Source organism: Globicephala melas, chromosome 20 (assembly GCF_963455315.2).
Source record: "Globicephala melas chromosome 20, mGloMel1.2, whole genome shotgun sequence".
Lineage (NCBI taxonomy): Eukaryota > Metazoa > Chordata > Mammalia > Artiodactyla > Delphinidae > Globicephala > Globicephala melas.
The window spans coordinates 53566506-53638594 of record NC_083333.1 but is presented as its reverse complement, the minus strand read 5'-3'; the positions used below and the strand labels follow the sequence as shown (position 1 = coordinate 53638594).

At 40.2% G+C, this 72089-nt stretch overlaps 1 protein-coding gene across 1 annotated transcript; it reads left to right on the top strand.

Moving 5' to 3' along the window:
• The first annotated feature begins 20631 nt into the window (after window positions 1-20631).
• LOC115866305 (phosphatidylcholine transfer protein) lies at window positions 20632-55504 on the top strand. Its single transcript, XM_030881628.3, has 6 exons — window positions 20632-20866; window positions 34398-34515; window positions 49055-49134; window positions 52034-52205; window positions 53087-53154; window positions 54271-55504. The coding sequence occupies exons 1-6, from the start codon at window positions 20726-20728 to the stop codon at window positions 54334-54336; spliced, it is 645 nt and encodes a 214-aa protein (XP_030737488.1). The 5' UTR covers window positions 20632-20725; the 3' UTR covers window positions 54337-55504.
• The last annotated feature ends 16585 nt before the right edge of the window (window positions 55505-72089 follow it).

The window sequence follows — 72089 nt, the reverse complement described above, 5'->3', positions numbered from 1 at the left end:
ACTACATCAGTGCATCTGAGAAAAACATAGGAAAACAGGATCTCTTGTAGTTTTGTTTTTGAATCAATACCCAAATATCCAGCATTGTGGACTCCTTGGCCAAAGAGGCCTCTGGATTCCAGAGAGATGTGAGCTGTGAGCACGGAGTGTGCAGTCGGTGGAGAGAAATGACTCTTTCTTCCCCGTGCTGCTCAGCCCTCCTTTCCCCTCTCCCTCCCAGGGCCTGCAACTAAGGGTTGCTGTAGTTCCATCAGCAGCTTACTTCCCTCCTCCCTCACTTCCACAGCCAACCAATCACAAAGCCTGGAGGAGGTAACCAGGGAACTGCTTCATACAGACCAGGCAGAAGTGAAGAGGTTTAATTCTCCCTAGGAACCCAGTCCCACCCCTTTGTATCTAAATGGAGTCTGCATGACATGCACATAGGAGGAGATCTGATCTGTATCCAGATGCCCTAGGAATGAATCCTCCTGACTGCCTTTCTTCTCCCTTTTCCCACTCACACACGCTGGGCAAATTATCTCAGAAAAATGACAGTTGGGAGTTGGATGGGTCGACCACTGGCAAGTAGTAAAAGTCATGTCATGGAAGACATGGACAAAGGTCCCATGTGAGTCTCAGCTGGCATCTCTGTGGATGGAGCTAACACTGATGGGAATTCCTAAGCTGTGCCAGATTCTGCACACGTGGTGTAAATTTTTTTAAAGAACAATTCAATTTATGTAAATTAAGCAAAAGAAACATCGAAACAGTTCACCTATTGCCCCCACCCCGACCATTAATCTGTTCTCTGTATCTATGAGCTTGCTTTCTTTTGCGAAACAAATACTTTAAAGAAAAAAAAAGCAGTGTACCACCATCCACAATCATGATTATTTCTTAAAAGAGAGAATACTTCAGAGCAAAACAAAAAACAGGATATAACCTCATGAAATTGCTTTTATTTTTCACATTTTTCAGTACACGTCTCCAAATTAGCATTTGGAAACCACCAAAGCTAGATTAATTAATCCAGGAGCCAGAGATGTGAGTTATAATGTCAAATCCTGTAAAAAATAATGGAGGACAAAAATTCTTTGATTTGCATTGGTATTAACTATTGCTCATATCGTGTGGCTCTTTCATGGGGCCAAGGTGTTATGTCTGAAGATTTCTAGATTATTTGAGAGACAGCATGTGGAAATCAGCATGCCCAGACACACAAGCCTTGCTGAGAGAATCTTTAACTTTGCCACACTCCATAAACCACTCAGCCTTCATCTTTAAAAGAAGGATCTGTTTTAAAGGATGTTATATGAAATGAAATAGTAAATCTGAAAGCATTTAATAAACTATAAAGTGATCTGTAGCCATCAGATTTTGTCAGTATCTCTAAGCTTTATAGACGTTTTCTTTAATCAACACCTCATCAAGGCTGTGTTAATGTGACTGCAATGTCTGATGAAACATCAAAATATGTTCTACATAGGAGACCACGGTATATAATGTATATGTCAGTGCCTGACACAAAATAGGCACTCAATTATTTTCTGTTCCCCTTACCCCTTGAAAGTATGTGCTTTGACTCTCTAGATAATGCCAAATATTTTGTTGTAAAAGCAATAGTCAAACTTCAGTTATGCTTCTATGATCTTTTTGAAATTTTCTTGGATAAATGAATGGAAAGGAAATCAGAATAATCTTTATGTTACGAAAACCTTCATCCTGCTCATACATCAGCTTTTTCACTTCACTTCCTTCTCTCTCTCCTTGCGCCCTCTACTGACTACAAGTTTGTATTGATTTAGCAAACTTAACTGTTCTGAACAAAAAGATCACAATTTTCTCCAGCCTGTGACAGTGATTAATATGTATGCTACTTTTCCCACAAATATAGGATCAAGCTGTATATCAGTTTTTGAAAATTCGCTTTTATCCCTAATTATGTATGGCAAACATCTCTCCATGTCAATAAGAGGACCATCAAAATGGCTACATAGTGTGCCATTGCAAGGATGTCCCATCTTTATGGGAGCAAATTTAGTCTGCCTCAGCTTTCCTCACTGCTGTATTTTTAAAAGTTTCCTTTTATGTCTCATATTCTCCATGAAGATATGTTAGAAACTAGAGCCAAAATTGATAACACTCCATAATTAACATTGGAATCTAAAAAAGATACACCAGTACTCAAATTTGCAATATACAGTACTGCCAAATATTTATCCTGCCACTTTCTTTTCCCTGCACTGCTTATCCTTTTCTATGAAATTGCACCGAAATATATTTATCATAATCAAAGAGCAAATATTTAAAAAGACTTAAAAGATACGTCATCTCCAAAATGAATGAGGGTTGATTGTCATGAATAAGGAAAAATCTGAGGTCTGGAAAAGCTAGGTGAAAATTAGAAATATATTTGCTATGTTCACCTGCCACCAATGAAGGAGTGAGTGTCCTATATTACACTGAAAAAATCCAATTAATGAAGCTGAAGAAAAACTTGAGCATTCTCTCAAAATTCACAGGAAAATAATAAATAATTGAAAATAATGAAAGAAAAGATAAGAAATAAGGAGTCCAAAACATGTAGTTACACAAAGTAGGAATTCCAAAGCAGGAAATGAAACCAGGAGAACACAAATTAAATGACAGAAGAAGAAATTTTTAAGCTAAAGAAATATTTAAGTTTGAAGCTTTAAAAACTTCACTAAAAATAAATGAAACACATGCCTAGGTATAACCAGGCAAAATTCTTGAATATAAAAGATAAATCAAGCTTTCTACATGAATTGAGCCTTTTAAAACAGAAAAAAATCATGTATTCTAGAGAAGAACACAAATCAAGCGATTCTCCCTAAAGCTAAATTTCAATCCTCAATGTTTACAGAACTTTAAGGATGGGTCAAAATTAAGAATTCAAGAACAGTAGAGACTTAGCTTAAAAGAACTAACAGTGAACAATAAAAGCATGGTTTTGAAGCAATTTGCAAATATAAAAATATAATTCTTTAAAAACAGGATGGATGTTGTAAACCATAACAGTAATAATCTAGGTTTTCATTCCAAAATAATATAAGCAAACTCAAGAAATAGCAAAGGTTAGTGAAAGGTAGTATAAAATCACTATATTTTTTTCTTTTTTTGGATGAGCTTAATATTTTTTATTGAAGTATAGTTGATGTACAATATTATATAAGTTACAGGTATACACCACAGTGATTCACAATTTTTAAAGGTTATACTCCATTTATAGTTATTATAAAATATTGGCTATATTCCCCTGTGGTACAATATATCCTTGTAGCTTATTTTATATTTAATAGCTTGTAAATTTTTTTCCCGACATCTTTATTGGAGTATAATTGCTCTACAATGGTGTGCTGGCTTCTGCTGTAAAACAAAGTGGATCAGCCATATGTATACACATATCCATATTTCCTCCCTCTTGCATCTCCCTCCCACCCTCCTTATCACACCCCTCTAGGTGGTCACAAAGCACAGAGCTGATCTCCCTGTGCTATGGTGCTGCTTCCCACCAGACATACATTCTACATTTGGTAGTATATATATATGTCCATGCCACTCTCTCACCTTGTCCCAGCCCACCCCTCCCCCTCAACGTGTCCTCAAATCCACTCTCCAAGTCTGCGTCTTAATTCCTTTCGTGCCCTTAGGTTCTTCAGAACATTTTTTTTTTAGATTCCATATATATGTGTTAGCATACAGTATTTGTTTTTCTCTTTCTGACTTGCTTCACTCTGTATGACAGACTCTATGTCCATTCACCTCACTACAAGTAACTCAATTTCGTTTCTTTTTATGGCTGAGTAATATTCCATTGTATATATGTGCCACATCTTCTTTATCCATTCATCTGTTGATGGACACTTAGGTTGCTTCCATGTCCTGGCTATTGTAAATAGAGCTGCAATGAACATTGTGGTACATGACTCTTTTTGAATTATGGTTTTCTCAGGGTATATGCCCAGTAGTTAGATTGCTGGGTCGTATAGTAGTTCTATTTGTAGTCTTGTAAGGAACTTCCATACTGCTCCCCATAGTGGCTGTATCAATTTACATTTCCACCAACAGTGCAAGAGGGTTCCCTTTTCTCAACATCCTCTCCAGCATTTATTGTTTGTAGATTTTTCTTATGAAGGCCATTCTGACTGCTGTGAGGTGGTACCTCAGTGTAGTTTGGATTTGCCTTTCTCTAATGATTAGTGCTGCTTGCATCCTTCCATATGTTTGTTGGCAATATGTATATCTTCTTTCCAGAAATGTCTACTTAGGTCTTCTGGCCATTTTTGATTGGGTTGTTTGTTTTTTTTTGATATTGAGCTGCATGAGCTACTTGTATATTTTGGAGATTAATCCTTTGTCAGTTACTTCATTTGGAAATATTTTCTCCATTTCTGAGGGTGGTCTTTTGGTCTTGTTTATGGTTTCCTTTGTCATGTGAAAGCTTTTAAGTTTCATTAGGTCCAATTTGTTTATTTTTGTTTTTATTTCCATTTCTCTAGGAGGTGGGTCAAAAAGGATGTTGCTGTGATTTATGTCATAGAGTGTTCTGCCTATGTTTTCCTCTAAGAGTTTAATAGTGTCTAGCCTTACATTTAGGTCTTTAATCCATTTTGAGTTTATTTTTGTGTATGGTGTTAGGGAGTGTTCTAATTTCATTCTTTTACATGTAGCTGTCCAGTTTTCCCAGCCCCACTTATGGAAGAGTCTGCCTTTTCTCCACTGTATATTCTTGCCTTCTTTATCAAAGATAAGGTGACCATATGTGCTTGGGTTTATCTCTGGGCTTTCTATCCTGTTCCATTGATCTATATTTCTGTTTTTGTGCCAGTACCATACTGTCTTGATTACTGTAGCTTTGTAGTACAGTCTGAAGTCAGGGAGCCTGATTCCTCCAGCTCCATTTTTCTTTCTCAAGATTGCTTTGGCTATTCGGGGTCTATTGTGTTGCCATACAAATCATGAAATTTTTCGATCTAGTTCTGTGAAAAATGTCAGTGGTAGCTTGATAAGGATTGCATTGAATCTGTAGATTGCGTTGGGTAGTATAGTCATTTCCACAATGTTGATTATTCTAATCCAAGAACATGCTATGTCTCTCCATCTATTTGTATCATCTTTAATTTTTTTCATCAGTGTCTTATAATTTTCTGCATACAGGTCTTTTGTCTCCTTAGGTAGGTTTATTCCTAGGCATTTTATTCTTTTTGTTGCAATGATAAATGGGAGTGTTTCATTAATTCTGCATTTAGAATTTTTGTCATTAGTGTATAGGACTGCAAGAGATTTCTGTGCACTAATTTTGTTTCCTGCTACTTTATGAAATTCATTGATTAGCTCTAGTAGTTTTCTGGTAGCATATTTAGGATTCTCTACATTTAGTGTCACGCCATCTGCAAACAGTGACAGCTTTACTCCTTCTTTTCCAATTTGGATTCCTTTTATTTCTTTTTCTTCTGTGATTGATGTGGCTAAAAGTTCCAAAACTATGTTGAATAAGAGTGGTGAGAGTGGACAACCTTTTCTTGTTCTTGAACTTAGAGGAAATGGTTTCAATGTTTCACCATTGAGAACCATGTTAGCTGTGGGTTTGTCATATATGACCTTAATTATATTGAGGTAAGTTCCCTCTATGCCTTCTTTCTGGAGGGTTTTTATCATAAATGGGTGTTGAATTTTGTGGAAAGCTTTCTCTGCATCTATTGAGATGATCAAATGGTTTTTCTCCTTTAATTTGTTAATATGGTGTATCACATTGACTGATTTGCGTATATTGAAGAATCCTTGCATTCCCGGGATAAACCCCACTTGATCATGGTGTATGATCCTTTTAATGTGCTGTTGGATCCTGTTTGCTAGTATTTTGTAGAGGATTTTTGCGTCTATGTTCATCAGTGTTATTGGCCTGTAGTTCTCTTCTTTTGTGTCATCTTAGTCTGGTTTGGTTAACAGGGTGATGGTGGCCTTGTAGAATGAGTTTGGGAGTGTTCCTCCCTCTGCTATATTTTGGAAGAGTTTGAGAAGGATAGGTGTTATCTCTTCTCTAAATGTTTGATAGACTTCTCCTGTGAAGCCATCTGGTCCTGGGCTTTTGTTTGTTGGAAGATTTTTAATCACAGTTTCAATTCCAGTGCTTGTGATTGGTCTGTGTATATTTTCTATTTCTTCCTGGTTCAGTCTTGGAAGGTTGTGCATTTCTCAGAATTTGTCCATTTCTTCCAGGTTGTCCATTTTATTGGCATAGAGTTGCTTGTAGTAATCTCTCATGATCCTTTGTATTTCTGTAGTGTCAGTTGTTACTTCTCCTTTTTCATTTCTAATTCCATTGATTTGAGTCTTCTCCCTTTTCTTCTTGATGAGTCTGGCTAATGGTTTATCAATTTTTGTTATCTTCTCAAGAAACCAGCTTTTACGTTTATTGATCTTTGCTAGAGTTTCCTTCATTTCTTTTTCATTTATTTCTCTTCTGATCTTTATGATTTCTTTCCTTCTGCTAACTCTGGGGGTTTTTTGTTCTTCTTTCTCTAATTGCTTTAGGTGTAAGGTTAGGTTGTTTATTTGAGATGTTTCTTGTTTCTTAAGGTAGGATTGTATTGCTCTAAACTTCCCTCTTAAAACCGCTTTTGCTGCAGCCCATAGGTTTTGCATCGTCGAGTTTTCATTGTCATTTGATTCTAGGTATTTTTTGATTTCTTTGATTTCTTCAGTGATCTCTCGGTTATTTAGTAGTATATTGTTTAGCCTCCATATGTTTGTATTTTTTACAGCTCTTTTCCTGTAACTGATATCTAGTCTCATAGAACTGTGGTCGGAAAAGATACTTGATACGGTTTCAATTTTCTTAAATTTACCAAGGTGTGATTTGTGACCCAAGATATGATCTATCCTGGAGAATGCTCCATGAGCACTTGAGAAGAAAGTGTATTCTCTTGTTTTTGGATGGAATGTCCTGTAAATATTAATTAAGTCCATCTTGTTTAATATGTCATTTAAAGCTTGTGTTTCCTTATTTATTTTCATTTTGGATGATCTGTCCATTGATGAAAGTGGGGTATTAAAATCCCCACTATGATTATGTTACTGTTGATTTCCCCTTTTATGGCTGTTAGTATTTGCCTTATGTATTGAGGTGCTCCTACGTTGGGTGCATAAATATTTACAATTTTTTATATTTTCTTCTTGGATTGATCCCTTGATTGTTATGTAGTGTCCTTCTTTGTCTCTTGTAATTGTGTTTGTTTTAAAGTCTATTTTGTCTGATATGAGAATTGCTACTCCAGCTTTCTTTTGATCTCCATTTGCATGGAATATCTTTTTCCATCCCCTCACTTTCAGTCCGTATGTGTCCCTAGGTCTGAAGTGGGTCTCTTGTAGACAGCATATATACAGGTCTTGTTTTTGTACCCATTCAGGCAGTCTATGTCTTTTGGTTGGAGCATTTAATCCATTTACATTTAAGGTAATTATCAACATGTATGTTCTTATTACCATTTTCTTAACTTTTTGGGGTCTGTTATTGTAGGCCTGTTCCTTCTCTTGTGCTTCCTGCCTAGAGAAGTTCCTTTAGCATTTGTTGTAAAGCTGATTTGGTGGTGGTGAATTCTCTTAGCTTTTTCTTGTCTGTAAAAGTTTTAATTTCTCCATTAACTCTGAATGAAATCCTTGCTGTGTAAAGTAATATTGGTTGTACACATTCCTTTTCATCACTTTAAATATGTCCTGCCACTCCCTTCTGGCTTGCAGAGTTTCTGCTAAAAGATCAGCTGTTAACCTTATGGGGATTCCCTTGTATGTTATTTGTTGGTTTTCCCTTGCTGCTTTTAATATTTTTTTCTACGTATTTAATTTTTGTTAATTTTATTAATATGTGTCTTGGCGTCTTTCTCCTTGAATTTATCTTATATGGGACTCTCTGTGCTTCCTGGACTTAACTATTTTCTTTCTCATTTTAGGGAAGTTTTCAACTATAATCTCTTCAAGTATTTTCTTAGTCCCTTTTTCTCTTCTTCTTCTGGGACCCCTATAGTTTGAATGTTGGTGCATTTATTGTTGTCCCAGAGGTCTCTAAGGCTGTCCTCAATTCTTTTCATTCTTTTTACTTTATTCTGCTCTGTAGTAGTTATTTCCACTGTTTTATCTTCCAGGTCACTTATCCGCTCTTCTGCCTCAGTTATTCTGCTACTGATCCCTTCTAGAGAATTATTAATTTCATTTACTGTGTTGTTCATCACTGTTTGTTTGGTCTTTAGTTAAACGTTTCTTGTATTTTCTCCATTCTATTTCCAGGATTTTGGATCATTATTACTATCATTATGCTGAATTCTTTTTCAGGTAGACTGCCTATTTCCTCTTCATTTGTTAGGTGTGGGTGGTGTTTACCTTGCTCCTTTATCTGCTGTGTGTTTCTGTGTCTTCTCATTTTGCTTAACTTACTGTGTTTGGGGTCTCCTTTCACAGGCTACAGGTTTGTAGTTCCCATTGTTTTTGGTGTCGGCCCCCAATGGCTAAGGTTGGTTCAGTGGGTTGTGTAGGCTTCCTGGTGGAGGGGACTAGTGCCTGTGTTCTTGTGGATGAGGCTGGATCTTGTCTTTCTGGTGTGTAGGTCCATGTCTGGTGGTGTGTTTCAGGATGTGTGTGGTCTTATTACGATTTTAGTCAACCTCTCTGTTAATGGGTGGGGTTGTGTTCCTCCTTGCTAGTTGTTTGGCATAGGGTGTCCAGCACTGTAGCTTGATGGTCGTTGAGTGGATCTGGTCTTGGCGTTGAGATGGAGATCTATGTGAGATATTCGCCGTTTGATATTATGTGGAGCTGGGAGGTCTCTTGTGGACCAATGTCCTGAACTTGGCTCTCCCACCTCATAAGCACAGCTCTGACAACTAGCTGGAGTACCAAGAGCCTGTCATCCACATGGCTCAGAATAAAAGGGAGAAAAAAAAGAAAGAAAGAAGAGGGTAAAATAAAATAATGTTATTAAAATAAAAAATAATTATTAAAAAAAATTTTTAAAAGTGATAGATAAAAAAGAAAGAAGAGAGCAACCAAACCAAAAAACAAACCCACCAATTATAACATGTCCTAAAAACTATACTAAAAAACAAACAAAAAATGGACAGAACCCTAGGACAAATGGTAAAAGCAAAGCTATACAGACAAAATCACACACAGAAGCATACACATACACACTCACAAAAAGAGAAAAGTGGGGAGAAATATATATCGTTGCTCCCAAAGTCCACCTTCTCAATTTGGGATGATTCGTTGTCTATTCATGTATTCCACAGATGCAGAGTACATCAAGTTGTTTGTGGAGCTTTAATCTGCTGCTCCTGAGGCTGCTGAGTGAGATTTCCCTTCTCTTCTTTGTTCGCACAGCTCCCGGGGTTTAGCTTTGGATTTGGCCCCACCTCTGCGTGTAGGTCGCCTGAGGGCGTCTGTTCTTCACTTAGACAGGACAGGGTTAAAGGAGCAGCAGACTCGGGGCTCTGGCTTACTCAGGCCGGGGGAAGGGAGGGGTACAGATGCAGGGCAAGCCCGCGGCGGCAGAGGCAAACGTAATGTTGTAGCAGCCTGAGGCGCGCCTTGCGTTCTCCCGGGGAAGTTGTCCCTGGATCACGGGACCCTGGCAGTGGCGGGCTGCACAGGCTCCCGGGAGGGGAGGTGGGGATAGTGACCTGTTCTCCCACACAGGCTTCTTGGTGGCGGCAGCAGCGGCCTTAGCGTCTCATGCCCGTCTCTGGGGTCTGCGCTGTTAGCTGCGTGCGGCTCGTGCCCGTCTCTGGAGCTCCTTTAAGCAGCGTTCTTAATCCCCTCTCCTCGCGCACCAGGAAACAAAGAGGCAAGAAAAAGTCTCTTGCTTCTTGGCAGCTGCAGACTTTTTCCCGGACTCCCTCCCGGCTAGCCGTGGTGCACTAGCCTCCTTCAGGCTGTGTTCACACAGCTAACCCCAGTCCTCTCCCTGGGGTCTGACCTCCGAAGCCCGAGCCTCAGCTCCCAGCCCCCGCCCGTCCCGGCGGGTGAGCAGACAAGTCTCTAGGGCTGGTGAGTGCCAGTCGGCACCGATCCTCTGTGTGGGAACCTCTCCGCTTTGCCCTCCGCACCCCTGTTGCTGCACTCTCCTCTGTGGCTCCGAAGCTTCCCTCCTCCGCCTCCCACCGTCTCCGCCCATGAAGGGGCTTCCTAGTGTGTGGAAACCTTTCCTCCTTCACAGCTCCCTCCCACTGGTGCAGGTCCTCTCCCTATTCTTTTGTCTCTGTTTTTTTCTTTTTTCTTTTGCCCTACACAGGTACATGGCGAGTTTCTTGCCTTTTGGGAGGTCTGAGGTCTTCTGCCAGCTTTCAGTAGGTGTTCTGTAGGAGCTGTTCCACATGTAGATGTATTTCTGATGTATTTTGGGGGAGGAAGGTGATCTCCACGTCTTACTCTTCCACCATCTTGAAGCTCCTCTCCCAGTATCTACTTTCAAGATGACTGGCTTACATGGCTGGCAAGCTAGTGCTAACTGCCAGCTATAAACTCATCCAGGGCTGTGAGCCAGTGGCCTTGGATCCCCTCCAAGGCTGCTTGGTCTTCCTCATTTCATGGCATCTAGGAATTGAGATGGACTTCCTAGAGAAACAGGAAGCAGTATTATCGTCTAGAGAAACAGGAAGCAGTATTATCGTCTATGACCTGGTCTTGGAAGTCACAGAATATCACTTCTGAGTGTAGGCAGAAGCTCACCCTTATTCAAAATGAGGGGACACAGACACTACCTTTTGGTGGTATGAGTGTCACAGTCACATCATACGAGGTTATGTGGGATAAGAGATATTGTTGTGGCTATTTTTTAGAAAGTACAATGTGTCTACCTTCAAATTACTAAAGGGGAGAATGTATTTTAAAATCTCCACATATATGGCCTTATTTACCTCAGTAGTTGTGAGAAGTGGCTAGAATTAGAAAGATTTGGATCCTTTGCATGTATGGACATTTCACTTAGTCTTTTTTTTTTTTTTTTTGGTACACGGGCCTCCTCACTGTCGTGGCCTCTCCCGTTGTGGAGCACAGGCTCCGGACACGCAGGCTCAGCGACCATGGCTCACGGGCCCAGCCACTTCCGCGGCACGTGGGATCTTCCCGCACCGGGGCACAATGGCAGGCGTGTCCCTCGGCAGGCAGACTCTCAACCACTGCACCACCAGGGAAGTCCTCACTTAGTCTTTTTAAAGCTATTTCTTAAATGGAAATATTGATATACAATTCATAGGGTCTGTAGTGAGAAAACGTATTTTAACTAGTTAGCATATTACCTGGCTTATATTAAATAGTCAATCAGTGATCATTTTTCAAAAGACAAGGATGACTGGGATACCACTGTTTACATTGTTTCAGAAGTTTTAGCCCAGTGATTCTCAAGTTTCTTTTGGGGAGTTGAACCATTTTCCCCTCATAAACTCTTCTGTAGAGCAATTAGAAAACCAACTAAAGCTTAGCTTTTATTTTTGAGGCAAGACTGGGGGCCTGGAGCTCTACCTGCTAGTTTACCCTATTTCCCATGATGGAGCCAGAGATATCTCCTCGGAAGTTTCAGCCCATATAATAACATGGGAAAGGGAAATAATTGATATAGCTATTGGATAAGCTATGATGCAATTATCCTCCCCACTCCTGACAATATGATTGTCTATGTAGAAAACTGAGAACAACTTAAAATCTAATGGAACTGACAAAAGAACTTAGTATACAATTCATATATAATTCATATATATATGAATATATATAAGGATCAACTGAATTCTTATATTAATTCACTCAACAGATATTTACATGTTATGACATGTTCATAACTGGGGATAACAGTGGTGAGAGGGATGGACAGGTCTCTGCTCTTGGGCTTATGCTCTAATGGAGAAGACAGATGCTCAGCTAATTACAGATCAAGATCATTGTTGGAAAGCAAAGAGCACTTACTTGTTTACTTTTTAGTTTTCCTACTGCACCCACTGGGGTGCAGGTTCAATCACAAGTAGCAGTAAATTTTATACAGGAAAAAAGCAAATGGCTGAGATAGCAAATAAAAGAGGCTGAGGAGGAGAGTCTATGGAAGGAAGATTCAGGCTGATACCCAAAGGATGAGAATGAGTGAAGAGTGTGGGGAAAGCTGCTGAGGCAGAGAAAAGAGTGAGGACCATGTTTCTGAGGTAAGGACATTCTTGGCACAACCCAGAAACTAAGGAACAGCAGGCTGGAGCCTAGTGAGTGAGGGGAGGGTGGAGAAAATGGGGATGAAGATGCAGGAAGGGCCAATCAGATGACGGAGGACTCTGTAGGCTAGGGGAAGAAGTTTGAATGTTATTTAACGCACCCCTAAGCCAATGAATGGTTGTAAGGAGTGGGGTGACAGGATAACTCAGCATTTTAATATAGCACTCTGTGTGTCTCTGTGTTGGGCGTGGACTCCATCAGGGAGACCATCAGAAGGTCACTGAGCAATCAGGGGAACCGTCATGTGGCTTTGGCTAGGTGGGTAGTACAGATGGAAAGCAGTGGAAAAATCCAAGCTATGTGGGAAGTAGAAATAGCAAAAACTGTTGACAAATCATATGTGGGTTTGAAGGAAAGAGAGGAGTATCATTGTAAGGTTTTTAAACTTCCAAACAAAATCTGATCTACCCTCATGGACACAAAACCCTAGTGAGACAGTGTGTAGAGAGGACCTGAATGAGACCTTTTCTAGGTGGAAATGGCCTAAATTAGGTTGCCTGAAGTTACGAAAAGCATAGTCTACAATCTCAGTCAGGCTTTGGATCCAAACTTGAGTGCTCCACTTTAAGAGAGGAACCCATATTTATGCTGATTCATATGGAGGTGCAGCCCTGCAGTCTGGAGATCACAACCCAGCTGAAACCCTAGACATGGTCTGAAACATCCTAGTGCTGAACTTGGATCCCCTGTGGTGATTTGTCAGGGCAACGGAAGGGACTTCGTAATACAATACTTTCAGCTAGTCTCTGGAATCCCCTTACTGGAAGGAAGGTGGTTGGTGATTTTATTCTCTGATCCCTTCCAGTAGTCAAACAAACCTAGTTTTGTGAATTATCATTTTCATTTAATAAAGTTCACACAAAGCATGTTTTAACAGGAAACACTATAAACTCATCTTTCATAACACCTAATTTGTATGTCATTATATTTATATTAACAGGCAAAATACACTAGGGACACTTGGTCTTCATGGGTCTGTGACAACAGGCTTTGACTAACTGGATAACCAAGTTATTATTCAAGGTATTACCTCTTTGTACCTCAATTCTATCAGCTGTAAAAGTGGTGGACTAGATAATCCATGACATACATAAAATACTTTCTCTAATTAATTGTGTTCATGTGGACTGCAAGCTAAAGATAAGAATTTGCATCTCGTGTATCTTTTCTACAATAGCTGTTATAGCCATGGAAGCATAAACTTTCATACTTAAGGAGAATTCAGGTATTGTCTTTAATTTATTCTTTTACCTATTTATATAGTCACTTGTTTGATAAATATTGATCAATATTCAATAAATACCTATCAAACAAATGAGTACATAAATAAATTAACAAAATAATAAACTACGGGTGATATCTAAATCCTTTTTCAGTATTAAATTTTATAGTTTTATGGCTATAATGTTTCATTAAAGTCTTTTAGGAATGAAAACCTTGTTTACAGATCTAATTGGGTTAGAAGTTATGTTCACTGCTTCATGTCTATAGATCCTGTATTAGTAATGGGTGATCCAGACATGAGAGATAGGTTCTAGAATCCAACAAAACTAAATCCAAACCTCAGCTTTACCTTTGACCTACCCATGTGACTGTGGACAAGTTACTTCACTTCTCTAAACTTCAGTTTCTTCATGTAAAATCTGGAGAGTATAATAGAACTGATTTCAAAACTGGTATTGTAAAGATTAAATGAAAACCCTTAGCATAGTTTCTGTTATAAAGAGTACTCAGGAGACTTAATCTATTATGAACCAACTTACAAGTGAATATTTTATGAGTTTTGGAGCTTGGTAACAGCTTCATCACCCTCTTTTGCTTCTCCATTGCCCTAGCAAGATAAAGCTCTTGAGCATTTTAATAGAGGCAGACATTCAACAGTACAAGTTGAGTAGAATAGAACTAAATTGATTTGGATGGCCCTTGAAACAGATTAACATCAGCTCAGCTATAGAATTTAGAGTTAACTACTGAGATAATACATTTCATAAGGGTTTTACTTTCACTTTACAGAGAGCTTTCATTTGTATTATTATATTTATATCACTGTTAAGTAAACAGGTTTAAAAAATTGAAGTGATTTGCCAGGTTCTTAAAGACCAGAACCAAGATTTTTAATTGCAAAGCTAGTTTTTGTGACCAGGATCCTATCTTGGGAATCCACAAATCAAATTAGTTCTGTACTGTGAAACACATCTCTAGGGAAAGTGAGAAGTTCTGATCTTTACACAGATGTTTTATCCATGATACCATATATTTCATTCACTTTTCAGTTACTTGGGGCCTAGTAGCTTTTACAAGTGAATAAGAACAGATATTCTTTTAATCCCCTAACTAAAAACAAAACCAAAAACACTGACCAATCACAATAGGTAATGCCTAACGTTGTTCCCTGTGCAAAGTTAGGCATTTGTGAACATTCATTATTCATTCATTTTTCATAGTATCTCAGAATGGTGTTTTTCTTCTGCTATTGTTAATGGCAATTATAGTATTACATCTTTATTAGAATTATTTCCTTTATTTGCTTAAATTACACAAACTTCAAATATACAGAAAAGTGTAGAGAATAACATTCATGAATCCACCACCCAGTGTATACATTACTATTGTGCCTTATTTGCCTCACACATTTTTAAAGAAATAAAATGTTACAGTTACTGTTGAATTTAACGGGAATTCTTCCCATTCACATTCACAGTTTTTAGGGCATATGTATTGTCCGTAAACACTAGAAAGTATCTTACTCTGTACGTCCTTCTACAACTTGCTGTCTTCATTCATCAGTGTTTTCAAGATTTATCCATAATTTACAAGTAGATTATTTTTTAATTTCAAAAGCTATACAATGAATAAACCACAATTTATTGATATTTATTTTCTGCTTGGTAGATCATTATGTTTTATCAAAAAATTGTTTTGCCACTAAAACAATGTGCATTGTTATGCAATATTAGCAGTTGTCTCAGGTGTACTAATAGATGTGGAACTGCTGGGCCAGACAGTATGTGTATCCTCAAATTTAATAGGTCTTTTCAAGTTGTTTTTCAAACTATCATTTAAATTTTAACCAGAACACTTTGTCAGAGCTATCATTTCCCGCTATATTCACCAACACCTAATTTTTAAGTTTTTGCCAATTTAACGTAAATGAAATGATGTAATTTATTTTGCACTTCTCCAGTTACTCTGGAAGTTAAGCAACTTTTCATGTGTTCTTATGCTATTTGGGTTTTCTCACTGTTCATATTTTCAATTTCGTTATCTGGGTTTTTCTCACTGATTCCTAGTTCTGTGTATATCATCAATATTGATCCTTGGTTGGCTTTGTGAGTAACAAGTGTCTTCTACAAATCTATGTGTTGGATTTTAATTTATTTATAGTATGTAGCTGAACAGGAGTTCTTGCTTTTTAATGTAGACAAAAATCAGTCAAGAGTAAGTGCAGAAAAGAACACTCTAGGTACTTCAAGCAGAAAGGAATTTGATGCGGGGAGTTAATTGCTGGCTAAGTTCCTAGAATAAGTGTGTATTTGTTTTGTTTTGTTTTCAAATATATGGGGGGGCAGGGATTGGCTATTTTTGTTTCCTTTTTATTCCTTTCTTTTATCTTTTACATTGACATCAGAGAATGATATAGATTCTTTCCTGTTGGTTGAAAACATCCTTTGTGGCTTATGGAAACATCAGTTTTAATAAATGTTTTATGAGAGTTTGTAATTGGGTTATATAAATGCCCTTTATATCAGACATATGAATTATATGCTCAAGTCTTTCATATCTTTACCAATTTTTTTGTCTACTTGATCAACCCATTTCCTAGAAAAGAGCCTTAAAATCGTCCACTGATTGTAAATTTGATGATTTTTTCTTGTACAGTGAGCCCTTCACATCCATGGGTTTCCTCGATTTAACCAACCACAAATTGAAAACATAAAAAAATTCCAGAAAGTTCCAAAAAGCAAAGCTTGAAAATGCTACACACAGGCAACTCTTTATGTAGCATTTACATTATATTAGGTATTATAAGTAATCTAGAGATGACTTAAAGTACATGTGAGGATGTGCATAGGTTATATACAAATATTTTACCAATTCATATAAGGGATGTGAGTATCTGCAGATTTTGGTATCCTCAGGGGTCTTGGAATCAACCCCCCCAAATGCTGAGGGAAGACTGCACAGGTAATATCTTTTGCCTTATGTATTTGAAACCATGTTGTGAAATGAATATAAATTTAGGCATTCAGAACTCCTGAAGAGTTGTGTCCTTTGTCCTTTAATTCATGAACTTCTTTCTACTAATTCTTTTCTTGCCTTAAAGTCTGTTTTGTCTGATATTTTTACAGCCACATCAGCTTTCTTTTGTTTAAGGCTTACTTGTGTATATTTTGCATACATTTACCTCTACATTTTCTGTGTAATTGTATTTTAGTTATGTCTCATATAAACACATATAGCTGGGTTTTCTCAAAATTTCTATTTTGAATAATTTCAAATATGAAGAAAATTTGAAGGAATAGAATAGAAAATATTGCTACCCTTACCTAAATTTATCAGTTGTTCATATTTTGTCACTTTTGCATTTCTATATAGATTACACAATTTTTAACTGACCAATTTGAATGTAAATTGCAGGTATCATGCTACTTCACTCCTGAATTGAATGATTTATACAAAATTGCATAAATTACATTGTATATCTATATATATATCTATATATATCACATACATATGCACACAAGTTCATATACACATGTTAATCATTTAAAAGTGTATTGCTGAGTAGTACTTGGTTGGTGGATATATCACAATTTGTTTTATCAATTCACCCACTAAAGGACATTTGAGTTGTTTCCAGTTTTTGGCCATTACAAATTTAGATGCTATGAACAGTTGTGTCTATATGAACAATGCTATTTTTTTTTCTCTTGGATAAATACCTAGGAATGGAATGGCTAGATTGTACGGTAGGTGTATGTTTTTTTTTTTTAACATCTTTATTGGAGTATAATTGCTTTACAATGTTGTGTTAGTTTCTGCTGTACAACAAGGTGAATCAGCTATATGTATATATATATATATCCCAATAGCCCTTCCCTCTTGCGTCTCCCTCCCACCCTCCCTATCCCACCCCTCTAGGTGGTCACAAAGCACCAAGCTGATCTCCCTGTGCTATGTGGCTGCTTCCCACTAGCTATCTATTTTACATTTGGTAGTGTATATATGTCAGTGCTACTCTCTCACTTCGTCCCAGCTTACCCTTCCCCCTCCTGTGTATGTTTAACTTTTAAAGAAATTGTCAGTTTTCCACAGTGTTTGTCCCATTTCCATTCCCATCAGCAATGCAGGAGAGTTCTATTTCTTCCACATCCTTGCCAACACTTACTTTGGTCAATCTTTTTAATTTCAGCTCTCTAAAAGGTGCGTATTTATATCTCATATGTGATTTTAATTCATATTACCCTGATGATGAATGATGTTGAGTATCTTTTCATGTTCTTATTGCCATCAGTATATATTCTTGGTGAAATGTCTGTTTAAATCTTTTGCCCATTTTTATTTGTTTGCTTGCTTTCTTATTGTTGCCTTTTGAGAATTTATTCCATTAAATTTTAGCATGCACAGAAGACAATTAATCAATATCTCTTACCCACTTTCTAAAGAAAACTCTGACCTTGTCCTCCCCTGTTTATGTTTTTTGCTGTTTAGAATTTTAGTTTCTCTTTGTTTCCATATGTCCATTTATCTATCTATCTCCCCACCCATACACCTCACCTCTTAACCTCTCTGTTCTCTTCTTGTGGAACTCCAGTCATAAATGTTTTACCTTTTCAATGTGTCCTTCATGTCTCTTAGTTAATCTTTCATGTTTTCCATTTCTTTATATCTCTGTGTTGCTTTCTGGAGAATTTCCTCATAGCCACCTTCTTATTTCCCTCTTGAACTGTGGTAGGACAACTACTTTACCTCCTCTTTTACATTTCTAATTGTAGTGACTGTTAATAGTTTTTATTTGTAAAAGGTGGTTTGCTTCTTTTGTTTCTTTTTCACATTCATTTATCTTTTTATTAGTGTTCTATTTTCTAGACCTTCTTTTACCTCTTATATTATCACAAATACATGTTGAATAATTACTCTCATATTGATCTGTTATCTGTGGTTCTTTGGTTCCGATAATCTTGTTTGCATATCTGCTAACTCTCTGACATGGAGAGCTGTTCCCTCAGGTCTTTGTAACTCACTTTTTGTACATGCATCTTCTTGTGGGTGTTGTTTTCTCTTGGATAATTGCACATGTCCTAGCTGTGAAAGTGTCACCGGTTTTGATTCTCGCAGGGTCCCAGGCGTTTCAATGTTCCTTTGTGTTAATCTCCTTGTGGCTCCCGTTCAGTTGCACGTAATGTAAATTTAAATTCCATCTCTGGCTTAGGCTTGGGGTGTGGTTTCTTCCAGTTGCCTTTTTGTTTCTTTCTACCTAAGGCTTCTGGGAAAAGCATGAGTTTCCTTGAGGGCTCCATGGTCTACAGGTTGGGGATTTTCTGGTTTCATTGGAATGGAAGGGGCAGCTCTTAGGGGATCCAGGCTCCTTGAAGAAGTCCCTGGTCCAGCTTCCCACCAGCTATGGCCCAGCACATCTTTAGTCCACGTGTGAGTACTAGAACCACAACCCCAGCCCTTAGAACGTTTGTTTGTTGGGATTTTAGGAAGCCCCAAATATATTATTCCTCACCTGCCATGTTGCTGGAAGTTCCTCTAAAGAGTGTTTTTCACAAAGGAAAGAGGCTGGCCTATTATAATAGACAAGTCCTAAAGGAGAACAGGTCTTTCTGGACACCCTTCCAACCCTTTTCCAGATTTTTGCCACAAAATAAAAATTATTTCCTAATATGATTCCTTCCTTCATTAGCTCTAATAAAATAAGCATGGTTGTAAATATCAACATACCCAAATGTATATACATTTTACCTTCTGAGTTTAGTAGGTAAGCACACGTTTAAACACATGTAATAAACACAATTTAAACTTCCTGCCTTATATCTTTCATAATGCCATTTATACTCTCATGCTTGTCTTCATTAATCAATTGCTATAAAGTGATAAAGCTGCAGCCTCATCAAAGTCCACCTTTAAAATGGAATTCCTTGATGATATACGAAAATACTTCATAGTCAATGGTTTTTGAAGAAATTCCTTTTTTTAAGCAATTAAACTTTAGTTTAAATATTTTTTTATAAAGAGGACCAAACTTAAGAGTCTTAAGAGTCTCTAACCTCTTGTGCATTTAGTGTAGGGAACTACCCCATCCCTCCTCCCATCCTCATAAAACAGAACAGAACCAGCCTTGAACTGAATACAGCAGTAATTTACCTATGCTGCCAAGTCTAATCATTTTCTCTTCTTGCAAACTGGCATAAATGCAGAGTTTTCCATCAACTTCAAGGCTTTCTTTCAAGTACAGAAGGAGAAACATTTCAATATATAAATGTAAAACACGTGGACATTTTAATGAACATTTACTTTGATAGGCACTGCGCAAACATGTTCTATGTTTATTTTATGTAGTTACCTCTTCAATTCTAACTGGTTGTACAATTTTACCCCATTTCAAAGATTAGGAAACATGGGTTGCCAGAGTTTACTGGCACCCATGTACTGTTACACTGATTAATGTTTAAGCTGTCTACTTTATCCAAACCAAAATGCAGCCTGGTGGTAAGAAATATAGCAACATCAAAGGGACTTGAGGGAAGAAAAAGGTCTTTGAGTTGCAAAAGATCAAAATTATGCAACCAGCAGAAATCTCGGGTGGACACCAGGATACCTTTTTAGATCATCTTCCACCATCCAGGGAGCAAAATACCATTATGGAGTAGGTTTCTTAATCCTTTTTGTGAGATGGACCCTTTGGCCTTCTGGGGAATCCCATGGACCTCGTCTCAGAAAAATGTTTTAAAGTGCGTAACAGAACGAATGTAATATTGTTCTAGCATCTGACCCCTGAGATTTTCAAGCATTTCTGCTCTGTCCATCTTACCTCCATATCTACCGAACCACTCAGACACCTTCCCTAGCCTTCTTCAGAGAAGGTAAAGGAGAGACAGCCAAGCAGGTTTGGTGGGTATGGTGTTGGGGAAGAGATGCTTCTGAGATGACATTAGTGTCTTCCTTTTCTCTTCTGTCTAGAAGCCTCCCCATTTCCTAGCCTCTCCAGCTTTCCCCAGATCAAGTCCAAAGTTTCTCCACTCTTCCTTCTTTCCCGTCCTTCCGCAGCTCTCGCACTGCGGAAACATTCTCTAGGCCTGCCCCTCACTGGCCCCGCCTCCTCTTCGCCTCTTCCTCCCAAGTCCCGCCTTCCCCCAATCACTTTTCAGTTCCCTGCCAGTTACGCTGGGCCACCCTCTCGCCCCGCCCCCGAACACGAACCTAGCCTGTCCTTAGCCTTCCCTGCAGGTTGAGAAGCAGCTACTGCGGAAGGATGGACCTTGGGGCCGGCGGCTTCTCTGAGGAGCAGTTCCGGGAAGTCTTCGCTGAGCTTCAGCAGCCCGCACTTTCCGGGGCCGACTGGGAGCTGCTGGTGGAGACCTTCGGTATCAGCATCTACCGGCTGCTGGACCAGGTAGCTGTAGACCCGCTGGAGGAGCACGGGGCGACAGCTTACGGGGTTCCCCTGCCCGCGGAGAGTGCGGGGCTGTAGCCGGAAGTGCGGACCTCGCGGGCCTTCTGGAACCTAGAGGAGCTAGCTCTGGGGGTGCCTCCCGCCGACTTTGCCCCCTGCTGGTCGCGGGGAGTGGGGAGGTCATCAGAATTTAGGCTCAGGTCTGAGGCCCGACAGGGCAAGTCGTTTGTTACAACTTAACTGATAGAGTTAAAAGGTGGGTCTGCTAATTCTTAGCTCCATGCACTTGCCGGCAAGGGACGTGGAGCCCCGCTCCCGGGTGGATGCCAGTGGTGTCCGTGTGGTGGGAAGTATTTTAGGATTGAATACAGGTAGAAAAAAGACTGGACTTTTCAGAGAGTGGATGTGCAGGGTGATACGTGTGGGGACAGGAGTGTTGCTGAGAAGGGACCTACTGTCATCTCTAGTCATTTTACTGACTTGCTCCGTTTGGATGCTCCCCACTTCCTTGTAAATTGGACTTACTAACTTGTCTGAAGCCTCCCGAGAGAAAGATTAAAAGGGTAGGAGGAATGGAGTTGGGGGCCTGCCTGGAGGCTTTTGGAGCCAGGTGGAATGATGGCCAGTCATCAGTTGCTCTGTGTGCGGGTAGCTGCATGGCAAGTAGCTTAAAAGTCACCTTTAGACAAGGTAAGTGAAGTTGAGGTTTCCTCGCAGAGGATCAGAAGATTAGAGTGTTAGAGAAGAGAGAAGCTCTGAATGTCTGTGAGTACCAGGGTCACTGGGTACAACAGGATGAACAGGAAGCTTAGTGAAGAGCAGGCAGAATTAATATCTTAGTGTCATTTCAGCAGTTACCTTGGTGCAAAAATGGACATGTTTTCAGACAACATCCTTTTATCTTCTGACCATTTCATTTTCCACACCAGCCATGCCCAGTCATTTGCCAAGTGTTGTCAGTTCACTGCTCAGATGTATCTGATGTCTGGTCCATTTCCCTTCCCTTTCTTTCCTTTACCTTTGCTACTCTGAGTGACACCTCTTACCTAGAATTGCAGTGACCTCCAAACTAGCTTCTTGGCCTTCCACCTTTCTGATCCCTTCCATCCTACACACTGCAGTCCAATCAAGCACCTGAAGGAGAGGTTGTGATCTTATCAGTCTCCATCCAGTGGCCCTGTTGATTGTAGAATTAACAATAATAATACCTACGGTAATAGCTAACACACTGCATGCTTTCTTAGGCTCCAGGCACTGTTTAAGTGCTTTGCAGGCATTGACTTAATCCTCACATCAACCCCATGTTGTAAGTTCCTATGTATGTATACGTAAGGTACTTTGACTATCACCTTTTTACCAATTTGGTAATGGATATGTGGAAAGGTTAAGTTGATTGCTCAAGACTCAGACTGGGATTGGAACTCAGCTATCTAGCTCCAGACCTGTGCTGTAAATATGCTCCTACACTGACTCTGAAAGAGGGCAAGTGCTGCCAGGTGGGCTGTGCACGTGGTACTAGGCTGGTCCCAACTCACATTTCCAGCTTTACCTCCCATGACTTGTCCATACCCCTCCTGTCCTCCAGTCAACCCTGACTGCTCCCCTCACCTCTCCCCAAAGGCTTGTGCTCTTTTGATTTTGTGCCTTTTATCGCACAGCATCCACTGCCTGAGCTGAGACAGAGTGACTGGCATTGTATTATGTATTGTTTCCATTGTGTATTGTTATGTAGCAGGTCCCATCTCCCTCCTGTGGGGAGGATGTGAGTGGTATTCAGAATAGTTCCTATCCCTACCAACTGTAAGTCTTATTTCCACCTGTTCTGGGTGTGAGGGCAGTCATGGTACATTGACAAGTCTTCCGGAGAAGTTTCGGAAGTTGGAGGCTGTACGATTCCCAGAGCTGTGCCCTTGAGCCTCAATAGCTAGGATGCAGGGCCACCTTGATCTCCATCTGTATTAAATGTCAAGAGGCCCTGTTGTGTTGGGTACAAGCCCTTCCTCTTTCTTTCTTCCTTTCCTTTCTTTCTTTCTTTTCTCTTTCTTTCTTTCTTTTTAACCAGTTGCCAAGTGATGCTGAAGCTCCTGGTCCACAGACCATACTTTGAGAACCACTGATATATGGGGAGCATCTTGCATGGTGCTCAAGGGGGTTCTGACATTGAGAGACAGGAGAGGGCCCTAGAGATGAGAAGCAGTGGGAACTAAAAGGTAAGGGTGAGAAAAAGGAGTATCTTAAGACAAAAGCAATGCCCACTTTAAGACTCACTCTCCCTGATTTTTAAATTAGTGGTCACTTGGGAGTGAATGTGGTCCCCTGAACAGTGTTGAGAAGCTCCCCTGGGGAGAAAGGCCGTGGGTTACTTACAAATGCTTGCCCAGGGATCTGCAGTCAGATCTCGCTGGAGCTTTAGGCTGGTTACCATGCCAGTAGACATTGTGAACTGCCAATAGATGGTGTGAAACTGGTGTGCAGAGGCTCACATCATTGATTTAGACCAAGAAAGCATTGGACTGAAAAGATCTGGCTGAGCGCTTGACTTCTTAATGTTTTTAAACCAAGTGTCTGGCACTGTGAGAAGGGACTGCCTTTGTCCTCTCATAGGTCTTCTAATCAATGAGTTTGGTAAGGAGCAGACAGTACTCTCCTAGGAACTGTTCTTTCCTATATTGTTGACCTTCTAAAATACTGAGAGCCTGGATTTACTGAGAAAACTCTGTGGTTAGACAGGCTGGACTGAGAGAAAGTTTGGCCTTTTGGAGGGAAGCAGAGATTTAACTGCCATGAGAACAGATTTACCTCGATGGATGAGAAGCTTCCACTCCCATTCCCCAGGTGGGATTATAATCCAGTTTGCATCATGGGCTTCTTTACTTCCGGATGATAGGACTCTTCTGCTCCCTTCTCCCACCCTTCTGCCTCTCTCTTAATGGAGGAGTAGGTACCAGTGGGATTGATGGAACAGTTGTTGCACCCAGGACACTTACAGAGCCATATTTACTCCTGGGCAGGGCCACCATGTCTTAAAGCTGAACACCATGTGTTGCCTCCTTCTACTTCCTGCCGCTGATCGAGGCTAACTCTCCCTCTGTCTCTGTCTCTCTCTGTCTGTCTCTTTCTCTGTCTCTGTCTCTCTCCTATTTCATCTTTCCTGAGCATACAACTGGATGGACATGTCAGAGCCTCAGTTCTCCTTCTCCTCACTTGTCTCTCAGGATGAGGGTGTGGTATGAGGCAGTATGAAGATGCTGGTCCCAAGATTTAGATTTGGGGGAATGAAGGGGGAGAGATGAGTAGGATCCCCCTCTTCCGTCTCCAGGTATAAGTCGAACTTTGTGCTCCACAGCTGCCTTTGGGCTGTTTGAATGTGTCCTAGTGAGAAGAAACCTCTAAAATATTGGTTCATGACCCATTCAAGCAGTTTTCAGGACCTATTGTGTGCCTGCATTTTGCTAAGCCCTGGTGATGCTTGATGAGTAAGACAAAGTTCATGCCTTCCAGAAGCTTTAAGACAATAAAACAGACACTTTTTTTGCTATGTAGATCTGAGCGCCTGACCTATACCATTTTCTTCTGCCTGAAAAGCTTCTTTTAACATTCCTTCCAGAGGAGGTCTGCTACTGATGAACTCCCTCAGTGTTTTTTTTTTTTTTTTTGCGGTACGCAGGCCTCTCACTGCTGTGGCCTCTCCCGTTGCGGAGCACAGGCTCCGGACGCGCAGGCTCTGCGGCCATGGCTCACGGGCCCAGCCACTCCGCGGCACGTGGGATCTTCCCGGACCGGGGCACGAACCCGTGTCCCCTGCATTGGCAGGCGGACTCTCAACCACTGTGCCACCAGGGAAGCCCCCTCAGTTTTTATTTGTCTGAAAAAGTTTTTATTTCTTCTTCACTCTTGAAGGACAGTTTCAATGGATATAGAATTCTAGTCAGTAACTTATTTCTTTCAAAATATTATATATTTCACTCCACCCTCTTTTTGCAGGGTGGATTCTCAGGAGATGTCTGTTGTAATTCTCATCTGCATTCCTCTGTAGGTAAAGTGCTCCCCCATCCCTCCTGCTACAGCATCTTTCAAGATTTTCTTTTTCTCTTTGGTTTTCTGAGTTTGAATATGATTTATTTAAGACTTTTTGGTGTTTCTTTTGTATGGTGTGCTCAAGATTGGCAGATTTACTTTGACGGGTGGTCTGAGCTTAGATGGTAAACCGCCATGTGATTCAAAATAAAATATAGTACATTTGGGGCTTATGACACAAAGATTTCTCTCTTGCATGTGGAATTGCAGTACAACTCTAGTAATTCAGAGTTTTCCTGGGGTGTATGTTTTAGAAGTGGTGGTGGCAATGGTCTCAAGCAGGGACTGTGAATTTTTTTATGTAAAGAGCCAAATAGAAAATATTTTAGGCTTTACAGGCTGAGACAAAATAGAGGTAATTATGTATTGACTTATATAACCACTTAAAAATGTAAAAACCATTTTTAGCTTGTGGACTGTGAAAAATAGCCAGCATGACAGATTTAGCAACCCTGGTCTAATGTACGGTTTTGATGCCTAATTGCTCTGTCACTTCAGGATTTACGAACCTAAGACCCTAGCTGGGTCTCTGCTTCCCAGTCTACAAGCTGGAGATAATTCCTGTCCTGCCAAATTTGTACAGGGATCCAATGAGAGGATACATTTTGAAGCACCTTGTAAATTGAATGGTGTTTGGTTGTGAGATATACCAAGGGTGATCTATGTCCTGATATACCCACCACAGACCTGGTTCGCACTTGTCCTGGTGAAAAATTTTATAACACCTCTCTCACTCAAAAGTGTTCTGGTTGGAATGATAAATTATATGGTCACCCTAATGCTATATGCACCCTGAGGGCTTATTAATTTATCTAATTACATGTTGGGAGAGGTCAGTGACTATTTGAGGCAGGATCATAGACTTTGAACTCTGCGGTCACATCGCTGACTTCAAGTCCAGGTTCTGTTGCAACTAATGTTGTAGTTTCTTAGGACAGGGCCGAAAGTAAGCTCATCACACGAGATGAATTGTGCCAAAGCACAGCAGTTAGAGGGCTGCCGCTCGCTCAGGCAAAACAGCGCCGTCTGTCTTGCTGTGGTAACTTTTATTAAAGCATTATCTAGATTTACACTTTAAGACTTGTTTTCTTAAAATTTCAGAAGTGCCAAAGCAGCAACCTATGTCTTTATTAATTATACAAGCAATAATTGGCTTTCGTGAGCACCTGCCGTGCTTCGTCCTTGAGCGCAAAAGCAGCATTCCCACCATTATTTTGATTATACTGAAGTAGCATAAGGACATCTCCTTGCGTTCCCACCACTCTGATTATACTGAGGACATCTCATGGATCAGTGCCCAAAGCACTCAATGCTTCTTTTGCAGGCCCCCGGTTTGCCGGGGGGGGCGCTCGAAGCATTCAGAACTGTTCACAACTCTGGCTTATTCGCATGCCCCCGGTTTGCCCGGGGGGGGGGTGGGGGGGCTCAAAGCAATCAGGACTGTTTGCAGTTCTGGCTTATTTGCCAGCCCCCAGTTTGCTGGGGGGGGGGGGTTCATGGGTCACGTCTCCTTTCCATGTCCTCAGTTATCCCACTACAACTAATGAACTTCAAGTTCATTAGTTGTGTGACCTTGGGTGGGTTTCATAACCTTTTGTTTTTATTTTAATAGCTTTTTTGAGGTATCATTTAAGTACCACAAAATTTATTCATTTTAAGTGTACAGTTCACTGATTTTTAGTAAATTTATGGAGTCATGCAGCCTTCCCCAAGCCTAATTTTAGAACATGTGTGTTACCCCCAAAGAAACCTCCTGCCCAATTGCAGTCATCCCCTGTTCCCATTCCCAATCTCAGACAATCACCAAGCTACTTCCTGTCTCTACAGACTTAACTTTTCCAGGAATTTCTCAGAACTTCTTTAAACCTCAGTTTTGTTGTCTGTAAAATGAGTTTACCAATGGTCCACACCTCATATTTTCATTGCGTAGCTTAAGTGGGATGACCCCTGTAATGCACTCAGCCCAGGGCCTGGTATTCAGTAAGTACTCAACAAGCTATCAGTGTTATCTTACCTAGCTGTCTGCAGTCCTTCAGGATTAAACATGCCATGTGTTCTTGGAGAGACCTCAAATATTGAATCTGATTTAGTCAGCTGTCTTTCTTCATACAGTCTTCTTCATACACACTGCCCAGTGGCAGCTACAGCTTTGACATCTGCCATTAGGAGTGATTCTTGTTGGTGAAAAATGCTTATTTTTCATACCTTGTGAGCCTGTTACTTGCCACACAGGGCTGGAGTTGGACAGTTTCCACAGTGGTAGATTGGAGAGGTGTCCTAGGGCCTGAGGAATGGAAATGAGCTCTTCTATGAGAGGCAAAGAAAATTCAGTGCACACTTGAGGGTGCATTTATAGGATTAGAGAGATGTGATTCACCAAGGCTGTCTTGTAGTTTAGTGATGTAAATGTGGAAAAACACCATAATTGAAGAGAATGAGTGATGCCTTTCTGCAGGTGAAGTGTCAGGGTTTAGGGACAGTGGGGATTACTCCTCTGTGGGATTACTCCTGTGTGGGAATTGCAAATGTCAAACACAAACATTATGACCTTTTGACATTTCTCAGATGTAAACACATTAGCGCTACAGAATTTATTCTGCTTAGGACAAATAAGTGAACTATTGGCAGCAATGTTTCTCAAAATATTTTAACTCTATAAATGCAATTTAAAAAATTGAAATTTTTAAAAAATGCATTTGAATTACAATTGGTAAGAAATGTAACAGCTTGATTTTTAGACTAGTAAGCCAGAATAACAGAACATCTCAAAAATTAGTTATGACAGTAGCAAATTGCTAAAGCGTGCCTCCACACCGCTTCCGCTTCTTCACTGATAGAGATAATGAGATGCTTATTTCATAGGGTTATTATGAGTATTAATCTCCAAGTACAGTGCCCAGCTTACAGCAGGTGCTGCATAGATGTTAGTTCCTGTAGAATGTGCATTACATTTTCTAAATTATCAGTTCTTTAATCTGGAAAAAGGAGATCATTATTACACCTACCTTATTAGTACTTACTAAGTACTTACTACATACTGGGCACCACAGTAAGAGCTTTAGATGGATTATCTAATTTAATCCTCATAATCATTCCCCTAGGAAGAAACTCTTATTAGACCCACTTTGCAGCTGAGGAAAGCAAGGCTAGTAGGTGGAAGAGCTTAGACCATACCTGGGTTGTGACTCCAAGCCCATTCTATAAATACCATGCTGTATTTCCTGGCACGGGAGTTTTGAGATGACTCTGAAATACTATATGGAAAAACACCACAGCCCTAGCTCATTGAAAGTGATAATATTTATCCTTTCTCCATTCCTGCCTTTTTCTTTTTCCTTGTCTCAATCCCCCAGAAGCAGCATCTAAAAAATACCTCTTCTGGCTGTTGAAGGCCTATTGGACAAACACACCAGGCTGAAGGACTCATGGGAACATCTCAGTGGAAGGTCCATCCTGGGTGGTCTGGTGCAGGAACACTGGCTTGGGGACTGGAAGGGACAGTTTCCCATCCACGCTTTGCCACCAAGAGTCATCAGTTGACTCTTGGCGAGTCACTGTCACCTTTTCCATAAGGGTCTAAGGCCCCTTCCAGCTCTAAGAGCTTGTGTTGTCTTTACTGAAATTATTAGCTTGTCATTTAGAACAGTGGCTTGAAGCAAATGTGCAGAGAGAATAGAGCTAAATTAGAAGACTTTGTGGGAAGAAGAAGGGGCTGGTGTCGCCCTCTTTCTGGCTGTCCCAAGTGTTAACTGTAGGACTCAGGCAACTAATGTAGCGTTTTTGAGCTTCATTTCCTCATGTAAAGGTGGAGATGACACCAATGCCCCTATTGATACCACAGGGCTATGTTGAGATTATATGACATAATGAATATAAAACTGAAAACTGCACTGTGTTTAGAGAAACAAATGCTAGTGTTATTGAAAGAACTTACAGCAGGTCCGAGTGATTGGAAGACTTCAAATGCATAATACATGATTGTTGCAGTGACTGCTGACAGATCACCAAAGGAAATACATTCCAAGCTGAAAAACCAAGTATAAGACTATGCCTGATTGTTTTCTCAGGGCCAAGAACATAGTGGGTCCATAAATTTTTTCTGAGTTACATAGTGGAAGGATGTGGAACTTTCTATGATAGTGTGTGTGAAGTTTCAGATATCTGTGCAAAATTAAATATGCTTCAAGTTAATGTCCATTAATAGTGTCCATTATCTCTTCTCTTCCTTGACAATTCATTTTAGTAATGCTTATGTATTTCTGTACTATTTTAATGTTTTACACATAGTCATATTTGCTTGTACTGTTTTGTCAGTCTACTTTTCTACTTAAAATAATGTTAAAGAAAAAACAAACCTGGACTTAGGGTTGGGGGTTATTGCAGTAGGGAGAATACTTTGACCATAAGATCCACGAGTATCTCAGAAGTGAGGCAGAAAGGTCTTTCTTTTATAGAGAGAAGTCAGCAAGGCTAGAAGCCATGTATGGGCAAGTGAGATGAAGGTGGCCTGACTGGAGAAGAGAACAGAGAATATCTTACCCTGAGGCCAGTCTGTTCTCAGGAGGTGCTGGATGCTGACTCAGGCTGAGGCTGGGCCAAAGTTTAGGGTCTGGAGGAAGGAGAGGTACTTAACTAGCTTGGTTAGCAAGTATTTTGTTCCAATTGATCAGTGGAATAAGCAGTTTAGCTAATCATTTACAGGGCAATGAAAGGGAATTTAGAGGCTCTATGTCTGGCCTTGTGACAGGTAAACAAGGGGCATGTATGTGAGTCTCATCTAAGTCATGAGGGGAAAGGTGGTTCTTTTGTGATAAGCTGTTTTCTGGAACCCAAAGAGTGGGAGATTTTCTTAACCTCTACTGTTTGCTGGGATGACAGAACTCAAGTACAATTCTCAGTAAGAACTACTTGTAATAATTAGGATTGCTTTTAGCTGCAAGTAACAGAAAACTGGATTAACAAAGACTTAAGCAAAGAGGGGTTTTTCTCACCTAACAAGTAGTTCAGAGGTCAGCAGTTGCTGGCATTGGTTTAGCTGATCAACGACGTTAATAAAACTCTGAATATTTTCACTCTGCTTTCTCATGTTTGTTGTCTTTTGGTCACAAAATAGCTGCTGCAGCTCCAGAATCATATACATATTCAAAACAAGAGGGAGGTGTCTTATGGCTATTAACCTCTACGTGTATAGGAGACCAGGAAAGTTTTTAGCTGTGCACATGGCCATAGGGGTTCTCTTAGTAAGAAAGAGAGTATATGCTATAATGAATCTTCTGTTTCTTCTGGGAATTATATTCTACACATGATATTGACTGATTCTCTACCATTGAATAATTCCTTTACCATGTCAAGTATAGGAAATTAAATATCCTATAAAGGGAGCATTAGAAAATCATGCAGTGTGTTTTACTTTAGATAAAAAAAAAATGAGCCTTTCTTAGAAGTGATTTTCTGGAGGACCTTCAGGAAAAGCCAAGAACCTCTTCAGTAAACTTGTTTGGAGTCATTTATTGAAATGTTAGTATGTTTGGAAACATATCTGCAACAAATATTGTACAATAATTATATCTCTAATTGGAAAGAGACTAAATACTGAAGTTTTATGTGGGCAATACTAGAAACATTGCCCAAATAAAACTAAGGTTTATGTCCTTTTTCTATTAAATTGTTTGTACAAACAATGGTACCTAATCCTGAGAAGATGCTTCTTTGCTACTGGTGAGAGTATAAATAGGTAAAAATTTTTCTTAAAGTTTAGAAAAAGTAAAAAGAGCATTAAAATGTTAATGTTCTTTACCCTAAAATTTATCTCTAAGGAAGAATTTGCTTTCCTTGTGAAAATGTTAGAATTATGAACCAAGTTTGTCCATACAGAATCATTTTTCCAGCAATGCTCATAATTGTGAAAATATATGGAAACAGAAATAACTTACAAGAATAATTAAATTAGTTGTTATTGCTCCATAGTTTCAAATTAATATAGTTAAAAATAGGAATACAAGTTGTTTATCCATCTTACTCCCATTTTATAACACGTAGAAGTATTTATTTACTCAAAAAACATGTCAAATATTACCAATAGGTACTTGTGGATTATGGAATTTCACGTCATTTTAATTTTCTTTATTATTTTTGGCATTTTCTCATTTTCCTTAATGAATATGAATTATTTCTATAATTATAAAAAATTCACTTTATTTTGTAAAAGATATAATGAAAATGTGAGTATCTTTGCTGAGACCCTCTTTTGAAAGAAATAAGGGGTGAAAAAGTGCTTTGATCCAAGAATTTGGGTGGGGTTGCTCAGAGCCTGAAAAGAACCTTTTATTGATAGACTAGAAAAGGTGTCACAAAGCACTTTGTCCTCTGGAGTTCTGGCATTTCTCAGTTCTGCCACGAAGGAAGTGTTTAAAGGAAGTTGTCCCAATAGTTCATTCTTTTGTATTCAGGTTAATCCCATCTTTCTATTTTTCTCTTCCTAGAGAGCTTTCTGTTTTTCTTTTCTGTGATATGTACAAGACTGAGGTTACTAGGGCTGAAACTATATTCAGATGGATGGGAACCAGTTCTAGAAAACTGTCTTAATTCATCCAGATAACCAAAGGTAGCTCATGTGGAGTTGGAGAGATCATTATCTCTATACATAATTATCCCTTTTGCTTAGTATGTGTAGAAAATGGGGACCCACTACTCCTGAACAGAAGCAAATTGTCCCTCTCCTAAGACATTAAAATGTGTGTGGGTGTAGATGTGTGGTGTGTACAATACCTCACTATCTTTCCATCTGTGAACTTGAGGGGAGGGGACAGGAGGGGAAGGAGATGTTTCTCTTGAGTCCTGCCTTTCCTATGGGGCATCCATGGTACAGCATATAAGGAGGTCAGACCTACCAGTTTGTCATTTGCTGGTTGGAAACCCTTGGTATAAAGCCACATACTTTTGGAACTGAAACATCCTTATGAATTCAGTTTCAATTTTACCTTCCATATCCTGCCAGGTACTTTCATATACATCTGAGATTCCTAAACTGGGTTATGCTTATCCCTGAGTTATGCCACCTGAGTCAGGAGACAATTGAAGCCTCAGGATCTCTAGAAAGATTTCCCATGTTTACCCCTTGACCTCAGGTAAGTCCCTGGAACGGTGTTTAAGAAGATGGGTTCATTCGTGTTTGATTAGCCAATCAGATTGCGTTAGCACGTGGAAATATGAATACATATAAAAGCTTCATTTTTGTTTGTTTGTTTGCTTTTGCACTGAAATTAAGAGGCATTGATTTAATTTTAACAATAGAGCCTTTAGACAAGGTGAGGTTCAGGAATTGTTAGCTGCCATTGTACGGAGAGTGAAGCGTGTAGTGTCACCAACGCCAGCCCAGAACCTCACAGAATATGGCTTAACATGAAAACAAGGAAAGTCTCTTGTACTTAGGAATCTAGATATGGTCTTTTACTGAATAAAAGGGACTAGTATGATTTGAGGCTGGTGTGTTGCCCCCTTTTCATTCTTTTATACACAAGTCTTTTACAGGGACTTCCCTGTCAGTCCAGTGGTTAAGACTTCACCTTCCAATGCAGTGGGTGAGGGTTCAGTCCCTGGTTGGGGAGCTAAGATTCCACATACCTTGTGGCGAAAACCCCAAAACATAAAACAGAAGCAGCATTGTTAACAAATTCAATAAAGACTTAAAAAAAAGTCACTTATAGAAAAATTCTGTCTTGGAATTGGTAAAACAATGTGTTGGGTTTCATTACGCCCCATGGATATCTAAAACAGTAGTCTGAACCCTGAATGCTAGCTACCTATATGATACCCCTACATGGATGTTTAATAAGCCTCTCAAACTCAACGTGCTCAAGGTAGAACTCTTGGTTACCCTGCAGCCCACAGATCACCTCCTCTGCAAGTTTTCTCTGTCTTAGAAAATGGATCTTCCATCTACCTGGTTGTTTAAGCAAGTGTTATAAGAATTATCCTCAACTCTTTGTTTTCTCTGTCCCCACGGCCAGTCTGTCAGCAATTCCTGTTAACATCACTTCCAAAATGTGTCCCTAAATCACTGACTTCTCCCCATCACTGTTGTTACCTTCCTGTCTAATCATCATCATCTCTTTTCTGGACCATTGCACTGGTCTTCTAACTCAGGGGTCCCCAATCCCCGGGCCACGGACTGGTGCTGGTCTGTGGCCTGTTAGGAACCGCACTGCACAGCAGGAGGTGAGTGGCATGTGAGCGAGCGAAGCTTCATCTGTATTTACAGCCACTCCCCATCGCTCGCATTACCGCCTGAGCTCCACCTTCTGTCAGATCAGCAGTGGCGTTAGAATCCCATAGGAGCGCAAACCCTACTGTGCATTGCTCACATGAGGGATCTAGGTTGCGTGCTTCTCATGAGAATCTAATGCCTGATGATCTGAGGTGGAGCTGAGGCCTTGATGCTAGTGCTGGGGAGTGGCTGCAAATACAGATTATCATTAGCAGAGAGGTTTGACTACACAGAGACCAAAATAAATCAATTGCTTGCAGACTCATTTCAAAACCCTATCAGTGAATGGCAAGTAAAAACAAGCTCATGGCTCTCACTGATTCTGCATTAGGGTGAATTATATAATTATTTCATTAAATATTGCAATGTAATAATAATAGAAATAAAGTACACAATAAATGTAATGCACTTGAATCATCCCGAAACCATCCTCCACCCTGGTCCGTGGAAAAATTGTCTTCCACGAAACCGGTCCCTAGTGCCAAAAAAGTTGGGGACCGCTGTTCTAACCCATCTCCTTGCTCCCTTATGATCTGTTTTCTACCAAGAAGCAAGAATCATCTTTTAAAAGTCATCCCCTATTTAAAGTCATTCCCATATTTAAAATTATTTGTTGGTTTTCCAGAGCAGTTATAAAAATATTTTCACCCCTTTACCCTGGTTTACAAAGCCCTTTGGGCATGGCCTCTACTACCTCTCTGACCTCAGCCCTTACCACTCTCCCCCATCACAGTTCTCTGGACCCCCTGACTTTCTGTTCTGTGAGTAAGGCAAACCATCGGGCCCCCTCCCAACCAGAAGTGGGCTTTCCTCATCTTCCCATGGCTGGATCCTTCTAATATTTAGAAGAAACCGTTCTGATAAATCCCTCATAGAGACATTTCCTGAACACCCAATGATATAGGACGCACCACCAGCCCACCAAAACTAGACACCATTTATCACATAACCCTCTTTTATCCTACTTAAATTACCTGGATAGCATATAGCTGTCACCACCTCCAATGCCTAAGGCCAAATATAAGACCCATGAGAGCAGGTTCCTCATCTGCTTTTTCACTGTTGTTTCACTAAGACCAAGAGGAGGTGCTCAATAATGGTGCTGCATGAACAGCTGTTTTTCATATGCTGTGTAATCTCAACCTGAGAATCAATAAGTTGTTTCTATCTGTTCTGTTGTTTCTATAGCAGACTGGAGTGTATGAGTATAAGGTCTTTGGCTTTCTGGAGGATTGCTCACCGGATCTACTTGCAGATGTCTATATGGACTTAGACTACAGAAAACAGTGGGACCAATATGTTAAAGGTGAGTGACACTTACAATTTAACAAAACCAGTTAGAAAGTAGAATCTAATGTTATTTATTCTAGCCAGCAGTAAGCAAAAGGTTTAATTTTTACTATATTATGTTTCATTTTTAATTTTGGCATGTATGTCTTAAAGTTCTAGGTTAAAATGTGACTTTGCTAATCTTAGGATTTGCTCCTTGCATACTATTAGAGTCACTCTCCAATTTGCTCTGAGGGCTGCTTTGTTCTTATTATAAGTTCGTTGTCATCTCATAAACCTAGGTGGTCATGGAAAGCTTCTTGGAGGAGGTGGTACCCAAGCTTTGTTTTAGAGGTTGAATCAGAGTTTTATAAATGGCAAGAATACCTATATGTGAAGAGGTGAGAGGGTGAGGGAGTGAGTGGTTAAAGGGCATTTGAGGTCTAGGAATAGCATGAGTAAAGTGAGGAAGGCATGAAACAACATGAAATATTAAAAAATTGTGAGCAGTTGGGTGCTATTGAGTTGCTGGGGTAGCAGAATCTGGAACTAGGGTGGGAGGAGGGTCCAGAGCCCCAGGGGCCTAGGCTGGCCACCTCGCTACACTTCTTAGATTTTCACTAGAAGTGAGGGAGAGTTATGAGAAGCATTACATAGGGGCTCTTCCTGCCACTTAGAATGGGGAGTGGCCTCTGCCATCCAAGTCACAGCGGGGTAGATACGCAGCAGCTAGCCCAGGGACACAGAAACCCTGACATACCCTTGCTGTGGTCAGGAATCTTAGTTGCAAGTAACCAAGCACTAACAAATGCCAGTGTAAGAAAAGGAGAAAGCGTTTTTTTTTGTTGTTGTTGTTGTTCATGGATGAAAAGTGCATAGGTGTCTGGCTTCCAGGTCAGCTACATCCAATACTTTATATCTCCAGCTTGACTGTGTTTTCTTCTGTGTTGATCTCATTCTCAGGCAGATTCTTATGTCATGGCAAAGTTGCCACCAGGGGTTGCAGGCTTACATTCTAACCATGTACATAACTCCAGAGGAATAGGAACGTTCCTACTGATGCAGCCAGAGTCCCAGGGTTGGCTCTCATAACCTCAATATGGATCATATACTTACTTCCTGGGGACATTTATCATGGTTTTGGGTCACTTAGTGCTATCAAATAGCCTTCCTATCTAGGGGAAATTGTGATGCCACTTATTCAAGGGAGAAGCCACAAGTTCTCTGTCCATCTCTCTAGCAGACATTGTTCAGTCGTGTGCTGTAGACATTGGAAGAGCGTCTGATGTGCGGTACTTGGCATCAGCAGTCCACACTATGGAGTACAGTCCAGAGACAGCAGTAGTTTGGCTTCTCTGGAGCCATCCTGAGGTTCTAACCTAACTGTGGTCCTCCTAGATCTTCTGTAAACTGCATGAGAGCCTTTAAAAAAACACTTTTTGGCCTAAAGTTGCTAGAGTGGCAAGCCAAGACTCTGTCCACACATGCCTTCCCTAAACTAATCACCTTGGCCATGTCTGGCTCAATATCACACCCCTATAATTAACGCCGAGTCAGTTCTGCTTAAACCGCATAGTGAAGGAGAAAAAGGAGAATGAGATGCTGGTCCAAGAAGAGGAGAGCCAAAGCTGAGCAGGCAAAGCAACAGATGTCTGCTCCTTCCCTTCCTTTCAAGGGCATCTTCAGCCTCCTGTACCAGTGGGCTGGCAAGCTCTTTACCCCATGGTCTGCTTCTAATAGATTTCATTTTTTCAAAAGCTAAATTAATTAACACATTGCCACAGTTAGTATCTCCTCAAGGGACTCTCTTGGTTCCTTCAGCAGCCTTGGTGTAGCGCCTTCTCTAAACGGTTAGTTAGAAGCTTCCTGCACAGCTTGCGGACAGAGGCTGTGCACTTCATAGTATTCCTTTGCTATCTCCGTGCAAGAGCTGATGCTATATGCACTATATGCATGGTGGATATTAAGGAGATTTGGTCCCTGTAGCTGTGGTATAAAGCAACATAGGAGAGAGGAAAGAAAGTTAGGATTAGCACAGTTAAGCAACTTTCTAGCTGTTTAGAAAGGACACCGCCCTCTCTGGAAACTTTGTTTCCCAATTGAACACACAAGACTAGGTCGCTCAGTCCCAGGACACCTGTAATATGTCAAGAAATCTAAAGGGTGGTGTGCGTAAGGACACAACAGTAAAACATTTGCTACTCTAGTGACATCTGGTGGTTTCCCTGATTTTGTTTTTTGTTTTTTGTTTTTTTTTGCAGTACGCGGGCCTCTCACTGTTGCAGCCTCTCCCGTTGCGGAGCACAGGCTCCGGACGCGCAGGCTCAGCGGCCATGGCTCACGGGCCTAGCCATTCCGCAGCATGTGGGATCTTCCCGGACCGGGGCACGAACCCGTGTCCCCTGCATCGCCAGGCGGACTCTCAACCACTGCACCACCAGGGAAGCCCGGTTTCCCTGATTTTTAAACCTGAAAATTTATTTTTTAATGCCGAATTTTATTTCACTGCATTTTTTTGAGAGTGTTGTTTGTGCTATATGATGAACAATTTTTGCTGAGTTCTTTTATTTTTACTCTGTTTTTATATCTACTAGACTCTGCCCCTGGGCAGCAGACTTTCAGTGGCAGTAAACCTGACTTTTTTCTAGAATTCTGTGCCTTATGAGTGAGTGGTTTAGCATCCCTACAGGATCATCATATCAAAGCTTCTTGTTTTTTTTAATTTCTTCTGAATTTTTGAATTTTATTTTATTTATTTTTTTATACAGCAGGTCCTTACTACTTATCCATTTTATACATATTAGTGTATACATGTCAATCCCAATCTCCCAATTCATCACACCACCCCCCCACCCGATCGGTTTCCCCCCTTGGTGCCCACACATTTGTTCTCTCCATCTGTGTCTCTATTTCTGCCCTGCAAACCAGTTCATCTGTACTATTTTTCTAGGTTCCACATATATGCATTAACATACGATATTTGTTTTTCTCTTTCTGACTTACTTCACTCTGTATGACAGTCTCTAGATCCATCCACGTCTCTACAAATGACCCAATTTTGTTCCTTTTTATGGCTGAGTAATATTCCATTGTATATATGTACCACATCTTCTGTATCCATTCGCCTGTCAATGGGCATTTAGGTTGCTTCCATGACCTGGCTATTGTAAATAGTGCTGCAGTGAACATTGAGGTGCTTGTGTCTTTTTGAATTATGGTTTTCTGTGGGTATATGCCCAGTAGTGGGATTGTTGGGTCATATGGTAATTCTATTTTTAGTTTTTTAAGGAACCTCCATGCTGTTCTCCATAGTGGCTGTATCAATTTACAATCCCACCAATAGTGCAAGAGGATTCCCTTTTCTCCACACCCTCTCCAGCATTTGTTGTTTGTAGATTTTCTGATGATGCCCATTCTAACTGGTGTGAGGTGATACCTCATTGTAGTTTTGATTTACATTTCTCTAATAATTAGTGATGTTGAGCAGCTTTTCATGTGCTTCTTGGCCATCTGTATGCCTTCTTTGGAGAAATGTCTATTTAGGTCTTCTTCCCATTTTTTTGATTGGGTTGTTTGTTTTTCTAATATTTAGCTGCATGAGCTGTTTATATATTTTGGAGATTAATCCTATGTCCATTAATTCATTTGCAAATATTTTCTCCCATTCTGAGGGTTGTCTTTTTGTCTTGTTTGTAGTTTCCTTTGCTGTGCAAAAGCTTTTAAGTTTCATTAGGACCAATTTGTTTATTTTTGTTTTTATTCCCATTACTCTAGGAGGTGGATCAAAAAAGATCTTGCTGTGATTTATGTCAAAGAGTGTTCTTCCTATGTTTTCCTCTAAGAATTTTATAGCGTCCGGTCTTACATTTATGTCTCTAATCCATTTTGAGTTTATTTTTGTGTATGGTGTTAAAGAATGTTCTAATTTCATTCTTTTACATGTAGCTGTCCAGTTTTCCCAGCACCACTTATTGAAGAGACTGTCTTTTCTCCATTTTATATCCTTGCCTCCTTTGTCATAGATTAAGTAACTATAGGTGCATGGGTTTATTTCTGGGCTTTCTATACTGTTCCATTGATCTGTATTTGTGTTTTTGTGCCAGTACCATATTATCTTGATGACTGTAGCTTTGTAATGTAGTCTGAAGTCAGGGAGTCTGATTCCTCCACCTCCGTTTTTTTCCCTCAAGACTGCTTTGGCTATTCATGGTCTTTTGTCTCTCCATACAAATTTTAAGACTTTTTTTTCTAGTTTTGTAAAAAATGCCATTGGTAATTTGATAGGGATTGCACTGAATCTGTAGATTGCTTTGAGTAGTATAGTCATTTTCACAATATTGATTCTTCCAATCCAAGAACATGGTATATCTCTCCATCTGTTTGTATCATCTTTAACTTCTTTCATCAGTGTCTTGTAGTTTTCTGCATATAGGTCTTTTGTCTCCCTAGGTAGGTTATTCCTAGGTATTTTATTCTTTTTGTTGCAAAGATAAATGGGAGTGTTTCCTTAATTTCTCTTTCACATTTTTCATCATTAGTGTATAGGAATGCAAGAGACTTCTGTGCATTAATTTTGTATCCTGCAACTTTACGAAATTCATTGATTAGCTCTTGTAGTTTTCTGGTGGCATCTTTAGGATTCTCTACATATCGTATCATGTCATCTGCAAACAGTGACAGTTTTACTTCTTTTCTGATTTGGATTCGTTTTATTTCTTTTTCCTCTCTGATTGCTGTGGCTAGGACTTCCAAAACTATCTTGAATCATAGTGGTGAGAGTGGACATCCTTGTCTTGTTCCTGATCTTAGAGGAAATGCTTTCAGTTTTTCACCATTGAAAATGATGTTTGCTGTGGGTTTTGTCGTATGTGGCGTTTATTATGTTGAGCTAAGTTTGCTCTTTGCCCACTTTCTGGAGAGTTTTGATCATAAATGGGCATTGAAGTTTGTCAAAAGCTTTTTCTGCATCTATTGAGATGATCATATGGTTTTTATTCTTCAGTTTGTTAATATGGTGTATCACGTTGATTGATTTGCATATATTGAAGAATCCTTGCATCCCTGGGATAAATCCCACTTGACCATGGTGTGTGATCCTTTGAATGTGTTGTTGGATTCTGTTTGCTAGAATTTTGTTGAGGATTTTTGCATCTATGTTCATCAGTGATATTGGTGTGTAATTTTCTCTTTTTGCATATATTTGTCTGGTTTTGGTATCAGGGTGATGGTGGCCTCCTAGAATGAGTGTGGGAGTGTTCCTCCCTCTGTTATATTTTGTAAGAGTTTGAGAAGGATAGGTGTTATCTCTTTTCTAAATATTTGATAGAATTTGCCTGTGAAGCCATCTGGTCCTGGACTTTTGTTTGTTGCAAGATTTTTAATCACAGTTTCAATATCATTACTTGTGTTTGGTCTGTTCATATTTTCTATTTCTTCCTGGTTCAGTCTTGGAAGGTTATAATTTTCTAAGAATTTGTCCATTTCTTCCAGGTTGTCCATTTTATTGGCATAGAGTTGCTTGTAGTAGTCTCTTAGGATGCTTTGTATTTCTGCGGTGTCTGTTGTAACTGCTCCTTTTTCATTTCTAATTTTATTGATTTGAGTCCTCTCCCTCTTTTTCCTGATGAGTCTGGTTAATGGTTTATCAATTTCATGTATCTTCTCAAAGAACCAGCTTTTAGTTTTATTGATCTTTACTATTGTTTTCTTTGTTTCTATTTCATTTATTTCTGCTCTGATCTTTATGATTTCTTTCCTTCTGCTAACTTTGGGTTTTGTTTGTTCTTCTTTCTCAAGTTCCTTTAGATGTAAGGTTAGATTGTTCATTTGAGATTTTTCTTGTTTCCTATGGTAGGCTTGTATTGCTAGAAACTTCCCTCTTAGAACTGCTTTTGCTGCATCCCATTGGTTTTGGATCATCGTTTTTTTGTTGTAATTTGTTTCCAGATATTTTTTGATTTCCTCTTTGATTTCCTCAGTGATCTCTTGGTTATTTAGTCGCGTATTGTTTAACCTCCATGTGTTTGTGTTTTTTTATGTTTTTTTCCCTGTAATTGATTTCTAATCTCACAGTGTTGTGGTCCGAAAAGATGCTTGATATGATTTCAGTTTCTAAATTTACTGAGGCTTGATTTGTGACCCAAGATGTGATCTATCCTGGAAAATGTTCCGTGTGCACTTGAGAAGAAAGTGTAATCTTCTGTTTTTGTATGGAATATCCTATAAATACCAGTTAAATCTATCTGGTCTATTGCGTCATTTAAAGCTTGTGTTTTTTTCCTTATTAATTTTCTGTTTGGATGATCTGTCCATTGGTTTAAGTGAGGTGTTAAAGTCCCCCACTATTATTGTGTTACTGTCGATATCCTCTTTTATAGCTGTTAGCAGTTGCCTTATGTATTGAGGTGCTCCTATGTTGGGTGCATATATATTTATAATTGTTATATCTTCTTTTAGATTGATCCGTTGATCATTATGTAATGTCCTTCCTTGTCTCTTGTAACATTCTTTATTTTAAAGTCTATTTTATCTGATATGAGTATTGCTATTCCAGCTTTCTTTTGATTTCCATTTGCATGGAATATCTTTTTCCATCCCCTCACTTTCTGTCTGTATGTGTCCCAAGGTCTGAAGTGGGTCTCTTATAGACAGCATATATATAGGTCTTGTTTTTGTATCCATTCAGCAAGCCTGTGTCTTCTGATTGGAGCATTTAATCCATTCACGTTTAAGGTAATTATCGATATGTATGTTCCTATTACCATTTTCTTAATTGTTATTGGTTTGTTTTTGTAGGTCCTTTTCTTCTCTTGTGTTTCCCTCTTAGAGAAGTTCCTTTAGCGTTTGTGGTAGAGCTTGTTTGGTGGTGCTGAATTCTCTTAGCTTTCACGTGTTTGTAAAGCTTTTGATTTCTCCATCAAATGTGAATGTGATCCTTGCTGGGTAGAGTAATCTTGGTTGTAGGTTCCTCCTTTTCATCACTTTAAATATATCATGCCACTCCCTCTGGCTTGTAGAGTTTCTGCTGAGAAATCAGCTCTTAACCTTATGGGTGTTCCCTTGTATGTTATTTGTCATTTTTCCCTTGGTGCTTTCAACAATTTTTCTTTGTCTTTAATTTTTGTCAATTTGATTACTATGTGTCTCGACGTGTTTTTCCTTGGGCTTATCCTGCCTGGGACTCTGTGCTTCCTGGACTTTGGTGGCTATTTCCTTTCCCATGTTAAGGAAGTTTTTGACTGTAATCTTTTCATACATTTTCTTGGGTCCTTTCTCTGTCTCTTCTCCTTCTGGGACCGCTATAATGTAATGTTGTTGCATTTAATGTTGTCCCAGAGGTTATTAGGCTGTCTTCATTTCTTTTGATTCTTTTTTCTTTATTCTGTTCTGTGGCAGTGAATTCCACCATTCTGTCTTCCTGGTCACTTATCTGTTATTCTGCCTCAGTTATTCTGCTATTGACTCCTTCTAGAGTATTTTTCATTTCAGTTATTGTATTGTTCATCTCTGTTTGTTTGTTCTTTAAATCTTCTAGGTGTTTGTTCTTTAATTCTTCTAAGTCTTTGTTAAACATTTCTTGCATCTTCTCGATCTTTGCCTCCATTCTTTTTCCGAGGTCCTGGATCATCTTCACTATCATTATTCTGAATTCTTTTTCTGGAAGATTTCCTATCTCCACTTCATTTAGTTGTTTTTCTGGGGTTTTATCTTGTTCCTTCATCTGGTACATAGTCCTCTGCCTTTTCACCTTGTCTATCTTTCTGTGAATGTGGTTTTTTTTTGGTTTGTTTTTTTTTCTGCTTCCTTGTCTGTTTCTTTTCTTTTTTTTTTTTTAACATCTTTATTGGGGTATAATTGCTTTACAATGGTGTGTTAGTTTCTGCTTTATAACAAACTGAATCAGTTATACATATACATATGTTCCCATATGTCTTCCCTATTGCGTCTCCCGCCCTCCCACCCTCCCTATCCCACCCCTCTAGGCGGTTACAAAGCACCGAGCCAATATCCCTGTGCCATGCGGCTACTTCCCACTAGCTATCTACCTTATGTTTGTTAGTGTGTATATGTCCATGACTCTCTCTCGCCCTGTCACACAGCTCACCCTTCCCTCTCCCCATATCCTCAAGTCCCTTCTCCAGTAGGTCTGTGTCTTTATTCCTGTCTTACCCCTAGGTTCTTCATGACATTTTTTTTTTCTTCTTAAATTCCATATATATGTGTATCATACGGTATTTGTCTTTTTCTTTCTGACTTACTTCACTCTGTGTGACAGACTCTAGGTCTATCCACCTCATTACAAATAGCTCAATTTCATTTATTTTTATGGCTGAGTAATATTCCATTGTATATATGTGCCAAATCTTCTTTATCCATTCATCCGATGATGGGCACTTAGGTTGTTTCCATGTCCTGGCTATTGTAAATAGAGCTGCAGTGAACATTTTGGTACATGACTCTTTTTGAATTATGGTTTTCTCAGGGTATATGCCCAGTAGTGGGATTGCTGGGTCATATGGTAGTTCTATTTGTAGTTTTTTAAGGAACTTCCACACTGTTCTCCATAGTGGCTGAACCAATTCACATTCCTGCCAGCAGTGCAAGAGGATTCCCTTTTCTCCACACCCTCTCCAGCATTTATTGTTTCTAGATTTTTTGATGATGGCTATTCTGACCTGTGTGAGGTGATATCTCATTGTAGTTTTGATTTGCATTTCTCTAATGATTAATGATGTTGAGCATTCTTTCATGTGTTTGTTGGCAGTCTGTATGTCTTCTTTGGAGAAATGTCTATTTAGGTCTTCTGCCCATTTTTGGATTGGGTTGTTTGTTTTTCTGTTATTGAGCTGCGTGAGCTGCTTATAAATTCTGGAGATTGATCCTTTGTCAGTTGCTTCATTTGCAAATATTTTCTCCCATTCTAAGGGTTGTCTTTTGGTCTTGTTTATAGTTTCCTTTGCTGTGCAAAAGCTTGGAAGTTTCATTAGGTCCCATTTATTTATTTTTGTTTTTATTTCCATTACTCTAGGAGGTGGGTCAGAAAGGATCTTGCTGTGATTTATGTCATAGAGTGTTCTGCCTATGTTTTCCTCTAAGAGTTTGATAGTTTCTCGCCTTACATTTTGGTCTTTAATCCATTTTGAGCTTATTTTTGTGTATGGTGTTAGGGAGTGATCTAATCTCATACTTTTACATGTAGCTGTCCAGTTTTCCCAGCACCACTTATTGAAGAGGCTGTCCTTTCTCCACTGTACATTCCTGCCACCTTTATCAAAGATAAGGTGACCATATGTGCGTGGGTTTATCTCTGGGCTTTCTATCCTGTTCCATTGATCTATATTTCTGTTTTTGTGCCAGTACCATACTGTCTTGATTACTGTAGCTTTGTAGTATAGTCTGAAGTCAGGGAGCCTGATTCCTCCAGCTCCTTTTTTCGTTCTCAAGATTGCTTTGGCTATTCGGGGTCTTTTGTGTTTCCATACAAATTGTGAAAGTTTTTGTTCTAGTTCTGTGAAAAATGCCAGTGGTAGTTTCATAGGGATTGCATTGAATCTATAGATTGCTTTGGGTAGTAGAGTCATTTTCACAATGTTGATTCTTCCAATCCAAGAACATGGTATATCTCTCCATCTATTTGTATCATCTTTAATTTCTTTCATCAGTGTCTTATAATTTTCTGCATACAGGTCTTTTGTCTCCTTAGGTAGGTTTATTCCTAGATATTTTATTCTTTTTGTTGCAATGGTAAATGGGAGTGTTTTCTTGATTTCCATTTCAGATTTTTCATCATTAGTATATAGGAATGCCAGATATTTCTGTGCATTAATTTTGTATCCTGCTACTTTACCAAATTCATTGATTAGCTCTAGTAGTTTTCTGGTAGCATCTTTAGGATTCTCTATGTATACTATCATGTCATCTGCAAACAGTGACAGCTTTACTTCTTCTTTTCCGATTTGGATACCTTTTATTTCCTTTTCTTCTCTGGTTGCTGTGGCTAAAACTTCCAAAACTATGTTGAATAAGAGTGGTTAGAGTGGGCAACCTTGTCTTGTTCCTCATCTTAGTGGAAATGCTTTCAGTTTTTCACCATTGAGGATGATGTTGGCTGTGGGCTTGTCATATATGGCCTTTATTATGTTGAGGAAAGTTCCCTCTATGCCTACTTTCTGCAGGGTTTTTATCATAAATGGGTGTTGCATTTTGTCGAAAGCTTTCTCTGCATCTATTGAGATGATCATATGGTTTTTCTCCTTCAATTTGTTAATATGATTTATCACATTGATAGATTTGTGTATATTGAAGAATCCTTGCATTCCTGGAATAAACCCCACTTGATCATGGTGCATGATCCTTTTAATGTGCTGTTGGATTCTGTATGCTAGTATTTTGTTGAGGATTTTTGCATCTATGTTCATCAGTGATATTGGCCTGTAGTTTTCTTTCTTTGTGACATCCTTGTCTGGTTTTGGTATCAAGGTGATGGTGGCCTCGTAGAAGGAATTTGGGAGTGTTCCTCCCTCTGCTATATTTTGGAAGAGTTTGAGAAGGATAGGTGTTAGCTCTTGTCTAACTGTTTGATAGAATTCGCCTGTGAAGCCATCTGGTCCTGGGCTTTTGTTTGTTGGAAGATTTTTAATCACAGTTTCAATTTCAGTGCTTGTGATTGGGCTGTTCATATTTTCTATTTCTTCCTGAAGCAGTCTTGGCAGGTTGTGCATTTCTAAGAATTTGTCCATTTCTTCCAGATTGTCCATTTTATTGGCATAGAGTTGCTTGTAGTAATCTCTCATGATCTTTTTTATTTCTGCAGTGTCAGTTGTTACTTATCCTTTTTCATTTCTAATTCTATTGATTTGAGTCTTCTCCCTTTTTTTCTTGATGGGTCTGGCTAGTGGTTTATCTATTTTGTTTATCTTCTCAAAGATCCAGCTTTTAGTTTTATTGATCTTTGCTATTGTTTCCTTCATTTCTTTTTCATTTATTTCTGATCTGATTTTTATGATTTCTTTCCTTCTGCTAGCTTTGGGGTTTTTTTGTTCTTCTTTCTCTAATTGCTTGAGGTGCAAGGTTAGGTTGTTTATTCGAGATGTTTCCTGCTTCTTACGGTGGGCTTGTATTGCTGTAAACTTCCCCCTTAGAACTGCTTTTGCTGCATCCCATAGGTTTTGAGTCGTTGTGTCTCCATTGTCATTTGTTTCTAGGTATTTTTTTATTTCCTCTTTGATTTCTTTAGTGATCACTTCATTATTAAGTAGTGTATTGTTTAGCCTCCATATGTTTGTATTTTTTACAGATCTTTCCTGTAATTGATATCTAGTCTCATGGCATTGTGGTCAGAAAAGATACTTGATACAATTTCAATTTTCTTAAATTTTCTTAAAATTGCTTAAATTTACCAAGGCTTGATTTGTGACCCAAGATATGATCTATCCTGGAGAATGTTCCATGAGCACTTGAGAAAAATGTGTATTCTGTTGTTTTTGGATGGAGTGTCCTATAAATATCAATTAAGTCCATCTTGTTTAATGTATCATTTAAAGCTTGTGTTTCCTTTTTGATTTTCATTTTGGATGATCTGTCCATTGGTGAAAGTGGGGTGTTAAAGTCCCCTACTATGAATGTGTTACTGTTGATTTCCCCTTTTATGGTTGTTAGTATTTCCCTTAGGTATTGAGGTGCTCCTATGTTGGGTGCATAAATATTTACAATTGTTATATCTTCTTCTTGGATCGATCCCTTGATCATTATGTAGTGTCCTTCTTTGTCTCTTCTAATAGTCCTTATTTTAAAGTCTATTTTGTCTGATATGAGAATTGCTACTCCAGCTTTCTTTTGGTTTCCATTTACATGGAATATATTTTTCCATCCCCTTACTTTCAGTCTGTATGTGTCTCTAGGTCTGAAGTGGGTCTCTTGTAGACAGCATATGTAAGGGTCTTGTTTTTGTATCCATTCAGCCAATCTGTGTCTTTTGGTGGGAGCATTTAGTCCATTTACATTTAAGGTAGTTATCGATATGTATGTTCCTATTCCCATTTTCTAAATTGTTTTGGGTTCATTATTATAGGTCTGTTCCTTCTCTTGTGTTTCTTGTCTAAAGAAGTTCCTTTAGCATTTGTTGTAAAGCTGGTTTGGTGGTGCTGAACTCTCTCAGCTTTTGCTTGTCTGTAAAGGTTTTAATTTCTCTATCAAATCTGAATGAGATCCTTGCTGGGTAGAGGAATCTTGGTTGCAGGTTTTTCTCCTTCATCACTTTCAGTATGTCCTGCCACTCCCTTCTGGCTTGTAGGGTTTCTTCTGAGAGATCAGTTGTTAACCTTATGGGGATTCCCTTGTGTGTTATTTGTTGTTTTTCCCTTGCTGCTTTTAATATGTTTTCTTTGTATTTAATTTTTGACAGTTTGATTAATATGTGTCTTGGTGTGTTTCTCCTTGGATTTATCCTGTATGGGACTCTCTGTGCTTCCTGGACTTGATTAACTATTTCCTTTCCCATATTAGGAAAGTTTTCACCTATAATCTCTTCAAATATTTTCTCAGTCCCTTTCTTTTTCTCTTCTTCTTCTGGAACCCATATAATTCGAATGTTGGTGCGTTTAATGTTGTCCCAGAGGTCTCTGAGACTGTCCTCAGTTCTTTTCATTCTTTTTTCTTTATTCTGCTCTGCAGTAGTTATTTCCACTATTTTATCTTCCAGGTCACTTATCGGTTCTTCTGCCTCAGTTATTCTGCTATTGATCCCATCTAGAGTACTTTTAATTTCACTTATTGTGTTGTTCAACGTTGCTTGTTTCATCTTTATTTCTTCTAGGTCCTTATTAACTGTTTCTTGCATTTTGTCCATTCTACTTCCAAGATTTCGCATCATCCTTACTATCATTATTCTGAATTCTTTTTCAGGTAGACTGCCTATTTCCTCTTCATTTGTTAGGTCTCGTGCATTTTTATCTTGCTCCTTTATCTGCTGTGTGTTTTTCTGTGTTCTCATTTTGCTTATCTTACTGTGTTTGGGGTCTCCTTTTTGCAGGCTGCAGGTTCGTAGTTCCCGCTGTTTTTGATGTCTGTCTCCAGTGGCTAAGGTTGGTTCAGTGGGTTGTGTAGGCTTCCTGGTGGCGGGGACTAGTGCCTGTGTTGTGGTGGATGAGGCTGGATCTTGTCTCTCTAGTGGGCAGGTTCACATCTGGTGGTGAGTTTTGGGGTGTCTGTGGCCTTATTATGATTTTAGGCAGCCTCTCTGCTAATGGGTGGGGTTGTGTTCCTGTTTTGCTAGTTGTTTGGCATAGGTTGTCCAGCACTGTAGCTTGCTGGTCGTTGAGTGAAGCTGGGTGCTGGTGTTAAAATGGAGGTCTCTGGGAGATTTTTGGCATTTGATATTATGTGGAGCTGGGAGGTCTCTTGTTGACCAGTGTCCTGAAGTTGGCTCTCCTACCTCAGAGGCAGAGCCCTGACTCTTGGCTGGAGCACCAAGAGCCTTTCATCCACCCGGCTCAGAATAAAAGGGAGAAAAAGTAGAGAGAATTAGTAGAAGTATGAAGAAAGAAAGAAAGAAAGGAGGGAAGGAAGGAAGGAAGGAAGAAAGAAAAAGAAAGAAGCAAAGAAGGAAGGAAGGCAAGAAGGAAAGAAAGATGGGAGGGAGGGAGGAAGGAAGGAAGGAGGGAAAGAAGGAAAAAAACAGAAAGAAAGAAGATACAGTAAAATAAAATAAAGTATAATAAAGTTATTGAATTAAAAAATACTTAGAAAAAAAAAAAGGAACGGATAGAACCTTAGGACAAATGTTGGAAGCAAAGCTATACAGACAAAATCTTACACAGAAGCATATACATACACCCTCACAGAAAGAGGTAAAGGGAAAAAAATCATAAATCTTGCTCTCAGAGACCACCTCCTGAATTTGGGTTGATTCGTTGTCTAAAGGAGGGAAGGAAGGAAGGAAGGAAGGGAGGGAGGGAGGGAGGGAGGTAAAGTATAATAAAGTTATTAAAATTAATTATTAAGAAAAAAAATTTTAAAAAAAACCATGGACGGATAGAACCCTAGGACAAATGGTGGAAGCAAAACTATACAGACAAGATCTCACGCAGAAGCATACACATTCACAAAAAGAGGAAAAGGGGAAAAAAATCATAGATCTTGCTCTCGAAGCCCACCTCCTCAATTTGGGATGACTCCTTGTCTATTCATGTATTCCACAGATGCAGGGTACATCAAGTTGATTGTGGAGCTTTAATCCGCTGCTTCTGAGGCTTTTGGGAGGTCTGAGGTCTTCCGCCAGCCTTCAGTAGGTGTTCTGTAGGAGTTGTTCCATGTGTAGATGTATTTCTGGTGTATCTGTGGGGAGGAAGGTGATCTCTGCGTCTTACTCTTCCGCCATCTTCAAGGTCCCCCCGTGAATGTGTTTTTTGTTCCACAGGCTGCAGGATTGTAGTTCATCTGGTTTCTTCTGTCTGACTTCTGGTGGATGAGGCTATCTAAAAAGCTTGTACAAGTTTCCTGATGGGAGGCAAAGCTTCTTGTTAATAGACACCAAAGAGGCTTCTAGATGCAATAACTTCTTTTTTTTTTTTTTTTAGAACTTTATGAAAAAGAATGCAATGGAGAAGCAGTGGTGTACTGGCAAGTCAAGTACCCTTTTCCCATGTCTAACAGAGATGTATCCTTTCCAAAAGCACACCAATACTCAGCTTTTGAAGTGTTTCTGTGCCCCATGGTCATCACCCAATGGTGGTATGTCCAACAGGTGGAAAATATTGTCTTTGACTCTTGCAGAGAGTGCATCTGTAATTGTGGTTATGGGAGGGCAGCTCATACTTTCCTGAAAAGTTTTCTAGGAAATCCTTGTGCCAGAGAATTGGGGACCTGAAAACAACTTTTCATAGAGAGTATTCAATACACTCTCTCAATCTATAGGAGAGGAAGTAGGGACCCAGAGAGGCAATGTGAGAGGCCCACTCTCAGGTGGTTAGCAGCAGACTGGGGGCTGGGACTCAGGCTCCACGTTTCCAGCTCCCTCCACCTTCCCTCCTCCTCAAATATTGGATCTGGACACTGTGTGTATGTTTCTTCCCCTCAGTTCCCTTGATTACGATATGAAGCAGTTGAATGGATGTGAGGAGTCTTAGCTGACACTCCAAGGCTCTATGAGGCCCCCTTAGGGCCAGCATGGGGGTTTTGATGGACATTTGCTGGGTGGGCAGATGGGGTAGAATATAGGCGGGGACAGGTGAGATTTCCACTCCACTGTTCTCTTCAATCATAGCAGCTGAGTGTTTTACACACTGAATTTTCATAAATAATCCTTTTAACAAAGGGTCTGTGGAATTAAAAGAAAAAAAAACTTGGAAACCACTGAACTGGATGATCACCGGAATCTTTTCTAGGTCTAACATTCTGTAAGTCTGTATGTTCCTAAGTAATTGTTCTTTAGAAAGAGAGGGGGCATGGGGGTGGTTTGTGGGTATTGTTTCTGTGTGTTTTGTGTGTATGTGTCCACCCTGGCCCAGCTAGATTACAGACTCCATAAGGGATTATTTCTGGCACAGTTCCCACAGACTGCTAAATACAGGTGGTAGGTATTTCAAGAAATTGTGGTTACTTAATCCCTTAGATTTTATGTGGTTTTCTCTCCTCCTTCCAGCAACTGTGCAGGGTAGGAGCCATCATCCCCATCAGTCAGGGAAGGAGACTGAGGCAAAGGCAAGTTCAGAGCCCTGCTCAGGTTCTCATCAGTTTCTCACCACTAGTGGGCGGCAGAGGCAGGCCTGGGCCCAGGTCCAGCTGTGACCAGAGAAGGTGATCTGGACCAGGGCAACACCACTTTCTGACCTCATGTGGATACTGCTGGGGGCTGTTCTCAGGAGTGGACACTTGGTGCTCCTTGAAGTTTGGTTTCATTGGCTTTCTAGTGACACACAGTCCTGTAATGAGTTTCTTAGTCCTTGTATATACGCATATGTCTCTCCAACAAGGGCTATTCAATTTTTAGATTAGAAAACAGTGTAATGGAAAAGAACATTAGTTTTGGAGGGAAAGATCCCAGGTTAAGTGTGCGCTCATTTCCTGGTTTGCTCTGTGACCTTGGAAAATGCCCTTCACTTCTCTGGGCCTCAGTAAACTAGTGGTTCTCCACTCATAGACTGTGTGCCATGCTGGAACTTCCAACCCTTCAAAGAACTCTGTGAAATGGCAGTCAATATATCAAGTTAATTTTTCCTCAGTGGAGTGTCAGGTGATGTCCATCACATGAGCTAAGCAAGGTGTGGGACCATATTTGCTGTGAGGAAAAAATAAAAGACTTCGGAGAGAGGAACTCCAGAGCTAAAGCAACTTCATTCCTTCCCTAAAACATTCAAGAGCTTTACTCATCAGTGCGTAGAGAGTGGGGGCAATAGACCATCCTGCAGGGTGCCTGGGGGAGGGGCAGCCCACCGTGGGTGCTGTAGAGCCTCCGAGCTGGCCTGGGGCTGTGGTCGCGGCTGTTGCAGTAAGTGTAACTGTGTTGTACTTACAGTGATTGTTTGGATTATTTTAGGCTTTAATTCCTTCTCCTGTGAAACCTAAAGTTCTCCTATTGGAAAGTCTAATGAACACATTAAAGAGCTGAGCCCTCTGTAGCTATGAAAATCTCACCAGGTTTTGGAGCCTAATCGTGGTTCAAGTTCAGGTTCCATCACTTCAGCTGGGCTGTGGGATCTTCAGCAAGTTTCTTTACTTCTCTGAGCCTCAATTTGGTCATTTGTAAGATGGGAATACTTATGCTGAACTCACAGGGACTTTCTCAGGATCAAAACTGATGCTAACTGTAAAGCACAGGATGCACGTACGTGGTAAGGGCTCAATAAGTGGTGACTCTTGTTGTTTCTTAAAATCGAATCATCTTCCCTATAGTAGTGCCACAGACATAGTGGTTATTCTATAAGTGTTTATTGAGTTGAAATGGCTTCGTGATTCTTGGTGAACCAGAATCAGCAAGGGCATCTGCCTACTAAATATTCAGGTATTCATGTGTCTTCCTATTATCTCCAGGTGTAAGTAACCCTTCCTGACCATCCTCTGTGCATAGAGGTCAGTGATTAGGGAGAGGACAAAGAGCAATGGCCCCATTGTTTACTGAGGGCTGCTTCTGCTCTAGTCTCTCTCTAGAGCCCCCACCAAGTCTGCCTGCAGGGCAGTGGTACCCTCTTTTCTTTCAGAGGGAAACCAATCTCAGAAAAGTTGAGTAACCAAACCAGGATCACACAGCTGATAAATGACCAATCCTCTGAAATCTCATTGCCTTCTTGGAGAAACGAGGAGTGGGTTCCCCACATAACTAAAAGCAGCAGGGAACCATTCACAGGTGGGTAATACACGCTCTCAAATAAGAACACCAGTTGGGAGGAGCTATGGTTTTGCAGGGCAGGTAGGCAGATAGGGCAGGAAGTGAAGTAACAGTGCAAGGGAGCAAATACCAAGTGGAGGAACAATTATCTCCCTCTGCTTCTGGCTTGTGGGCTTTCCTTCTGCCCATCTGAGGTGCTGGCCTCGATGTTGTGCCTTGACTGGTGGTGTGGTACGTCTATGTGCGGCATCGGCGAGAGCTGGACCATGAAGGACAGAAGATCCACGTGATCCTGGCCCAGAGCACCTCCGTGCCACAGTTTCCAGAGAAGTCGGGCGTGATTCGGGTGAAGCAGTACAAGCAGAGCCTGGCGATCCAGAGCGATGGCAAGAGGGGGAGCAAAGGTAAAAAGAGGGCACGTGTTGGCGCACCAGCCAGGGCCACCGATGTAAGGCCACACTGGCTGCAAGGCACATAAAATGCAGGATGCTTATTCCCTGAGGTCAGAGACTTAGGCATGGGTGCAAAAGAACCAAGGGAGACTCAGTTCACCCCAGAAGCTTGGCTGCAATGCAGCGTGGATGTTTAAATCTGATCAATTCATTCTTTATTGACTCTTGCATCGTCCAGATGAAATCAGAACATCCAAGGGAATCAAAATGTTTAGAAACTCAGTTCAGGCTGGTCCTGTCCATGCACATGCTGGCCAAGGCGGGGCAGGAGGACTGGTGGGACCATCTCTGAGGAGGCAGCTCCTGCTCAGCAAAAACCCAGGGACTCAGAACCTGCCTGCCTTGAATTCCAGCCTCTGGAGAGAGGCTGGGGGGGTCCATGCGGCCACCTGCTGGACTGGAATCAGTGTGGCCTTAAGGCTGCAGCAAAATCTGACCTTAGTTGTGACGTGTGTTAGATCTGCCACCTTGGGCATGTCACCCCACTCTTCTGAGTCTCCATTTTATCATTTATAAACTGGGGTTCAATTTTATCAGCTCCTTAGGATTGAGATGACTAGTGAGAGAAATAATAAAATGAGAGACTATATCCAAGTCAAGCACTTGCCAGGAGTTTAATAAATATCAGCAGAATGTGCCTTGGCTGTTTTCCAAAATGTTTATATGTAAGTCTCCCGTGAGGCAAGGCAGAGGGGCGAGTCCACTTGAATTCCGTGTTACCTCCCTCCTTACTTTCTGGACCTGGATATGAAGGTGGAATGTTTGCAAGGTTTGTTATTGTATCTTTCTAACGTGTTTCTTCCTTTTGAATTGTCCTTTCTTTCCCTCCCTAGTTTTCATGTATTACTTCGATAACCCAGGTGGCCAAATTCCGTCCTGGCTCATTAACTGGGCTGCCAAGGTGAGATCCCAGGAGGTAGGAGGGGAAGTGTGTGTGACAAATGTTGGGGCTGTCAGGCTGAAGAGATGTGCTGTCTCAGGCCTCATGATGCTCTTTTATGAGACAGCTCTGTTGAGTGTCTATGGTTAGGACTGGGGTTACCAATACCCAGCACAGAGGCTGGGACGAAAGTCAAATAATCTTTACCTGGAATGTCAGCCCTCCCTGCTTTGCTCTGAGACCCCGCACCAGGATCACAATAGATCACAGTAGGGACAGTGGTGCCTGTGGATCCTCTGTCTGCTTATGGAGGAGTTAGACAGGCCAACCTGGCCCAGGAGACACCAGCCATGTCCAAGCCTGGGGAAGCCTTCAGTTTTTTTTATGGTTATTTTGTTTTTCTGTAAGGAGAGGGAACCACAGTGGTACCCAGATCACTAGAAACTGCCTAGGACCTGGAATCATGCCGACCATTCAGTCTGCTTTATAAGGCCCTACTTACTGGCTGGAAGGCTCACCAGTTCCCTGGGAGAGTGAAAAAGCACATAGGTTTTGAGTCAAACACATGATATTTTGAATCCTGGCCTTGTTTCTGACTGTGTAATCTAGGGAAGCCATCAATTTCTTCCCTCTTAAAAATAGAGATGGATATTCCCACCCTGTGGAGAAGGAGTATATAGAACAATGTTTGGAGAAAGTCTTGAACAATGTTCAACACTAACTAAAGAATGGCATATCCTGTCTCTTGCCCCCAATCCTTACCATTTTCTAATTCTGTAAAGCAAGTCCTTTCTCTCACTTCTTTGGAAGAATCCCACAGCCTAACCCAATCTCATTTTTGGGTTTTCTTTTTCTTTTGAAAAAATGGTGTCTTAGAAATATCTTAGCTTTTTATTAGCAAAAGTTAAAATATACAACAAGGTCTTATAACAGTGGCCCCTGCGGTTCAGCCTTACCTGTGCCCTGCATCTTACCTTTTGTCATCAGCGGTTGGAACGCTCTGTGGAAATCTGTTCGTGGGCCCTATTGTCATATTTATTACTCCCAAAGCCATCTTCCTTTACCTTTGCCACATCCCAAAGAATTAGGAATAATCCCTGTGAGGACATAGAAGTGACAGTCTCCTTTCCTTTGCAGAAAGGAGTTCCTAACTTCTTGAAAGACATGACGAAAGCCTGTCAGAACTATCACAAGAAAACCTAAGGGAGGGAATTGGGAGCCTTGTGTCCATGGAATGATGTCTCCGGAAGTGCCACAACCGCCAGCGCTCAGCCTGCCTGTCACGTTTTTGTCCTCAGAGGCCTGCACGCTCTCCAGCAGGTTGTCCCCAAGTGTGTTTGCCTGACGCCCGGCTTCCTTTCCCACTCTTCCTTTCCCAGGAGCTGCTGCCTTCTTCCACTGTGGAATGTGGGTCAGATTAGGGAAACTTTTGCTTGTTTATTTTTAAAAAGGGGAGTCCTCAGTAAGGAACACAGTCAATCCATTGTGCCACTCTAGGGAGATCTTGGGTGGAGGACTGACAACACCATCTAAGAGTGACTGATCCTGGCAAGCTGGCTCCTTCCCACATGTGATTTCTTGCAACCCAGTGGGGTGATTTCCTGCTGAAGTTGCATTTTCTTCAGAACTGAAGCTCAGTGCACCAAGACTGGAAGATTCATGTCCATTTGCCTTATGCTTTGCTGCCTTGATTTGAGATGATAATCCACTAAGCCTCTCCCCATTCCTGCTTGTGGAGGATCATGAGCTGTTTTGATTTTAAACCATTTTGAAAAACGTTACAGGCCTGACTAAGTGTATAGTGTGATAACAGTTTTTTCTCATCACCCATATCTGGGTTTCTCTCTTTCCCATATGTCCCTGGGGAAGGCTGTCCGTACCTCACTAGCTCTGCACTTTACTGGACACTGAGGCATCAAGACTGCTCTGGCAGTTACCAGAAGCCAACCTACTTTGCACACAGCATTGAGATAAAGTGTCTTTTTATGCAATTTCCCTTCTAGAATGTTCGGAGATGTTGAAAGGATAAGAGTTCACAGCCAGGGAAATATTAATTAGTGGTGTGGTTGACTCTACACCTTTTTCTCAGGAATTCTACCTAAGTTATCCACCTCTCCCACCACCAGAAGACTTTCCGTTTCCTACTTTTCTCTTGAATTTTGGAGGGAAAGATACTCTGTGGACAAAGGCACAGCCTTATAATCTCAGGGAAAAATTTTAACCACTGTATGTGACGGTACCAAACATTGATTAAGGGGCATAAAAATTCGGGATGCAAGGCCAGAAGCAGGGTATTTATTAAAATGGGATACTCCAGACTCTGTAATTTCTCTCTGGAAAGGGAAGTGCATTGAATACCAAATAAATATATAGTGACTTATACTTGTCCTGTCTGCAGTCTCCTTCCTGCCTTGTTCCTTCTGTGAGAATAAGTCTGTTAGGTCTCTCTGGTTTGCAAGTCACATCCAACCTAACTCATGGACTTGAAGGAATTTTAGGCTCACTTACATGCAAGGCCAGGTGTAGAGTGGTCTCACGTAGGGGTTGATACGGGTGCTCAAACTGGCATTAGGAATCAGCTCTGTTCTTCTTTAAGGTTTCTTTGATTTGGGGCCGTGTTTGGTGGCAGGATTGCTGCTAATAGCAAATAGTAGGCCTGCATCTTCTCAGGTTCCTGCTGAGTCAAAAAAAGACAGCATTTCTTTCCAGTAGATCCTGAACCATCCCATGATTTCCTCTAAACCATGTGTCAATCCCTGCCCCAGTCACCGTGGTCATATGGATAGAATTATGCAAATTAGCAATTCATAACTGTGTCATTAAAATATCACTATTAGTAATGTAGCTGGAATTTAATTTTTGGTAAGGTAAATCTAAATGTCTCATGTAATAGAGGTCAAGTTGACATTTTATGTATAAAGTAATTGAAAGACAAACACTAGGATTATAGTCTTTGAGCAGAGAACCGGCATGAAATGGTGTCAGGCAAACTATCTTTTACAGTGTTTGATAATCTGGTAAGAACACTGAGTATACTAAGAATACTGAGTTTCTAGGTAAGGCAGTTTAAGAAAAGTCACTAAGCTTGCTATAATTAGTAGGGTTAAGACCCTTTGGCATTCATGCTTGCTTATTCAGAGAAGACAGTCCTATACAGCATTGATATAGGTTACATGGGAAACTGAGAACCCCTGAGCCAATATTAAATGCAAGGGGCCCAAAATATGTAGAACTGGTGCTCTGGAAGCTGCACTGGATTCTTCAAGGTCTGTCTCTGTGCAGGGGCTGAAAGTATCATTTGGAATTTGAAAGTTATAAGTGTATTGTCATTCCTCTAGCTCTTTGTTTCACTTATTTTCTCATGTCTGTCTCTCTGAATAGACAATAAGATCTTTTTGGATAGAAACCCTTCTTTCACTTTGATTTCTGGCCCTCAAATGATAACTAAATGAGTGAATTTAATGATTTGGGGAAGACTGACCAAGTGACACACACCCAGAAGGCAAAACTTATCCAGATATAGAAGTTTAATTTGATTACATTAAATACGACTTTAACATTTAATAATTTAGTTCTAGCCAAATTGTTTCCCCAAGTCATCATTTGAGGGGTTCCTGATTCCTGAGGATCTCATTGTTTTTTCCTTGAAGGCACTCAGGTCCTTTGTTTGTTAAGGGGTGGCTTTGCTGGTGTGGCTATGGGTTATACCTTAATGTTATGAAAATGGCACAGTCTGGACTGAGTCCAGCTGAGATTAGTCAGGATTTCAGGATTCTCATGACGAAAGTAACACTACTGTTAGTGCTAAATTTTTTTCCACAGGCAAATTATTCACGCTGCATAACAGTTCAGAGTTAATGACCACCTTGGAACTGAGGGATTCCAGCAGAGGGTCACGTCCTTGAAAATGTTCCTATTTCACAGGGAGGGTCCTGGCCTGGCTCCCTGGCTGAGATTCCTCACCCAGAATCCCCACCTCTACTGCCTGCCCTTCAATTGTCCTGCTTCCCAGCTGGGTTTGAAAGAGAGAGAAAGCAGGCAGAACCCATTTGGTTCTCATGTTTCTGGTAGCACCACCCAGTCGGCTCAGAGAATTATCTTTAAAAGTTTTAAGATGTGTGTTCACTTCACAGATATTTCTTAATGGTCTGGTGTCCATCTGGCAAGGGGACAGGCATGGCAGTTCCTGGGATGAGTGAGACAGACTTGGTGTTTGCTCTCATGGAGCTTATCCAGTGAAGAAGACACAATGGACAAGCTGTTGAAAAGGTGATGAGTTGTGAGAAAGGGCAAGTAGAGGGGGCTAGAATCTAAACCTGGGGGCACTAACCAACTTTGAGGGGTCAGGGGAGAACATGTTGGAGTTGACTGGATGGAGGTTGGAGAAGAAAACTATTCCACATGGAAGGAACCATTTCTATAAAGTCCCTCAAGCAGAAAAGCCAGTCATGTTGGAGGAACTACCAGAGGCCAGTAGGTCTGAGCAATGAAAGTGGAAGAAGGCCTCTTACATGTGGCTGAAGAAGGAGGCCATCAGGTCATGGGAGATCCTGAGAGGTATGGCAAGGATTTTGGACTTTATACCCAGAGCAGCAGTAAGCTATGAAGGATTTTAGGCTGAGCAGTGACCAGATAAGACATACTCATTCCTAACAACTGCTTATTCTCCCATGGTTCTTCACCATCTCCAGTATCCCTCCAGCACCATCATGGGGGTGCTCTCCAAGGTGCTGTATGCCTCGTGGCTCTGAATCATCCCCACTGTCAGGCTGCACACTGAGTAGCCCACACCCAAACCTAGTTTCTAAGGTTGAGCATCAGCCTCTGAAGTTTAAGGGGAATAAAAGAGGTGCAGGGAACACCCATGGACACAGCCCCCTTCTTTCCTTGCCCACACTGTTGTCAACATGCCCTCCTGTGTGACTGCACCATGCAGCCCATCAGAACAGAGCCACTACAGGAGCCAGAAATGTCAGAGAAAAAGAAAAGGCATACAAAATGTAAGCAGGTCTGCCTTCCCCAAAGTTTATTTTACTATACTGCTTCCCAACTAAAAGGAAGAATATATTTTTTTTTCTTGAGAATATAGAAACACTTTATTTGTTCAGGTTCTCAGAGTTTAGAACCAGTATAATGAAAGGACTTCAGAAAAATTATATTGCTCATCTATTTATATGTATTTTTGTGTGTGTCTGCTTGGACACATATAATATGTGCTCCATTTCATACGGTATGATAATGGAACAACAACTAGGCAGCATGTTATGTGAGTGGCTTTGCAGGTTCTCTACATGATGTGCCAGGCTCACTGCTAGGCAGTGGAGTTCATAAAGGTGAACAAATTCTTCTCTTAGGTACTTAGCAGACTACAGAGGACATGGAATATGTGCACAGTTTATGAAAATGAGATCTCCACCTTATGTAAGGAAAATATGTAATATTTTCAGAGTCTATGGCTAACTGCTCTTAAAAACAGGACAACAGGCCCCAAGTGGAGTCACTAATGCTAAGCCCCACGTCCCAAACCAAGACTTAATTACAGTTTTGGCTCTCCCGGAAATGGAATCTCAAACCAGGCTATCAGGAATTGCCTGATCAGCACTAGTTAATCTGCCTGATAGACCCCTGTCCTCCCCTAAACGAAAGTAATGTTGCAATAACCAACCTTCTTTTTACCTAATATAACTTCCTTGTTTCTGCTTCCTTCTGCCTACAAAATTCTCTCATTTTGTACATTCCCTTCGAGCTCCTTTCTGTCTCCTAGGAGGGATGCTGTCCAATCGAATTGATTTTTGTTTAAACAAGCTCTTAAAAATTTCAATATGCCTCAGTTTATCTTTTAACAGCTCTGGTGTGAGAAGAGGGAACTTAAGGAGACCCCCCAAAAGCCTCAAGAAGCAAAAGCAACCAGACTTGGTTACCTGCTGAGCCCTTGAACTCTGCTTTCCTGGTGCCTCTGGAGGTGGTGAGTAAGTCTCTCTCAGATGGTAGCTCTGCAGCTTTTCCTTGAGTTTCCAGATTTTATTAGAGCATTTTTTTTCTTGACTGAGTCCAGAAACTCACCAAAATCAGATTGGGTCTGACTTAGAAACCAGACTTGGTCTGCAATTTGACTGGGTCCAGCTTAGAAACCGGACTGAGTCTAGAGTCGGACTGGGTCTGACGTAAGTTGTTCTGAGTCCGCTTGAGACCACAGGTGAATAAAATATTGTTTTAGGGCTGGACAAATAGGCTCACCTTACCAAAGATAATCTTGAATCACAGTGGCCACAGTGGAGAACTTTTAACCTAGATAATCTTATCATCTTTATCATAGAAAAAAAGGGGTCTCAGCCAGATATTCATCATAAAGCATAGAGGGAAAATGATTTTTCCTCCTCTAAAATTTTTGGTGACCAGGATGGGACCAGCTGGGACACCCTACTCACTGCAAACAGGATCCTAGGAGAACTGGCAGAAGCCATCAAAGGTAAGACTTCTTACCAAAGTCAGCTCTGTCATCTCTGTCTCCATCTGTGGTGCCTGATTAACAGAGGAAGGTAAAATTCCACTTTCTCCCTTCCTTCCCAAATTCAGATTGGAAGGCAGAAAACATTTATAAGAATTAGATCTTTAATTTGCGAATTTGCTTTTGAGTACACATTGGTTGTAGATCCTTTCTTTCCCAAGGACAGCCATTGCCTTCTTGTTTGTCTACCTTTTGTCCTGAGAACTTGGCAACAGCCAAGTTGGGGTCTCCAAAAATTTTGGCTGGGAAGAAATGTGGGTTGCACTGCATGTGCGGCCAGGGTCCTACCCCTGTTGTCTGCTTTCATGGGAATTGTTTGAGGCTTTCTTTCTTTTGGTTATCTTTGGGAGTGTCTCTGGATCTTGAGAGGATAATATTTTTTGCACTCTTTGGGAATGCCTCTTGTCCTCATGGGGTTGTTCAGTACTGCTAGGAATATGTACTGTTTGTCCAGCTGAAACCTGATAAGATATTCAAAAGGAATTTTTTTTTTTTAGTAGCTCTATGATAGTAAATTGGCCAAATTGGAAGTTGAGATTCAGAGCCTGATGGGACCTTTTTTTTTTTTTTGCGGTACGCGGGCCTCTCACTGCTGTGACCTCTGCTGCCGCAGAGCACAGGCTCCGGACGCGCAGGCCCAGCGGCCACGGCCCACGGGCCCAGCCACTCCGCGGCATGTGGGATCCTCCCGGACCGGGGCACGAACCCGCGTCTCCGGCATCAGCAGGCGGACTCTTAACCACTGCGCCACCAGGGAAGCCCGATGGGACCTTTTTTTAGGCTTTCTCCTCTAAGCTAAAATGAAACTGTGTAGCCAGAGGGAAAGAAATATTCTGAAGGCTTTGTGGAAGGATTTACTAAAACACTCCACAGACACACAGCTCTAAATCTAGAACATAGGATCTTTTGATTTCCATCTTAGTTGAAGATCTTCTCCCTGATGTAAAGAAGGAAATTGAGGATAGTATAGTTGGATGGGTGGGACGGCCTCTGTATCATTCAGGTTGCTACCCAATTCTTTGAGGAATTAAAGACAACTGTACTTGTCTTACAAATCAAGCCTTTGTAAGAACAAAAGTGAAGATATAGAACTAATTCTAAGCCCTCTTTTCCTTTCTACCAATGCCCAAATGTACCCTTTTGATCTCAGACGGTTTGCAGATGCTGTAAACCTTCTGGACTTAAGGAACAAAAGTCTTTGGTGCAGCTTCCATTCTTTCTTTGTGCCTTTGAGATATAAATATTCTACATAGTCTTCTCTAGGAAGCAAGGGAATTCTTATCAGAAGGAGAAAAAAAAAAGAGAAAAGACTATTTTTAAAATTAGAACTATGAAAAATCTTAAAAGTCTCTTTTACAAATATTAGTAAAAAGCTATCTGAGCAGGTAGACTTAATTTATTCCATCTGCCAGAAACACAATGGACCCAACTGTTCTTTTATAAACTAGTGAGTTTCATATTATCATATCTGTTTCATGGCTAAAATTTTTAAATGAAAGCTAGAAGATCTCTGTTTGCCTCTTTATGTTTTTGTGTATCTGTATATGTTTGCTATAGATAGTAATTTTTTTTGTACCTCTGAATGGTATTTCCAAAATTATTTTAAAGGCTCTAGTTAATTGGCTTAAAGATGAACAAGCATTATATAAATCAAGTATACTGTCAGAAATATAGACTAATCCATAAGTTTTTCCACATTCAAGAGATCTAGGATAATATTTGGTATACTAATACTTCTGGTATAAACAGGTTTAATAGAAGTCAAATAAGATCTTATTATATCTGTTGCAAATATTTCAGCAAGAAAAATAACTCAGTATGATGACATTTTTATGTTTCTATAAATAAGTTAAGTGTGAATGAGATAAGAGCTTTTGGGTGAACTCCTTAGGAATAATTATATTTTAAGAATATCTACTTAAAAATAATCTCTCCGACCACAAGGACCTACTATATAGCACAGGGAACTATACTGAATACCTTGTAATAACCTATAATGGAAGAGAAGGTAAAAAAAGAACATATATATATATATATATATATATAATATGTATATATATATGTGTGTGTATATTTTATACATATACATATCTGTACGTATTATATATAGACATATATAACTGAATCACTTTGCTGTACACCTGAAACTAGCACATTATAAATCAGCTACATTTCAATAAAAAATTTAAAAAATCTCTCCAGATTCTGGTAACTTGAAGTTTAGATTTGTGCTAAATTAAGTTAAAAGATGAAAGTTTATTGAATAGTTAGGTCATTCGCAAATAAAACAAGATACTGAAACATTAATTACTGAATATTGGCTTCCTTTTACAAAGAAACTAAAGGGATTTAGGACTATCAATAAATATGTTTGGTTCCACACTGAGATATTTTCTATAAGAAAGCACGTTTTTAGAAATTATTACTGTTATTTATGTTTGCCAATCTACAGAATGCTAATGTAAAAGTTCATAATTGCTTGCTTCTTAGTTTTCACTAGAAATTAAGGTTTTTAAGAGTTGAGTATTTGAATTTAAACATGTAATTAAAGCTACTCGAAATAATACGGGAAAAATTTCAGTATACAGTAGCAAAGTAGGATGTGTGTTTTCAGTACAAGAAGGTATGAGGAATGGAATTGCATTTTGTTAAGGAAAAGAAAGTAATTTTGTCTCAGAGATAGTTGTTTCTGGATGGAAAAAAGAACAAACTAATATGAATACTAATATGGATACAGAAAGTCATGGAAAGTTTATGGAAAAGGAACCCTGAGAAAAGAGTTTTGTGCCTGGTCAGGGTTGGCTAAGTTTAGAATAAATTTAACTGAGTAAATTTTAAAAAGTAAGCTGGTGCAAAACCAGAATTTGTTTTTTTTTTTCTCTTTTAAGAGGTCAGTTTTCGTAACATATTGATCTGCTTTTGATAACAGATTGTAAAGTTTATTTTACCTTTAATGAGTAATCTATTATAACTTTCTGTTTTTGCCTTTGAAATCTTTTGTTATCACTTTGGTTAAGTGAATAACTATTGATTCACAGTGCCCTATGATCCTATTTGACCACGTGTTTTGAAACTTTTTGATATTTTTGATAACAAATTTCCCAAATCAAATTTTAATGTAGTTCCTTTGACCTCTAGCCAACTTTGGGATGCTTCAAAGGACCCTTGAAGCATCCCAAAGAGAGCTATAAACTAATTAGGTTTATTTGGTATGTTAAATTACATGGGAAGCATTGTCAAATGAGTAATAAATCTTCTTAGGTTATACTGTATGAGTCAATGTTATTAATTTATTAATAATTAATATTCTAGAAATTATATGGAATTCCTAAAAAGCGGGTATGTCCTGGTAAAATGTTATCAGTCATAATTTTAGTCATTATTTTAAAATATTGCATGTCGCAGCAGTAATCAAGTTTCTTTGTCAATTGCATTGTAAGCAGGTATTTTTTTTTTCTCTTTGGTTGCACCAGGTCTTAGTTGCGGCAGGCAGGCTCCTTTAGTTGCAGCTCAAGGGCTCCTTTAGTTGCGGCTTGCTGGCTCCTTATACGTGGCATGTGAAGTCTTAGGTGCGGCATGCATGTGGGATCTAGTTCCCTGGCCAGGGATTGAACCCAGGCCCCCTGCATTGGGAGCACAGAGTCTTAACCACTGCGCCAACAGGGAAGTCTCTGTAAGCAGGTCTTTAACCATGCCTTCTGTGGTCTTTCATCATTCATAGACAGTTATTGTTTTACTCTGATGTTTTGCAAAAATGCTTCCTCTTCGAGAAGCTCTTTAGCAAGGACATTTTGACAAGCACAGGTTTCTGAAAACTTTTAGATCATACTGCTGAACTGGGTAAGAAATTAAGAATTCTAATGGTAAACCTGATGGCATCATAAAACGGTTAATGAAAAGGATTAGTTATATAGGACTGTGTGAACTGGTGAATATGTTTATAATTTTTATGGTTTCTGTCTAAAATATTACTAGCTTTTAATCTGTGTTTTCCAGATATAAGGAAACCCTTCCCTTCAAGCTAATTATGAGTTACAGCAACTTGGTAAATTATATGTTTGTAAGCAGAATTGAAACATTTATCTTTTCTCTTTACTTGATTCCTCCAGAGACTGGAAACTCTTCGGTTGCCAGCAACTTAAAAAATCAGGTAAATTAGGAAAGCCATCTCCTAGCAGGTGCAGAAATCTCAGAGTATTTTGGGGACCTTGAAAAGGGAGGAATTCACCCAAATATGTAGATAACTCAGGTGAAATCATTGACAAGCCTTTGCCATGGCTTTCCTGGCCTTGAGAGGCCTTTTAAAAATTCAATCCGAGGTGCCAAATAATAGGTTCCAGCAAAGCCAATTTCAAATGAGCCTGTATGATTAACTACACTTCTGTAAATCATCAGGCCAAGATTTTTGAAGCCAGAATTATTTAGCAAACAAATTAGTCTTAATTTGGCTATATTTGGTAGAAATGAGGGTAATTTTAGAGAGAAAAAGATCATGTTTCTATGGAGAGTAAATTCAAGTTTTGTTAATTGAGGTCTATATTTACTAAGAGCCACTTCCCAAATATCTCCTTATTATTATATTCTTATAAATTTTAGCTGAATCATTAAAAGGACACTCTAGTTTGTTACTGAAGTTTTTCTCATTAATCCATCTTTGGATGAAGATCATATGCCCCATGACCTGCAACCAGGGGATTATGCATACTGGAGAAGACATCATTTAAAGACTGTCTCCAACCGAGATGGTAGGACCCTTATCAGGTCCTCTTCACTAGCTCATGCACAGTGAACCTGAAGGGAATTGACTCTTGGATTAATATTTCCACTTAAAAAGGGCCCCTGAAATGGACTGGCCTATACAGAGCACTGCTGACCTCAAAATCACCTTAAAACAATGCTCAAACAGGAGAAACTACCAGACCACGATGGTAAGAAGAAGACATCCAAAGTAGACAGCTGATCCAAGATGCCAAACCCGGCCTGTATACCAGTTACTTTGATAATTGCTTACACTTGCTTATGAACTAAACGTATTTCACAATCTTAAGCAGAGTTAAAATTAATTGAATTGTTGAGTTTATGGTCAATTACCTATATCCAGTACTTCTGGTTACCTTGGTGGATTTCTCCACTCCAAGGCTCTAATTGGATGGCCCTTAGGAAATTATTCTAGAAGAAAGAAGTTATAGTTCTGTTTGGGCCACTATTGATATTACTGGATGGGACTCCCTCACTTGGCCAATCAATCATAGCTGCTCTGACCATTGCCATAAATATAAAAGACCCCCCTTATGTTGGGAACAATTCAACCATACTAAGGATAGCCAGGCTAAATAATACAAGGAAATGTGTCTGGGTGCCTTATGAACAATGCCAGTATATCATTTCCTTTAAAGGTAAGGATTGGTACAGAACAGATTAAGTCAGATGACCTAGGGGTATACTGTGTGGAACCTAATGGAAGTTCTTGGCTTAAATTCTTACTTATAACCATACAAATACTACTAGCCATATTACTTGTATTCTACCTATTTTATAAGATTGTTGTTTCTTTCCTTACCAAATATGTGACTGAGCCTCTGATAAAATAATAAGAAGGTGACTTAAGGCTGTTGACCAGATATATAGTTCTATACAAGATCAATGATGGGAATAGTGTAACTTTAGATATGGATAGAAGCATCAAGAGGGAATAATTTCCTGGACCATAACAGACTAGTAAATCAGTGGTCCAGAGACTTTTGGCTATAGTTAATAGGGCCTAGTCCAGTAATAGCGCACTGAGTGGCCTATCAGTGAGATCTTTGCCTGGGACAAAATGATGATGAAATGCCTCCCAAACCATGGTCGAATTTATGACCATGAGAGGGCACTGCCAACTAAAAATGGTCACTTGCCATCTGTCACTACAAGTATGATATCACTAGCCAATGCAGTCACTGACTTTTGACACACCCTGAAAAGAGTTCATGGTGGAGATCAGGAATGAGGTACTCCGTGCTCTGGAAGGATCTGGCAGAACAGGTCTTCAGATAGTTAGATATTTTCAGGAGAAGATTTTATGAACCTGATTTCTTGCTTCTTCCTATATCTAGAAAGTATCTAGAAAATCACTAAAATCATTAACGGAGACATCTGCTCCTCATGACTAGCAGCAACCTTCTTGTGACCGGCAGCAACCCTCTGCCAGAAATGTGTACTTGATTGCATGTATCCCTCTTCACTAAAATCACGTATATACTGACCTCCCTCCACCTCTTTAGAGCAGTTCCTCAGGGATATCTGAGAGGCTTCTCCTGGGCTATAGTCCTCATTTTGCCCCAAAGAAAACTTAACTCACAACTCTCACATTGTGCATTGTTTTTCAGTCGACACCTTCAAACTAAAAATTTAAAATAAAATGTCTTCATTTTTGACAAGCAGCTCTACCACCAGTCTCTGATATCCTATGTCATTCAATGCAGCCATTGCATCTCAGGTCTCACGAGGGTTGGGTCAAAGACAACTCCAAGGTTTTCTGCATTCCTACGATTCTCCTTTCAATGGAGGATCATTTTGGAAAACACATGTAAAGGAGTGTGACTTTGTGTAAGCCATGGTGTGCTGCATTGTGCTCTAGCACTAAAAGAAAAACAAGATTCACAGTAAAGGTTTGTGCCCGCTTATCAAAAAAAGAAAAGCTAGTTTTAGTTTAGTCAGTTTAATTAAAACAGGCATATCTTTAGAGTTTTCAACATTAAATACTTTTATCCTGTGTTTGCTAAAAGTCAAATAAGTTCATGTTACTCCTATTACAGAATTTTTTTTATTACAGTCAGCAAGAAAGATAACAAGCTGATGGTTAGCTGTTTAATAGCTCTTGAAATTTTCATGAGTGATCTAAACATAATTGTTATGAAGAAGGAAATTACATAGATGTAAATAAGATAAAAGTATATAAATAAAGTTTTCAACAACAGTTATGTTCAGTGCTATGTCTACTTAAAAATAGTTTCCAGGGCTTCCCTGGTGGCGCAGTGGTTGAGAGTCCACCTGCCGATGCAGGGGACACGAGTTCGTGCCCCGGTCCGGGAAGATCCCACATGCCGCAGAGTGGCTGGGCCCGTGAGCCATGGCCACTGAGCCTGCGTGTCCAGAGCCTGTGCTTCGCAACGGGGGAGGCCACAACAGTGAGAGGCAAGTGTACTGCAAAAAAAAAAAAAAAATAGTTTCCAAAATCTTTTTGGGACTTCTCAGGCTACATAATCGTGTGAGCCAATTCCTTGTGCTAAATGTTGAATTTGGACAGAAATTTGACAAAACGGGTGGAGGATTTCCTTTGAAACTTGGGGAGGTAAACGGAATAGCTTGAGTCAAAGCACAAGGGAGGTAATAGCTAATAATAGCAAAGATTTATTGACCACTTTCTAAATGCCAGGCACAGTCTGAGCACTTCACACACATTAGATTGATTCATCCTCACACTTCTATACGTACAAAGACTCCCAGAGGACATGGAACTTTGTCTTTTCCCAGCTATACACTCAATATAGTGAACACACAATATTCAAACTCTCTGCTAAAGGAATGAATGAATCAGTGGTGGAGCAGCAATCCTAAAGCTCCAGGATCTCAATTTGAACCGATGCCAAAAAGATGGATATAAAAATGTATGCTTTATCTTGTGTTCCACCTATTTCTTAACAAAAGAGTGAGCTTTTGGACAAATGAATTTTTAGAATTTTTAACAGCTAGAATTGTTTTGTCTTTCAGTTATATTTTTGCTTAATCTTACTGATTAAAAATTTAAAAAAAATGTTTTTTGCTTCTCCATTCTGTTTGAACACCTTTGGAGGACTTATACAGACTGTCTAGAAGTCCACACAGTAGGAAGGTATTATTGATGTAGCTGCTGGAGGGGAGAGAGGCAGGGGGCAAACAGGATAAGAAGAGAAGTGCTTTTCATTTGCAGGCCAAGAACCTGGAAGTTAAGAAAACCTGATTCCCCCAGGGACAGATATGGAGGTTGGTGGGGGTGAGGGTAGCACCCCAAACCCATTTTCTCTTACCTATTTCACCTGATTCCTCTCTAGTGGTTCATAAACTGAGAAAAAAGTCAATGGAAACCAAGCAGGACGAAAAGGGTACTTAGAGCTCAGTGAAAGGCACACAGAAACTTTTGTTCTATGTCAAACAGCTTAGGAAGGGCTGGGTCTGTTTCTAAGTGGTCGTGGATTCTGTTTACCAATGAATGTGGAGTTTCATTTTCCCAGGGACAGTCAATAATACTCCTCATTAGGAGCCTTATTTCAGGATGGTGTTGAATAATTGCTGGATTGCTGAAAGTGTCCAACTAGGAGCTCTCCTTCCACTACACTGCTTGGCTCCTGTCCCCTTCCAGCCACTTCAAGCTCTTGTAAACAGCGTTCATTTTCTATCACAAGTGAGGAAATGTGACTGTGAAGCCAAGGTGCCAGGTCCCTGGAGAGGGCCTGCCAGGGAGTCCGTTTCCTCACATCTCATTTTAGTTTATAACTTGCTGGCGGGGTTGAATAATCGCTGAAGCTCCATGTCTTCCCATCCTATTCTGCTCCACTAACTTATGAAACACCCAGCAACCCACTGGAGGACTAGCAGATCAACCAGATGTTTCCTGAGCAAAGACAGCACACACAGCATCTCATGAGAGGGGAGTGCTGGCGGGCACTCACCCCCTCTGACATCACTGGGTGAGGTAGCCTGTGGGAGAATTTCAAAGCAGAGCAGTTTGGCCAGGGAAGAGCTCAGCTGGCAGCTCTGTGCTGGGATTAACTGACCTGGATAACTAGGGAGAGGGAATTAACAATTAAGTGTGTTTATTATCTGGGAGGAATTAGACCCTGCACTCCCTGATGATCCATGGGCACTAGGAGACCCTCCCCCATGGCTCCCCATGCACAGTCAGGATCACACGTTCACCATGTTGCTTCTCATCCCAGCCTCTTGTTTTCCTGACTGCCTGAGGTTGATGTGGGACAAGCTCAACTGATTGCAAAGAACAGCAATGAAATACTAATAATTATTAATAATAAGTCAACTAATTCTTCTTCCCCAAAAACATAGGGGAGATCAAATCCTAAAAAATCTGATTTCAAATCATCTCCCTATAGATCACTGGCTAGTCAGATTCAGGGTGTTAAGAACCAATAAAATAACTTTTTTTTTTTTTTGCGGTATGTGGGCCTCTCACTGTTGTGGCCTCTCCCGTTATGGAGCACAGGCTCCGGACGCGCAGGCTCAGCGGCCATGGCTCACGGTCCCAGCCGCTCCGCGGCATGTGGGATCTTCCTGGACTGGGGCACGAACCCGTGTCCCCTGCATTGGCAGGCGGACTCTCAACCACTGCGCCACCAGGGAAGCTCAATAACATAATTTTTTAATATAGGGAATATAGGTATGGAATTGGCAGCTTCCCTTTAGAAAGGTCATTAAGAGTAAATCATAACAAACAAATAAACAAGTAGAATGCATGTACCATTTGCTGTCACTGTGATCTCATAAGTGAAAGGTTAATTCAACCTCCTTGACTCAAATCTCTCCAAGAAATTTTCTTCACACTCATCAAATCCAAACTTCTGAGACCTGAAAAGTGCCATATGATCTAGGATCTGACCCCTCCCTACTTTATAAGCTCCACCTCCTCCTCTTCTTATTCCTCTCCAGCCTTTTCTCTGTCCCTCAAACAAGCCCTGGTCTTTGCATTTGCTGTTCCCAACATCTGCAGTGCTCTTCCCCCAGATCTGTGGACAGTGGCCTCCTGTGGTGGGCAGCTTTCTGACTGGACTCCCAGGGACCTACCTCTTGGGATTCATGTCTGTGTGATCCCCTCCCTTGTGTGTGAGCTGGACCTAGTGACTTGCTTCTAAAGAACAGACAAGAATAGACCTGCTGTAAAGAAGAGCAAAAGCAATGGGATGTCATCCAGAGATTAGGTTATGAAGGACTCTGATGTCCTTCTTACTCTCTCTCTCTGTGGCTCTTCTCACTTGCTCTGATGAAGCGAGTTGCCATTTGTGAGCTGCTCTCTGCAGAGACTGATGTGACAAAGAACAGAGGGTGGTCACTTGACCAGTAGCCAGTTATGAGCTGAGACCCTCCATCCAACAGGTTGGGAGGAACTGAGTCCTGCCAACAACCTCTTCAGTAAGACTGCAGAGGATCCTTCCCTGTCCTTTCTGGCTTTGCGAGGACTGCAGTCCCAGAGGTCACCTTGACTGCAGCCTCATGAGAGACGCTGAGCCAGACACCGGGACCAACTCAGCCACACCTAGGGCCCAGACACACTGAAACCCAGAGATAATAAGTGTTGGTACGTTTGGTATAGGAGTGATAGTTGACTAATCCTCTACCTCACTTCACTCAGGTCTCTGCTCAGATGTCTTCTAACTCACCTTCAAAACCAACCAATCCCACAAAACTGATCACACATTATCCTCTCTCCCCTTACCCATCTGAATTTTTCATTCTGGAAATTTTCACCACTTACATTTATATTATATATATATTTATTAGCTGGCTTCCCTACTAGAGTGAATATTCACGGAACACCATGTATGTCATTTTGCTGCTGGAAAAAATGATTGTATATTTGCACTGGTAGTGCTCAGGTTTATTTGAAAAATACTTATTGTAGGGCTACTTTATACCAGGTCCAGTGACATAGGTTATTTATCCCTGTTCCCTGGTATCTGGGTCAATTAATTTAGTCTCGGCTAATTATTTTTTTTCTTGTTATTGTTATTAAATTACTCTGTTTTGATAATGCACCTTTCTATACCTTTAACTGAGTATTTAATTAAAATGTCAATATTTTTTCAAGGCCAGAGCTTGTACATGCTTGACTGAAGTCCAGCGTAGGGTGATCATAATTATTTGAAAAGTTCTTATTTCACACTCTGCTGAAGTCTAACTTCCTGGTACTTTCCTCTATTGGCCTTAGCTTTGCTTTCAGAATTAATAAATAACATAACTATTCTGTTTCCACCAGCCCAGTTCTAATCATTCCATTAACTCTATTTCTTTGGGTGTAAGTTCTGCTTGTTGAATTTATTGTCTTTTTTACACTGTAGACTTTTCTTGCATGTTTGATGTTTCCTCATTTGGTGTTCACCTTTGCCGTTGAGATTCCAATTCAACTTTATGCTTCCTTAGAGGAGGTGTGAGAGCTACTGCTGAGGTTCACTGTCCCCCGGTTTCCAGTGGGAGCGGGCGGGCCCATGGTGCCATTAGCCAGGCCTCCAGGGACCGTCTCCTGCATCACCTGACCTAGGAACTGCCTGAAGCTCCCACAGTCACTCTTCTGATCTCAAGGCAGATTCCTCTACCCCTGGTGTATGTGTGTGTGTGGTCTACGGTGGTTAATTGGCCCGACTACTTTCCTACTCTCATGAGAGATGACAGAGATAGACAACCTCTGAGCGTGGATCATCTGTACTGTTTCCCGTCTTTACAACTGAGTTCTTCCACAGGAGTCCTGACCTCTAGCTTTCTCTCAAGTTTATCTCATCTGTTTGCTGTCTGTTTCTGGGCCACAAAGTATAACAATTCTTATGTGGAAATCCTTATGCTTTAATTCTTATGTATGTGTTTAGGTTCATATATTTTACATATTTAAAATATGAAATATGACTTATTTATATTAGTATGTATACATATGTATATGTATATGTAGTCAGCTTAGCTGTCATTTTGAAACCAGTATCTCTACTTCCTTTCTTTCAGCCCTTCAAATATTTGGAGATCATTATCACATTCTCCCTTATTCTCTCCTCCTTAGTCTAAAAATATCATGTTCCTCTAACAATTCAAATCTCCAATAATTTTCTGACTTTTTAATCACCATAAACTCCTTTCTCTATTCCAGTAGACACGTAAGATTCATTCAATAGCACTAGGTGTATCCCAGTGTGAGAGGAATACTCAGAGTACAATGGGACTATTACTTCTTGTAATGTATATATTTTTTCTGTACTGGTAAGTCTGGTTTATCTTTTTAACCACATATTTATACTACTGGCTCCTCATGATCCATTTCCTTTCCATTCCTCTTCCACAGTTTAAATACATTAACTCTGCCAAGCAACAGCTGCCCCTCCTCTACTTGTGTAATTGATCACTAACTAATATGAAAGACTTCACATTAGTCTGTACTGAGTTTTACCATGTTCATTTTAAGTTCTCCACACCCTCTTGAAGTGTGTCAGGCTATTCAGAAAGAGTAGCTTCAGTTTATTCTTATCTTTACTAGATTGACTATCCTCTGATATATTGATCCCAGGAGAATTGTTTCCTTCCATCTATGGAACATGTTTTCCTCTCTTATTAACTTTTCAGAGAGCATACTATATTATCTTCTTCAGCTGAATCCCATTTTTACTCACTGGGATTGTGTCATCCGTTCATTCAATAAAGATTTATCAAGGGCCAACTC

What these genes read in the sequence shown, in the direction of transcription:
- LOC115866305 (XM_030881628.3), top strand. Translation starts at nt 20,726, where the DNA reads ATGGACCTTGGGGCCGGCGGCTTCTCTGAGGAGCAGTTCCGGGAAGTC. An exon ending in TCTACCGGCTGCTGGACCAG is followed by an intron (nt 20,867 to 34,397) that starts GTAGCTGTAGAC and finishes TTGTTTCTATAG; the next exon opens with CAGACTGGAGTGTATGAGTA. An exon ending in TGGCAAGAGGGGGAGCAAAG is followed by an intron (nt 52,206 to 53,086) that starts GTAAAAAGAGGG and finishes TTCCCTCCCTAG; the next exon opens with TTTTCATGTATTACTTCGAT.